The sequence below is a fragment of the Salmo trutta genome, chromosome 24 (genome assembly GCF_901001165.1).
Source record: "Salmo trutta chromosome 24, fSalTru1.1, whole genome shotgun sequence".
NCBI classification, from domain to species: Eukaryota; Metazoa; Chordata; class Actinopteri; order Salmoniformes; family Salmonidae; genus Salmo; species Salmo trutta.
The window spans coordinates 48,931,587-49,003,675 of NC_042980.1; the positions used below are offsets into that span (position 1 = coordinate 48,931,587).

At 45.6% G+C, this 72,089-nt stretch overlaps 2 protein-coding genes and 1 pseudogene across 2 annotated transcripts; all 3 read left to right on the plus strand.

Annotated features, from left to right (window-relative positions):
• The first annotated feature begins 13,976 nt into the window (after window positions 1-13,976).
• Window positions 13,977-15,240, plus strand: LOC115161447 (complement C1q tumor necrosis factor-related protein 3). Its single transcript, XM_029712437.1, has one exon. It carries the CDS (start codon window positions 14,181-14,183, stop codon window positions 14,853-14,855), a length of 675 nt encoding a protein of 224 aa, XP_029568297.1. The 5' UTR covers window positions 13,977-14,180; the 3' UTR covers window positions 14,856-15,240.
• Window positions 15,241-19,361: 4,121 nt separating this feature from the next.
• On the plus strand, window positions 19,362-24,093 carry LOC115160577 (frizzled-7-A-like; annotated as a pseudogene).
• A 5,155-nt stretch (window positions 24,094-29,248) lies between these two features.
• On the plus strand, window positions 29,249-37,711 carry LOC115160578 (uncharacterized protein KIAA2012 homolog). Its single transcript, XM_029710737.1, has 3 exons — window positions 29,249-29,571; window positions 29,777-30,067; window positions 37,442-37,711. Exons 1-3 carry the CDS (start codon window positions 29,467-29,469, stop codon window positions 37,709-37,711), a joined length of 666 nt encoding a protein of 221 aa, XP_029566597.1. The 5' UTR covers window positions 29,249-29,466.
• The last annotated feature ends 34,378 nt before the right edge of the window (window positions 37,712-72,089 follow it).

Below are 72,089 nucleotides of genomic sequence, written 5' to 3' on the forward strand. Positions count from 1 at the left end.
CCTCTTTCTCTCTCTCTCCACTCTACAGAATGGACTCTTGGAAAGCCCTTTGTTAATAACATAGAGAGAGTATTGTAACATCAAAAAGGTTGGGGAAAAGAACAATCTGTATGTAATCCGACCAGTTGTTAGTATCCGTTTGTACTTAAAGAATATGATGTCATATCGGTTGTCATCTGAGACATTATGACTGATGATAGGACGACATAAACTGTATCTGTGGAAAGTCTACACATTCTAGTTAATTGTTGTGCAATTTAAAAATGTTTAAATATGAAACTATTTGTGATATGATTAAATGTAATTTTAGTTTTTAAAATGAGAGAATAGTTTTCTTAAGGGAAATATGCCCAATCAGTGGCCACGCCCACACGAATAGGCCTTTTCTCCATTTCTGTAAGAGCCCCCTGTGATCCAATTCACAGTGAACTAAGCCAACCTCAGGTTGCGAATGGTTGACCGACTACAACCTAACGAAATTAACATTGGGTTCCCGATGATGGTGAGGACTGATGTCCATACTTCTATGGATCATGCTATACCAGCCAGAATATAGCATGATCTTATAGTATTGCAGCTTGGTATGAACTTTGAACTCTTATTCACTAAAGAAGTGATACATCCTAGATGTCGAGCTAGCAGCAGCAGCTGTAAACGTGAGTGGCTTAGGAAAGGACGGACAATCTCTTCAGAAAGACAGGGTACTACAAACGTATCCGTTCTATCACACGACGACAGTACTACAATGTATCCGTTCTACCACAAGACAACAGACTACAACGTATACGCCCAGAAATATTCTTCAAAGGAGAAGGGAAATCTCTGCTGGGCAACCCAGCATTCCATCTTCGACCGATCTATCGAAGCGCAGCTCAGAGTAAATATATTTCTTGCATTTTCCTTTTCTGAATGGGCGGTAATTTATAATGCATAAGATTCTGTATTTACGATAGCATAGCTTCATAAGGTCCGATAGAGACCCAATCATTTTGTTCCTCAGTCTTCCCGCTCTTTCATTCAAACCCAACCCCCTTTCTTTGTGTAACCAGTCGCCATATCGGTTTCGTCCACTAGGGATGTTTTCTTTTATGACATAATTAGTCATCAATGTACGATCCATCCTGTGTAGATGTAATTCTGTGTGATTATTTAGGTATTTAGTAAATAAATAATTAAACCAAATTTTGTATTGCTTATTCAACTTGTTAGCCAGGGTTCGTGAAGATAACCAAGAATTCTACGATGTTCAGATGAGACTGAATAAGGTGACGATTAATAATTGACTGCTATTGATGTAAAAGATTACCAGATCTTTATTTGGAAGACAACAGTTCTATAAACATTCTTCCGTGGTGCCCCGAATTCCTAGTTAATTACATTTACATGATTAGTTTAATCAGGTAATATTAATTACAGATAATTGATTTGATAAAATAGCATGTCATATCACCACTTAATCCATAGTAAAGACACAACTGTTGTGAGGTCTGGGGTCCGCTCACCAACCAAGAATTCATAAAATGAGACAAAACACCCAATTGAGACTCTGCATGCAGAATTATGCAAAAATACACTTGGGCTCCCGAGTGGCACAGCGGTCTAAGGCACTGCATCTCAGTGCTTGAGGCATCACTAGAGACACCCTGGTTCGATTCCAGGCTGTATCACAACCGGCCGTGATTGGGAGTCCCCATAGGGCGGCGCACAATTGGCCCAGCGCCGTCCGGGTTTGGCCGGTGTAGGCCGTCATTGTAAATAAGAATTTGTTCTTAATGGACTTGCCTAGTTAAAAAAAGGTTAAATAAAAAAAATATAAATGCTTTGTATACAACACAAAAACCCCAAACCATCCATGCAGAGCAGAATTAGAACTTTATCCACTAATTATCAAAATCCCCAAAAAGAGCTGTTAAATTCTACAACCACCTAAAAAGGAATCGATTCCAACATTCCACCACTGAGCCCTCAACTACTCAGAGATTAACCTAAGGAAGAGTCCCCTCAGCCAGCTGGTTCTGGGGCTCTGTTCACCAACAGACCCCACAGAGCCCCAGGACAGCAACACAATTAGACCCAACCAAATTATTAAAAAGTAAAAACTACTTGACACTGGAAAGAATCAACCAAAAAAACTGAGCAAATTGTAACGGTATCTTGCCCTAAACAGAGTACACAATGGCAGAATACCTGACCACTGTGACTGAACCAAAACTAAGAAAAGCTTTCACTATGTACAGACTCAGTGAGCATAGCCTTGCTATTGAGAGAGGACGCCATAGCTGGTCTTCTGTTCAGAGCCAGGTCTGCCTATGTGCAACACTGCCCACATAAATGATGTGGAAACTGAGCTGCACTTCCTAACCTCCTGCCAAATGTATGACCATATTAGAGACACATATTTCCCACAGACCTACAATGAATTTGAACACAAATCAAACATTGATAAAGTCCCATATCTGTTAGGCAAAATACCGCAGTGTGCAGTCACAGCAGCAAGATTTATGGCCCGTTACCATGAAAACAGGGCAACCTGTGGAGTATAAACAACATTGTACCACAAATATGTATCTGTTTTACTTATCTTCCCGTACTATTCATACTACGACTATTTGCACATTGCTAAAACACATAGCTGATAACACTTAACACGTCTATAAAAAAACAAAAAAAACCATTTTTGAGCGCAATATTTACTGTTAAATTCAAATCGTTTTTTGTTGATGTTTCGTCTTTTCACTTTTGTTTATTTCACTTGCTTTGTCAATGTAACACGTTTCCCATGCCGATAAAGCCCTTTGGATTGAATTAAGAGGAGAGAGGACGAGAGGAGTCTGCAAACTGAGATCATCCCCGTGTGTGTGTGTGTGTGTGTGTGTGTGTGTGTGTGTGTGTGTGTGTGTGTGTGTGTGTGTAATGCGAGAGGAATGTCCATAGACTGTGTAATATAACATGACAGATTTGATCATATATCGCCCGATTTTAGTTTATTCTGCGGCCAAATATCTCGCAAAGGCGGATAACAGAATCAAACTAACTAGACGTGATGAAAGCGGATCTGGTTCCTGTTATCTTGTTATCAGTGGAGAGGTCAAACCCACTGCTGGTACCAACTACCAACACGGTCCATTCACAAATACTTTGTATTGGACTCGCTGCCCACGTCAACGTGGAAGCAATGCTGACATACACACGTTATCAGTAGCACATCTAACATACTGCAATTATTAGCCAAGAGTAGTCTTATATATATAAAATACATGAACAGAACAAACAAGCAGGCTGGTGTGGTAAACGAGCCTGGTCTAAACAGTGCGGCTGTCTCCGGTAAACCGGGTAACTTGCCATTCGCTGAGTTTTGAGCAGCGCACATAACCGACAGTTTTTCTTATAAATCACATTCTTTTTTTACCTGCACATAGTTGCTTTCGCAGTATTCCGCAACTCTTTCGAGATTGATAAAACTATCCAGTAACGCTCTCCGACCTGCTGGAATTTCTTCTTCCGAAAGCATTTGTAGCTCCGCCATTTTTACATGATTATACTACACTGATGAGGTTCTGGTCCACAAGATCTCACGGCTTGACCAATTTCACTTCAGATACTGACGCTTATCCAAAAGTTTTAGGCACCCTGAGTTGCTCTTCTTCTCCTCCTCCTTCTCCTTCTTCTTTGGAGTTTAACGGCGCTTGGCATCCAATATGGTCTAGAATATAAATATATGGACTAGAATATAAATATATTATACTTTGTGATACAAAAGAGGGGGAAAACTACAAAAAAAATAACTATATAAAAAAAATATAAAACACCCTTACACTCATTAAAAACCCACTACCACATTCCACTACCTTAAAACCCTATCTGCTGCTGCACCATGTCAAGGGGTAAAGGGACCAGACAACAGGATAGATAATAGACAGTAACAGCAGTATACTGTAGGTAGGGGTAAAGGATAGATAATAGACAGTAGCAGCAGTATACTGTAGGTAGGGGTAAAGGATAGATAATAGACAGTAGCAGCAGTATACTGTAGGTAGGGGTAAAGGATAGATAATAGACAGTAACAGCAGTATACTGTAGGTAGGGGTAAATGATAGATAATAGACAGTAGCAGCAGTATACTGTAGGTAGGGGTAAATGATAGATAATAGACAGTAACAGCAGTATACTGTAGGTAGGGGTAAAGGATAGATAATAGACAGTAACAGCAGTATACTGTAGGTAGGGGTAAAGGATACATAATAGACAGTAACAGCAGTATACTGTAGGTAGGGGTAAAGGATAGATAATAGACAGTAACAGCAGTATACTGTAGGTAGGGGTAAAGGATAGGTAATAGACAGTAACAGCAGTATACTGTAGGTAGGGGTAAAGGATAGATAATAGACAGTAACAGCAGTATACTGTAGGTAGGGGTAAAGGATAGATAATAGACAGTAACAGCAGTATACTGTAGGTAGGGGTAAAGGATAGATAATAGACAGTAACAGCAGTATACTGTAGGTAGGGGTAAAGGATAGATAATAGACAGTAATAGCAGTATACTGTAGGTAGGGGTAAAGGATAGATAATAGACAGTAACAGCAGTATACTGTAGATAGGGGTAAAGGATAGATAGACAGTAACAGCAGTATACTGTAGGTAGGGGTAAAGGATACATAATAGACAGTAACAGCAGTATACTGTAGGTAGGGGTAAAGGATAGATAATAGACAGTAACAGCAGTATACTGTAGGTAGGGGTAAAGGATAGGTAATAGACAGTAACAGCAGTATACTGTAGGTAGGGGTAAAGGATAGATAATAGACAGTAACAGCAGTATACTGTAGGTAGGGGTAAAGGATAGATAATAGACAGTAACAGCAGTATACTGTAGGTAGGGGTAAAGGATAGATAATAGACAGTAACAGCAGTATACTGTAGGTAGGGGTAAAGGATAGATAATAGACAGTAATAGCAGTATACTGTAGGTAGGGGTAAAGGATAGATAATAGACAGTAACAGCAGTATACTGTAGGTAGGGGTAAAGGATAGATAATAGACAGTAACAGCAACAGAATGTCCAAAATTGATTTGGACATTTAGATATTATTATTTTATTTTTTTTACCTATATTTAACTAGGCAACTCAGTTAAGAACAAATTCTTATTTTACAATGACGGCCTACCGGGGAACAGTGGGTTAACTGCCTTGTTCAAGGGCAGAACGACAGATTTTTACCTTGTCAGCTTTGGGGATTTAATCCATTAACCTTTTGGTCACTGGCCCAATGCTCTAACCACTATGCTACCACTAGGCTACCCCATATCCAAAGAATACAGGAGATTGTACACTATTTATTGCTAACTCAAGAGAGCTGGGTATTCAACAACACTGTTATGTGGCAAAAAAAATCTTTTTAATTGTATGAGCAGTGTAGTTCAGTTCAGTCTCAGATGTAGAGACACTCAAGTGCAGAGAACTGTAGCTACAGATATTTACACCAGATAACGTGGTTTAGCCAAAGATTGTTGCCGACATCTTGTCTATTTCATGTATCCTCTTCTTGGTTGAGACAGGTGGGTGTCCACTCCAAAGAGCTGCATGTCATAATGACAGAGAACTGTCTCCATCAATGACTGAGACACGATGGCGACACACATATTGTTGGATTACTTTATGGAGCAAAAAAACTTCTTTTTTTTAAATAACAGAGCATTTTGTAAATTCAAACTAACCCCCTGCAACAGGACACTGACCTTTTATGAGACTCCTGTTCCCCTGAAGGATGAAGACGGCATCACTAAACTTGGTTGAAAATTCTCTGTGCTTCCCCAAACACCTATCCTGTAACTTCCAGTAATGGATACCAAAGATCTGTTGTTAAATCATATTATCTGGTGCAACAATCTGTAGCTTAGAGAACTGGTGATCAGCAGATGATGGGAGAGGTGGTCATGATGAAATTGCCATTCCAGGGAATACTTGTAAAGCTGTGGGAGGTGTGTTGTCATGATCAAACTGCAATTCATCTCCTCATGAGTCATCAGCTTGCAATCCAGCATAACATCCAACCCAAAGAGGGATACAGTTCTGCTACAATGACACAGGCAGGCAAAGCAATTCTGTTTCAGTATCTAGAATCCACTCAAAGAAGAAGCCCAGGCACCACACAGTATTGTCTGTAAGAAAACAAACTAAACAATTCATACTCTTGTACAGTTTGAACAACAGTTGAACAGTGACAGCATAACAGACTTGTTGAAAATGCATACATGTGCACAGGCACAGAGATTACATTAACAACAATATCTACAGTGAGGGAAAAAAGTATTTGATCCCCTGCTGATTTTGTACATTTGCCCACTGACAAAGAAATGCTCAGTCTATAATTTTAATGGTAGGTTTATTTGAACAGTGAGAGACAGAATAACAAAGAAAATCCACAAAAACACGTCAAAAATTTTATAAATTGATTTGCATTTTAATGAGGGAAGTATAAGTATATTTACCTCTTCTATTTTTAGTCAAATCAAATCAAATATATTTATAAAGCCCTTCTTACATCAGCTGATGTCTCAAAGTGCTGTACAGAAACCCAGCCTAAAACCCCAAACAGCAAGCAATGCAGGTGTAGAAGCACGGTGGCTAGGAAAAACTCCCTAGAAAGGCCAAAACCTAGGAAGAAACCTAGAGAGGAACCAGGCTATGAGGGGTGGCCAGTCCTCTTCTGGCTGTGCCGGGTGGATATTATAACAGCACATGGCCAAGATGTTCAAATGTTCAAAAATGACCAGCAGGGTCAAATAATAATAATCACAGTGGTTGTCGAGGGTGCAACAAGTCAGTAACACAAGAGTAAGTGTCAGTTGGCTTTTTCATAGACAATCTTTGAGAGTATCTCTACCGCTCCTGCTGTCTCTAGAGAGTTGAAAACAGCAGGTCTGGGACAGGTAGCACGTCCGGTGAACAGGTCTGGGTTCCAGCAGGTCTGGGACAGCAGGTCTGGGACAGGTAGCACGTCCGGTGAACAGGTCAGGGTTTTACATTTACATTGACATTTTAGTCATTTAGCAGACGCTCTTATCCAGAGCGACTTACAGTAGTGAATGCATACATTTCATTTCATACATTATAATTTTTTTTCCATTCTGGCCCCCCGTGGGAATCAAACCCACAACCCTGGCGTTGCAAACACCATAGCCGCAGGCAGAACAGTTGGAACTGGAGCAGCAGCACGGCCAGGTGAACTGGGGACAGCAAGGAGTCATCAAGCCAGGTAGTCCTGAGGCATGGTTCTAGGGCTCAGGTCCTCCGAGAGAGAGAAAGAAAGAAAGAAAGAAAGAGAGAAAGAGAAAATTAGAGAGAGCATATTTAAATTCACACAGGACACCGGAAAAGACAAGAGAAATACTCCAGATGTGACAGACTGACACTAGCCCCCCGACACACAAACTACTGCAGCATAAATACTGGAGGCTGAGACATAGACATGGATATGGCTAATGTAGTTAGCGACCTAGCTAGCTACATAGCTAGTTAAGTTAACAATCAGAAAGATAATTTGATTTCACCTAACTGTAAAACAAAAGTATGTTAGCCAGCAATACACAATATGAGTTTCAATAGATAAACTAACTTTAGCTAGTTTGATGGCTTGCAGGAAAAAATAACTTACTTAGCAAGGCACCGTATTTGTTATCTGCATCGGCTGTAGCTGAGCTTTCTAACGTTAGCTAACGTTAATTCCAACTCTGCACCTCAGCCACGCTTAAGGTCCTAAACGATATCATATCCGCCAACGACAAAAGACAATACTGTGCAGCCGTATTCATCGACCTGGCCAAGGCTTTTGACTCTATCAATCACCGCATTCTTATCGGCAGACTCAACAGCCTTGGTTTCTCAAATGACTGCCTCGCCTTGTTCACCAACTACTTCTCAGAGAGTTCAGTGGGTCAAATCGAAGGGCCTGTTGTCCGGACCTCTGGCAGTCTCTATGGGGTGGCACAGGGTTCAATTCTCAGGCCAACTCTCTTCTCTGTATACATCAATGATGTCACTCTTGCTGCTGGTGATTCTCTGATCCACCTCTATGCAGACGACACCATTCTGTATACTTCTGGCCCTTCTTTGGACACTGTGTTAACAAACCTCCAGACGAGCTTCAATGTTATACAACACTCCTTCCGTGGCCTCCAACTGCTCTTAAATGCAAGCAAAACTAAATGCATGATCTTCAAGCGATCGCTGCCCGCACCCGCCCGCCCGTCTAGCATCACTACTCTGGACGGTTCTGACTTAGAATATGTGGACAACTACAAATACCTAGGTGTCTGGTTTGACTGTAAAACCTCCTTCCAGACTCACACTAAGCATCTCCAATCCAAAATTAAATCTAGAATCAGCTTCCTATTTCGCAACAAAGCATCACTGGTCACCCCCAAAGCCAACTCCTCATTTGGCCACCTTTCAGTTCTCTGCTGCCAATGACTGGAACCAATTGCAAAAATCACTGAAGCTGGAGACTCATATCTCCCTCACTAACTTTAACTTCTCTTGGGTAGGGGGCAGTATTTTCACGTCCGGATGAAAAGCGTTCCCAAAATAAACTGCCTGTTACTCAGGCCCAGAAGCTAGGATATGCATATAATTGGTAGATTTGGATAGAAAATACTCTAAAGTTGCTAAAACTGTTAAAAGTATGTCTGTGAGTATAACAGAACTGATATGGCAGGCGAAACCCCGAGGACAAACCATCCCCCCAAAAATGTTTTCAGCTTACCACTGTTTTCAATGGCTGTCACTTTTATTATAAGGCGAAATCCTCACAGATTGCAGTTCCTATGGCTTCCACTAGATGTCAACAGTCTTTAGAAAGAGTTTCATGCTGGTATTTGGAAAAATGAGCCAGAAATTGTAGTTTTTCTAGGTGGCTCCCATTTTGCTGTAATGCTTCCAAGTGCGTGGAAGAGAGCGCGTTCTTTGGTATTTTTCTCCAGTAAAGACAATAACGATTCTCCGTCTTAAATTTTATCCTTTATTTACGCATTAAGGTACCTAAGGTTTGATTATAAATGTTGTTTGACTTGTTTGGAAAAGTTTATTAGTAATATTTGGGATTCATTTTGTATGCCTTTTGATGGAGGGAAACTGGGTGGATTATTGACTGAAGTGCGCCAGCTAAACTGAGTTTTTATGGATATAAAGAAGGACATTATCGAACAAAAGGACCATTTGTGATGTATCTGGGACCTTTTGGAGTGCCAACAGAAGAAAATCATCAAAGGTAAGGCATTTATTATATCGCTATTTCTGACTTTCGTGGCGCACCTGCCTGGTTGAAATATGTTTTTCGTGCTTTTGTATGCGGGGCGCTGTCCTCAGATAATCGCATGGTGTGCTTTCACCGTAAAGCCTTTTTGAAATATGACACAGAGGCTGGATTAACAAGAAGTTAAGCTTTATTTTTGATGTATTACACTTTTGTGATTTTATGAAAGTTAAATATTTATAATTCTGTAGTTTGAATTTCGCTCTCTGCAATTTCCCCGGATGTTGGCCAGGTGGGAAGTTACCGTTACCCATAAGTTATAAGCATCAGCTGTTAGAGCAGCTTACCGATCAATGCACCTGTACATAGCCCATCTGTAAATAGCCCACCCAACTACCTCAACCCCATGTTGTTATTTTTTCCCCCCCTTGGCACCCCAGTATCTCTACTTGCACATTTATCTTCTGCACATCTTTCACTCCAGTGTTTAATTGCTAAATTGTAATTACTTCGCCACTATGGCTTTTTTATTGCCTTACCTCCCTAATCTTACTAGATTTGCACGCACTGTATATAGACCTTTTTATTGTGTTATTGACTGTACGTTTGTTTATCCCATGTGTGTTGTTTGTGTCACACTGCTTTGCTCTATTTGACCAGGTCGCAGTTGTAGATGAGAACTTGTTCTCAACTGGCCTACCTGGTTAAATAAAAGTGAAATAAAAATAAATAAAAATAGCTGGGGAGGCCTGTCTGGCTGGGGAGGCCTGGCTAGCTGGGGAGGCCTGTCTGGCTGGGGAGGCCTGTCTAGCTGTGGAGGCCTGTCTAGCTGGGAGGCCTGTCTAGCTGGAGAGGCCTGTATAGCTGTGGAGGCCTGTCTAGCTGGGAGGCCTGTCTAGCTGGGAGGCCTGTCTAGCTGTGGAGGCCTGTCTAGCTGTGGAGGCCTGTCTAGCTGTGGAGGCCTGTCTAGCTGTGGAGGCCTGTCTAGCTGGGGAGGCCTGTCTAGCTGGGAGGCCTGTCTAGCTGTGGAGGCCTGTCTAGCTGTGGAGGCCTGTCTAGCTGGGGAGGCCTGTCTAGCTGGGAGGCCTGTCTAGCTGGGGAGGCCTGCATAGCTGTGGAGGCCTGTCTAGCTGGGGAGGCCTGTCTAGCTGGGGAGGCCTGTCTAGCTGGGGAGGCCTGTCTAGCTGGGAGGCCTGTCTAGCTGGGAGGCCTGTCTAGCTGTGGAGGCCTGTCTAGCTGGGGAGGCCTGCATAGCTGTGGAGGCCTGTCTAGCTGGCTATATTCAGGTTGAAACATGTATGGCTGAATGTCACCATGTAGCTAATAGATGCTCCATCATTGAATTTGTGTTGATGACAGGAATCACTTGAAGCCATTGCGTCTGGTCTGTTCTTTCAGTTTCAGGATTGTTGTAACAGGCTGACTACACCGCTCGCGTCGAAATGCGTGAGCGTTGCAAAATACATTTAGAAATCTATATTACTCAGTTATTGCACCCACACTGCTCGCTCGCGCGCGCCAAATTAGCCATCGGCGTTGCCAAGTGCTAAAATAGAAGTCAGTTCTATTTGTGACGCAGATTGCGCTGCAAGTCCTGCCTTTCCCATCTCCTCATTGGTTTATAGAAGCAGGTACCCACGTGCCATCTCCTCATTGGTTATACCCACGTGGGTGACTGAAAGACGAACGAGGTCGGTGGAGGTAATGCACCTAATTTATGAAAGTTGCCAATCGCAATATAAAGTCCAGAGAAGAAAAAGCCTGGAAGGAGGAGAGATGACTAGAAACGATTCAGTTGACCGTTTTATGTGTGGATTAATTGTCGGAGTAGAGGACCTTGTGCATTTCAGGTAAAATAACAACTCAATGTTTATAACCCAGGACAAATTAGCTAGCAACACCAAGCTAGCTAAATAGGACAAATTAGCTAGCAAGTGCAAGCTAGGTAGCTAAATGCCATAAATGTTTAATGCTTTTCGACCTGTCCCCAAATTAATGTCATTGGTTCAGAGTTTGTTTTGATATTTTAACCTGCGTGTCGTGATCGCGTTTGGTGTAGGGGGGACAAAATAAATGTATGCACGATGGCGCACGCGCGCAGCCGGTTTGGATTCCGTGTTAGTGTCCGCCTCCTTTTCAAAAAAACCCGCCTTGGAGGAGGGGCCAGAAGACGAAGCACTGCCCAACACAAGTTGTAGTCTTTCGGGAAAGACGTCCAATGGCGTGATCGAACAAAGACAACCGTATCTACACCCACACAAACTCATAGTGTCAGTATAAAACAGAGCCTTGGAGAAATGCCACAAAGCAGTACTATAGGTATACACCCCCATCAATACACCAGAAGCTGTCATAGGGTGTATCGTTCAGTGCTATAAGCCCTGACCTGACTCCCTCCTGGGAAAATATGTGTGAAATAGATCTCATTTTGTCATTTGAAAAAAGTGCCCATCACACAATTAGTTAGAAACTTTACATACTGTCACGTCCTGACCCTAGTAAGATGTCATTTTCTATAGTAGAGTAGGTCAGGGCGTGACAGGGGGGTGTTTTGTGGTTTTCTATGTTTTCTATTTCTATGTTTAAGTTCTAGTTTTTCTATGTTGGAGTTGTTTGGGTTGATCTCCAATTGGAGGCAGCTGGTCATCGTTACCTCTGATTGGAGATCATATTTAAGTAGGGGTTTTTCTTCCTGGGTTTTGGTGGGTTATTATATTTTGAGTAGTGTTTGTTTCTCTCTGCGTCACAGGTTTGTTGTTTTGTCATATTCAGTTATTTATGTTTTGCAAAGTTTCACGGATTTAATAAAATGTGGAACTACAACCACGCTGCACTTTGGTCCGCTCCTTTGGACAGCCGTGACAGAATAACCCACCACAAAAGAACCAAGCAGCGTGCCCAGGAGAAACAGGAATGGACCTGGGAGGAAGTTCTGGATGGCAAGGGATTGTGGACATGGGAGGAGATCCAGGCTGGATGGGATCGCCTTCCATGGGAACAGGTGGAGGCAGCGAGAGCAGAGCGGCGACGAGAGGAGAGGAGGCATGATACCAACGGCGAGGCAGCCCCCAAAATCTTTTTTGGGGGGGGGCACACGGGGAGATTGGCAGAGTCAGGTTGGAGACCTGTGCCAACTCCCCGTGCTTACTGTGGGGGGCGAGTGACCGAGCAAGCACCATGTTATGCTGAGATACGCACTGTGTCGCCAGTGCGCGGCTACAGCCCGGTGCGCTCGGTGCAAGCTCCTCACAGGTGCCGTGCTAGAGTTGCCATTCAGCCAGGAAGGAGTATGCCTGCTCAGCGTTCCTGGTCTCCGGTGCGTTTTCTCGGCCCAGGTTATCCTGCGCCACAACCCAGCAGCAGGACCGCTACCTCCGCCTTTGTGCAAGGAGGAGCAGGAGGAGCACTGCCAGAGCCCTGCAAAATGACCTCCAGCAGGCCACAAATGTGCATGTGTCTGCTCAAACGGTCAGAAACAGACTCCATGATGGTGGTATGAGGGCCCGACGTCCACAGGTGGGGGTTGTGCTTACAGCCCAACACCGTGCAGGACGTTTGGCATTTGCCAGAGAACACCAAGATTGGCAAATTCGCCACTGGCGCCCTGTGCTCTTCACAGATGAAAGCAGGTTCACACTGAGCACATGTGACAGACGTGACAGAGTCTGGAGACGCCGTGGAGAACGTTTTGCTGCCTGCAACATCCTCCAGCATGACCGGTTTGGCGGTGGGTCAGTCATGGTGTGGGGTGGCATTTCTTTTGGGGGCCGTACAGCCCTCCATGTGCTCGCCAGAGGTAGCCTGACTGCCATTAGGTACCGAGATGAGATCCTCAGACCCCTTGTGAGACCATATGCTGGTGCGGTTGGCCCTGGGTTCTTCCTAATGCAATACAATGCTAGACCTCATGTGGCTGGAGTGTGTCAGCAGTTCCTGCAAGAGGAAGGCATTGATGCTATGGACTGGCCCGCCCGTTCCCCAGACCTGAATCCAATTGAGCACATCTGGGACATCATGTCTCGCTCCATCCACCAATGCCACGTTGCACCACAGACTGTCCAGGAGTTGGCGGATGCTTTAGTCCAGGTCTGGGAGGAGATCCCTCAGGAGACCATCCGCCACCTCATCAGGAGCATGCCCAGGTGTTGTAGGGAGGTCATACAGGCACGTGGAGGCCACACACACACACACACACACACACACACACACACACACACACACACACACACACACACACACACACACACACACACACTACTGAGCCTCATTTTGACTTGTTTTAAGGACATTACATCAAAGTTGGATCAGCCTGTAGTGTGGTTTTCCACTTTAATTTTGAGTGTGACTCCAAATCCAGACCTCCATGGGTTGATAAATTGGATTTCCATTGATTATTTTTGTGTGATTTTGTTGTCAGCACATTCAACTATGTAAAGAAAAAAGTATTTAATAAGATTATTTCTTTCATTCAGATCTAGGATGTGTTATTTTCGTGTTCCCTTTATTTTTTTGAGCAGTGTATTTTGAGTAGTGTTTGTTTCTCTCTGCGTCACGGTTTGTTGTTTTGTCTAGTCAGTTATTTATGTTTTGCAAAGTTTCACGGATTTAATCAAATGTGTAACTACAACCACGCTGCACTTTGGTCTGATCCTTTCGACAGCCGTGACAGAATAACTAATAATTAATCTCAAGAGAAGACAGGTTAAATGTTAAATAAGGTTTATTGTTCTCTTACTTAGGCGATTGGCTACTCCATTGTGCTGGAGACGAACACTTTTCCAAAGAAATTATCACATTTCGCAACACGAATTGCGAAATAAATGGAATGTACACAAGGAGTGTCTGAAACAGGATCTACATTGTAGTTGTATAAAAAGAGGCAGATAAAACTCCAGAATCGACACAGATTCCTGAATACGGGGAGAAATGAATACTGCTGTGTTTCTGTTGGTTTCCCTGTGCTGCTGCTGCTGCTGCTGTCTGTCTGCGGCTCAAGAAGAGATCAAAAAGACTGAAAATGAAGATAAAAAATGCCAGACATCAGAAGGCTCATGCTACCCTGACTTGTGCAAGCTGCTGAAAGACTTCGGTGTCATGGAGGAGAAACTGCGAACCACAGTGGAAAAACTGGGAGTCATGGAAACCCAGCTCAAAGTTAACGAGAATCAACTTGAGGAACTGAAAAATAAGGAGAGAATGAAGGTGATCTTTTCGGCTGCCCTGGGCGGGAACGGGCCCACCGGGCCAATCGACCACGACACTACCCTGATCTTCAAAAATGTCATCACTAACATCGGCAGTGCCTACAATCCAAGTACAGGGGTATTTGCTGCCCCTGTTGCAGGGGTCTACTACTTCAGTTTCTTCTACCATGCCGGGGGAAGTGAGGTTAAATACATTTCCTTGTTCAAGAATGGACAGAGGATGGTCAGTTCCTCTGATCACAAGTCTAGCGGCGATGGAGCTGACAACGGGGCTAATGCAGTCACTCTACAGCTGGAGGTGGGGGACCAGATCTTCATACGCCTAATGGCTAACACTCACGTGTGGGACTCTGTAAACCACACGACCTTCAATGGGTTCCTGCTCAAACAAGTTTGATGAAATACTTTGGTAGCGCTGTCCTCTGCTTTCTACTTTTGGTGATATTATTATTATTATTATTGTGAACAGCTAATCTTTCTCACATACTGTAACTCCTGTATCCTAATTCATAATGTAATCTATATATCCATCATAATGTATTCAACACAACCATCTTATTCATCATTATCTAGTCTATATATCCGTTTTGATGTATTCAGGCTGACATTGTTGGTAAAATACATTGGTAGGCTAGCGCTGTCCTCTACTTTGTAGGTTGAGTGACAGCATCTCCTATCTTCTTTGGTTTCTGATGTGATTACTGTGTGTTGATGTTGTTACACTCTTGGTCAACACAAGACAAATCACCATTGTTGAAAAGCAATAAAGTCTTTAAAGGAAAGATTTTCTGCCTGATTCCAGTTTTCACCAGTTGTTAACACACTGAAACTACATTTCAGGCTCTCTAAACTATAAATACAAAAATCCCAAAACAGTTTGGTAATTTCCCCCAAAACCCCACAGATGTCAATCTGCAATCCTGCAGTACAGTTTACAGTCAGCAAGCAGTTTAGCAGTTACACTGGCAAAATGAAACACAGCAATCAAAATCATGTACTCTTCTGCTCAAAATAAAACTGCATACAAATGAGACACACCTACACATCAAATGAATCTAACTTAGCGACAAACGAGATCACGCTAATGTGACATATTCAAAACACTACTATTTCAGTTTAACGACTAAGATTTTGTTGTTATACTGTATTTTTGTTTGTGTGTGTAACTTAAACAAGAAAGGAACACAAATGCACAAATGTAAGTTTTATATTTCAATATGACTCAATAGATGTCAAACAGCCATACTGTAAGCACACATACTGTAAAAATGCAAACATAAAGTAAATATAATTTGCATATTCAAATGAAGAAAAATATGCCTATTTTGTACTACTGTACTGTACGTTAGATCAATTGAACAGAATAGATAAAGAAACTGTCAAAATACAGTCAAATCAACGTCATAAGTCAAGAAAAAAGAAAAAAAACTCAATTGAAAAACAAAAATCAGTCATGTCTGTTTTGGTCCGGCCACAGATTTTCATCAACAACACAGTCGATATCCTCCTTGGCCAGAGAGCAGGGAGAAATATCTTCTAGCATGACTCATCCACCCCTGACAGGCCTTCTCCATTGCCTGGAGAAGGGCCACACGTTCATGGGGTTTGCGATCACAACGCTTCCGCCGTGCTGAAAACAAGTCCTCAATGGGGTTGAGAAAATGGGGAATATGGTGGGAGATAGAGAATAGTAAACCTGGGATGGTCATGGAACCAGTTGCGGACTTTAGCAGCCTGATGGAAACTCACGTCTGGCTGGGGAGGCCTGTCTGGCTGGCGAGGCCTGTCTAGCTGGGAAGGCCTGTCTGGCTGGGGAGGCCTGTCTAGATGGGGAGGCCTGTCTAGCTGGAGAGGCCTGTCTAGCTGGAGAGGCCTGTCTGGCTGGGGAGGCCTGTCTGGCTGGGGAGGCCTGTCTAGCTGGAGAGGCCTGTCTGGCTGGGGAGGCCTGTCTGGCTGGGGAGGCCTGTCTAGCTGGAGAGGCCTGTCTGGCTGGGGAGGCCTGTCTGGCTGGGGAGGCCTGTCTAGATGGGGACAATTCAACAAGACAATTCCTGAATGTGAATTGTAGCAGATAGCTGACTTTTTTTTTTAAATTTAACCTTTATTTAACTAGGCAAGTCAGTTAAGAAAATATGATTATTTACAATGACGGTCTACCCCAAACCAAACCCTAACCCGGACGACGCTGGGCCAATTGTGCGCTAACCATTCAGGATTATTCAGGATTATTATAGGGGCTATGCAGAAGAGGTCAAACCACAGTAGTGAGTTCTGTTTGTGTTCTCTGTGCCGTTTATGAAAAGCTCAAAGTACCTTTGGTATTACAAGCTGCCCTTCCCCTGAATGTGCAACAGTTCACCATCTATCAAACCCACAGCTGGGAATTATCATTAAAACAGAGGTTAGGTATTAACACCATTATCAATAATCAGGATATGTTATCTGATTTCTTCAAGCACAACCACTCTCAATCTCAGAGAGCAACAGGGTAAATAAGGACATAGTGGAGATCCAAAACATCGTATGAATATCAAGTCAATTATTATTTTTATGTTGTTACAAAATTCGATTTTGAGGTGATTACACATCAAACATAGGCCACAGTTGAAGAGATTTTTAATTTTTAATTTCGTCTTTATTTAACCAGGTAGGCAAGTTGAGAACAAGTTCTCATTTACAATTGCGACCTGGCCAAGATAAAGCAAAGCAGTGCGACAACATACAACACAGAGTTACACATGGAATAAAACAACATACAATCAATGATGCAGTAGAAAAATAAGTCTATATACAATGTGAGCAAATGATGTCAGATAAGGGAGGTAAAGGCAAAAAAGGCCATGGTGGCAAAGTAAATACAATATAGCAAGTAAAACACTGGAATGGTAGATTTGTAGTGGAAGTAAGTGCAAAGTAGAAATAGAAATAATGGGGTGCAAAGGAGCAAAATAAAATAAATAAATACAGTAGGGGAAGAGGTAGTTGTTTGGGCTAAATTATAGATGGGCTATGTACAGGTGCAGTAATCTGTGAGCTGCTCTGACAGCTGGTGCTTAAAGTTAGTGAGGGAGATATGTGTTTCCAGTTTCAGAGATTTTTGCAGTTCGTTCCAGTCATTGGCAGCAGAGAACTGGAAGGAGAGGCGGCCGAAGGAGGAATTGGCTTTGGGGGTGACCAGAGAGATATACCTGCTGGAGCGCGCGTGCTACAGGTGGGTGCTGCTATGACCAGCGAGCTGAGATAAGGGGGGACTTTACCTAGCAAGGTCTTGTAGATGACCTGGAGATTGTGGAGAGAATTCAGGAATTGTTTTGCAGGAGTTTTGATTCAATAAAATGAATTCAGGAATGTTTTTTTTTTAGGAGGTTTATTGAAATCAACACCCCCTTTGCCTCTTCCACAATCCAATCAGGAACGAGACGCAAAGGAGAACAAACCCTGTGATTAGACCCCATGGTTTCAAGCCGCCCGCCTTTACCCAAGGTGGCTTCTGAATGAGGGGTAACTTGAACCCGACGTGTGTTCTTCTGTCTGTGTTCCTCAGCACCAACTCTCTAGTGTAGTATCTAGCCGGGCCAGTGAGCCCGGGAAGAAAGCTGCAACAATATTTAATTCATTATCATTCATTATCTGCATGCGATTTCAGTGTTGCCAACTTAGCGACTTAGTTCCTCAGCACCAACTTAGTTCCTCAGCACCAACTTAGTTCCTCAGCACCAACTCAAACCCCTCTAGCGACAAATTTTCAAAAAAGCGACTAGCGACAAATCTAGCGACTATTTCCGGTGTTATTGGAGACTTTTGGAGACTCTGACGTGAAAGCCCGTATCGTTCTTACTCTTCTCGACGAGCAGCGAGTGCTGCCGTGGGCCCCACCCCCGTCCCAAAGCACTTACAGGAGGCCCAGTCCCTCCCGGGTCCAGTCAGAGCAGGAGATGTTCACACCTCCGCGTCCAGACTGCAAATGAATCCGCCGCTGGCTGATCCCGCCCTGGCTAACCTGAATTAGGGCCAGACTAGTTACCATCATTTTCTCACATTGCCATTGACTGTTTTTTTCTATTGTCTATTTTTGGTCCATTTAGATTGTAAATGTAGACCGCTTCATTACAATCTAAATGGACCAAAAAGAGACAATAGAAAAAACGGTCAATGTGAGAAAATGATGGTAACTGGAAGAGTTCCTTTCTCTTTCTATCGGCTTTCCAGCTATTTACAAAGAGCTGCGACCTTTGACATGTCATGAGAGTACGGTGAATGCGCACGTTTTTGTGGACTTGTGTAAGCAGTTTAAGCTCGGGATAAAAAAAAAAGAGGAACAACCTTTCTATGCAAAATACAATTTTTGAGACGAAAAGTGAGTTTTTTAAAAGGACTATTTTTTTTTGTATTGGAGTTTTGATCAAAGTTTTTATTTTCAAACTATATCGGAATCAAAACAAATGCAATGGGTGTCACGTCCTGGCCAGTATATAAGGTTAATTGTTTGTAGTTTGGTCAGGGCGTGACAGAGGGTATTTGTTTGATGTGGTTCAGGGTGGTGTGTTTGATTTGATTTAAGGGTGTTGGTTTTAGTAATTCCGGGTGTTGGTTTATGTTTAGGTATTTCTATGTGGAGTCTAGTATGTGTGTTTCTATGTTGGTTAATTGGGGTTGGGACTCTCGGTTGAAGGCAGGTGTTGTCTATCTGCCTTTGATTGAGAGTCCCATATATAAGGGTGTGTTTGTGATTTGTGGGTGATTGTTCTGTGTTCAGCCCTAGGCTTTGCCAGACTGTTTAGTTGTTCATTCGTTTTCGTGTTTTGTTGTTTTGGAGTGCCCTTTTGAAAGTTAATAAATCTAAAAATGAGCATACACGTACCTGCTGCATTTTGGTCCTCATTCACCGACGACAGCCGCGACAATGGGGGATTACAAGGTGTTGAGCGCTGGTGATCTTCTTCTTTTCCCGTCACCTTCTAGCACGGGGAGAAGGGTATCTCCATACCCCAACACGGCTTCTGCCAGCCCATCTCCATACCTCTCTGTACGGACATCGCCTATAACCAGACCATCATGCCGAACCTCCTCGGTCCACACCAATCAGGAGGATGCCGGGGCTGGATGTGTACCAGTTCTACCCGCTCGTCAAGGCCCAGTGTTCCATGGACCTAAAGTTCTTCCTGTGTTCCATGTACGAGCCGATCGAACAGGCCTTCCTGCCGTGCAGGTCCCTGTGTGAGCGGGCAAGACACGGCTGTGTGGCCCTGATTAATAAGTTTGGCTTCCAGTTGCCCGGAGAGGCTCCACTGTGAGAACTTCCCCGTCCGCGGAGCAGGGGAGAGATATGTGTGGGTCAAAACACCTTGGACACTGGTAACCAACACACTACATCCCCAATACCTTATGCCCCCTGAGTTCACGACTCTACCCCCATATATGGGCCAACCGTGCCAGCACCAGGAGTTCTCCTACCCGCTACAACTGCAGGTGCCCAACTATCTGAACTACTACTTTATGGGGGTAAAGGACTGCGGCGCGCCTTGCGAGCTCACCAAGCCCAACGGGTTGATGTATTTTCGGGAGGAGGAGGTGAAGTTTGGCCGGGCTCTTGGTCGGGATCTGGTCCATTCTGTGCTGTTTGAGCACCCTGTTCACGGTGCTGACCTATCTAGTGGACATGAGACGGTTCTGCTACCCAGAGAGGCCTGTCGTCTTCCTCTCTGGCTGTTACTTCATGGTGGCCACTGCCTACACCGCCGGGTTCATCTTAGAGGATAAAGTGGTGTGTATCGATCAATTCAAGGATACTGGTTATAAGACTGCAGCTCAGGTCCCGTGTGGCTCAGTTGGTAGAGCATGGTGTTTGCAACGCCAGAGTTCAATTCCCACGGGGGACCAGTACTGTATGAAATGTATGCACTCACTACTGTAAGTTGCTCTGGATAAGAGCGTCTGCTAAATGACTAAAATGTAAATGTAAGCTCAGGGAACTAAGAAGGAGGGCTGTACTATTCTCTTTATGATTGTGTATTTCTTCAGCATGGCCAGTTTTAAATTTTTGTCATTTAGCAGACGCTCTTATCCAGAGCGACTTACAGTAGTGAATGCATACATTTCATTTCATGCATTTTTTTATTTTGTACTGGCCCCCCATGGGAATCGAACCCACAACCCTGGCGTTGCACACACCATGCTCTACTCTACCAACTGAGCCACAGGAAAGACATTCTATATGGTGGGTGATTCGGTCCTTATATTTACATTACATTTAAGTCATTTAGCAGACGCTCTTATCCAGAGCAACTTATAAATTGGTGCATTCACCTTATGATATCCAGTGGAACAACCACTTTACAATAGTGCATCAAAATATTTTAAGGGAGGGGGGGTTAGAAGGATTTCTTTATCCTATCCCAGGTATTCCTTAAAGAGGTGGGGTTTCAGGTGTCTCCGGAAGGTGGTGATTGACTCCGCTGTCCTGGCGTCGTGAGGGAGCTTGTTCCACCATTGGGGTGCCAGAGCAGCGAACAGTTTTGACTGGGCTGAGCGGGAACTGTGCTTCCTCAGAGGTAGGGAGGCGAGCAGGCCAGAGGTGGATGAACGCAGTGTCCTTGTTTGGGTGTAGGGCCTGATCAGAGCCTGAAGGTACGGAGGTGCCGTTCCCCTCACAGCTCCGTAGGCAAGCACCATGGTCTTGTAGCGGATGCGAGCTTCAACTGGAAGCCAGTGGAGAGAGCGGAGGAGCGGGGTGACGTGAGAGAACTTGGGAAGGTTGAACACCAGATGGGCTGCGGCGTTCTGGATGAGTTGTAGAGGTTTAATGGCACAGGCAGGGAGCCCAGCCAACAGCGAGTTGCAGTCCTTCACATGGTTCCTCTCTGCCGGTATGAAGTGGGGGCATAAAGCCATAGAGGCCAACTCTCCGTATTTCCAGATCGCTGCCTGGGCTGTACCTGCTGTTAAAACTATTATCATCCTGGCCATGGGACAGGTGGATGGAGACCTACTCACAGGGGTGTGCTATGTAGGCATCAACAGTGTGGATTCCTTGCGTGGTTTTGCTCTGGCACCTCTTTTTGTCTACCTGTTTATAGGGACGTCGTTCCTCCTCGTAGAGATTTGTGTCTCTGTTCCGGATCAGAACTATCATGAAACACGACGGAACCAAGACGGAGAAGCTGGAGAAGCTTATGGTTCGGATCGGAGTGTTCAGTGTTCTCTACACCGTTGCTGCCGCTATCGTCATAGCCTGTTACCTCTACGAGCAGGCGTTCCCGTGAGCAGTGGGAGAAAACTTGGCACATGCAGACGTGTAAGCGGTTCGCGGAGATTGACAGTTCTTTTGTGTTTCTTCCATTTGCGAATAATCGCACCAACTGTTGTCACCTTCTCACCAAGCTGCTTGGCGATGGTTTTGTAGCCCATTCCAGCCTTGTGTAGGTCTACAATCTTGTCCCTGACATCCTTGGAGAGCTCTTTGGTCTTGGCCATGGTGGAGAGTTTGGAATCTGATTGATTGATTGCTTCTGTGGACAGGAGTCTTTTATACAGGTAACAAGCTGAGATTAGGAGCACTCCCTTTAAGAGTGTGCTCCTAATTTCAGCTCGTTACCTGTATAAAAGACACCTGGGAGCCAGAAATCTTTCTGATTGAGAGGGGGTCAAATACTTATTTCCCTCATTAAAATGCAAATCCTTTTATAACGTTTTTGACATGCGTTTTTCTGGATTTTTTTTTTGTTATTCTGTCTCTCGCTGTTCAAATAAACCTACCATTAAAATTAAAGACTGATAATTTCTTTACCAGTGGGCAAACGTACAAAATCAGCAGGGGATCAAATACTTTTTTCCCTCACTGTAAATAAGCTTATTTTTCATTTTTATTATTATACGTTTGTAAAATGTCTAGAAACCAGTTTTTGCTTTGTCATTATGGGGTATTGTGTGTATATTGCTGAGGATTTGTATTTATGTCATCCATTTTAGAATAAGGCTGTAACGTAAAAGTCAAGGGTTCTGAATACTTTCCAAAGGCACTGTAAGCAATTTGAAATGATTAATACTTTTACTTTTGATATTTAAGTATATTTTAAACCAAATACTTTTAGTCTTTTTCTCAGGTTGTATTTTACTGGGTGACTTTGACTTGAGTCATTTTCTATTAAGGGATCTTTACTTTTACTCAAGTATGACGATTGGGTACTTTTTCCACCACTGGTTAGAAACAAACCTTACTGCCTACATGGGCATAGGAAACGTACATTTATGTAGATACATCTGGGGTGTGCTTGACCTTTCATCTGGGGTGTGTTTGACCTTTCATCTGGGGTGTGTTTGACCTTTCATCTGGGGTGTGTTTGACCTTTCATCTGGGGTGTGTTTGACCTTTCATCCGGGGTGTGTTTGACCTTTCATCCGGGGTGTGTTTGACCTTTCATCTGGGGTGTGTTTGACCTTTCATCTGGGGTGTGCTTGACCTTTCATCCGGGGTGTGTTTGACCTTTCATCTGGGGTGTGTTTGACCTTTCATCTGGGGTGTGCTTGACCTTTCATCCGGGGTGTGCTTGACCTTTCCAATGTCGTCTTATTTTCTCTGACTGTTCCATTTGGTTTTAATCAATTATTGATTTCTCACCTCGATCAATATCTGTCTTCTGATATTTCTCACCTCGATCAATATCTGTCTTCTGATACTTCTCACCTCGATCAATATCTGTCTTCTGATATTTCTCACCTCGATCAATATCTGTCGGCTGATATTTCTCACCTCGATCAATATCTGTCTTCTGATACTTCTCACCTCGATCAATATCTGTCTTCTGATATTTCTCACCTCGATCAATAGTTTGGCGCATGGCCGTGTGATCTGACCTTGGTAATAAATGGGCCAATAGCTAATAGCCAATAGAGTAATTATAAAAACAGATTCAACCTTACAGGTCAGGTATAAAATAAAAGGATTGTTATGGTCACAATTATGTTATTCTTCAGTCCCCTTTTGTCAGCTACTGAGACCCAAAAAAATTCATGTGATTTGCACTCCAGAAACACTTAAAATAAGGGCTGAGTTTCGTGTAGGCTTACCGTGGCGTGACATTTTGATAACCATGTAAATCTTTCTTGGACAAGGTGACTTTAATCAATATTTTCACCTGTATTCACCCCCCCCCAAAAAATGAAATGCTAATTAGCTGCTAAGAACTACAAATACCATAATGCTCTGGACTAGACTGACGAATCGAGGCAAAGGTAAGAATCTCTGGATCAACTATCTAATGTTAGCTACATTTTCTAATGAATAAATTGACTACATTTCTTTCAATTGACAATTATGTGAACTGCTGGGATTTGTAGTTTTGCATGATGTCTACTTTGATTTAAAAAAAATAAATGCATTTTCAAATCAGAGTAAATAGAGACAAATATATTGATTAAAGTCACCTTGTCCAGAGGGTTTTAGATGGTTATCAAGAGGTCACGCCAGGGTAAGCCTACACGAAACATAGACCTTATTTTAAGTGTTTCTAAAATCACCTATATGAAAAATGTATGGTGGAAAAACAAGTGGAACCATTTCCCTGTTTGACTGCTAGGTTTTATGGGTATTATGACCTCCACTGTGGGGCTCTATAGATGAGTCTTTTGACCTTTAACCCAAAGACTCCATATTTTGTATGTTTTCCCCCCTACGTAGTCTGACAGGTTGCTTGGTAACACATTTGCTTATAGTTCAACAAACCTTAAAAGTAAAAAGTTGAAGTATGAAACGGTCTTTACTTCAGAGTGGGGAAAGAAGTACGTAGGATAGATTAGTTTCCAAACCAATAGATGGGCATCACATGCTCCCTCCTGTTTCTACACTTCTAAGGGTTATTAACAGACTCTTTGGCACCTTATTACCTATGGCCCCTTGGTCAAAAGACATGCACAATACAGAGAATAGGATGTAGTTTGGGAAGCAAGCCTTAGAGGGATGGGCATGTGCTTTACTAAACCCTGTTCCTGTTCCTAGTCTTTACTAAACCCTGTTCCTGTTCCTAGTCTTTACTAAACCCTGTTCCTGTTGTTAGTCTTTACTAAACCCTGTTCCTGTTGTTAGTCTTTACTAAACCCTGTTCCTGTTGTTAGTCTTTACTAAACCCTGTTCCTGTTCCTAGTCTTTACTAAACCCTGTTCCTGTTCCTAGTCTTTACTAAACCCTGTTCCTGTTGTTAGTCTTTACTAAACCCTGTTCCTGTTGTTAGTCTTTACTAAACCCTGTTCCTGTTCCTAGTCTTTACTAAACCCTGTTCCTGTTGTTAGTACGCAGTGACATCAGCCTAGAAATGACGCAGCGTTTTACGTTTCATTGTCACGTGAACAGTGAAAGGCCTTTCCAGTCTAGTCAGACTTACCATTCTATTGGTATAATCCAGTCTAGTCAGACTTACCATTCTACTGATATAATCCAGTCTGGACCAGTCTGTCAGACTTACCATTCTATTGGTATAATCCAGTCTGGTCAGACTTACCATTCTACTGATATAATCCAGTCTGGACCAGTCTGTCAGACTTACCATTCTATTGGTATAATCCAGTCTGTCAGATTTACCATTCTACTGATATAATCCAGTCTGGACCAGTCTGTCAGACTTACCATTCTATTGGTATAATCCAGTCTGTCAGACTTACCATTCTACTGATATAATCCAGTCTGGACCAGTCTGTCAGACTTACCATTCTATTGGTATAATCCAGTCTGGTCAGATTTACCATTCTACTGATATAATCCAGTCTGGACCAGTCTGTCAGACTTACCATTCTATTGGTATAATCCAGTCTGGTCAGATTTACCATTCTATTGATATTATCCAGTCTAGTCAGACTTGCCATTCTATTGGTATAATCCAGTCTGGTCAGACTTACCATTCTATTGGTATAATCCAGTCTGGTCAGACTTACCATTCTATTGGTATAATCCAGTCTGGTCCAGTCTGTCAGATTTACCATTCTATTGGTATAATCCAGTCTGGTCCAGTCTGTCAGATTTACCATTCTATTGGTATAATCCAGTCTGGTCCAGTCTGTCAGACTTACCATTCTATTGGTATAATCCAGTCTGGTCCAGTCTGTCAGATTTACCATTCTATTGGTATAATCCAGTCTGGTCCAGTCTGTCAGATTTACCATTCTATTGGTATAATCCAGTCTGGTCCAGTCTGTCAGATTTACCATTCTATTGGTATAATCCAGTCTGGTCCAGTCTGTCAGATTTACCATTCTATTGGTATAATCCAGTCTGGTCCAGTCTGTCAGATTTACCATTCTATTGGTATAATCCAGTCTGGTCCAGTCTGTCAGATTTACCATTCTATTGGTATAATCCAGTCTGGTCCAGTCTGTCAGATTTACCATTCTATTGGTATAATCCAGTCTGGTCCAGTCTGTCAGATTTACCATTCTATTGGTATAATCCAGTCTGGTCCAGTCTGTCAGATTTACCATTCTATTGGTATAATCCAGTCTGGTCCAGTCTGTCAGATTTACCATTCTATTGGTATAATCCAGTCTGGTCCAGTCTGTCAGATTTACCATTCTATTGGTATAATCCAGTCTGGTCCAGTCTGTCAGATTTACCATTCTATTGGTATAATCCAGTCTGGTCCAGTCTGTCAGATTTACCATTCTATTGGTATAATCCAGTCTGGTCCAGTCTGTCAGATTTACCATTCTATTGCTTAAAAGATTTGTTATTATTGTAGCAATGTATTATTTCATCATCAGAACTTCCACACCATCCTCTGTAGTGCCATGCGATAGAGCCCTCACTAGCTTTAAGCACCAGCTGTCAGAGCAGCTCACAGATCACTGCACCTGTACATAGCCCATCTATAATTTAGCCCAAACAACTACCTCTTCCCCTACTGTATTTATTTATTTTATTTTGCTCCTTTGCACCCCATTATTTCTATTTCTACTTTGCACTTTCTTCCACTACAAATCTACCATTCCAGTGTTTTACTTGCTATATTGTATTTACTTTGCCACCATGGCCTATTTATTGCCTTTACCTCCCTTATCTCACCTCATTTGCTCACATTGTATATAGACTTATTTTTCTACTGTATTATTGACTGTATGTTTGTTTTATTCCATGTGTAACTCTGTGTTGTTGTATGTTGTCGAACTGCTTTGCTTTATCTTGGCCAGGTCGCAGTTGTAAATGAGAACTTGTTCTCAACTGGCCTACCTGGTTAAATAAAGGTGAAATATATTTTCAAAAAAGAGGGCAGTGCAGTTGCCATACCAGGCGGTGAAGCAGCCAGTCAAGATGCTCTCAATGGTGCAACTGTAGAACTTTTTGAGGATTTGAAGACCCGCGCCAAAATCTTTCATCCTCCTGAGGGAGAAGAGGCACTGTCGTGCTTTCTTCATGACTGTGGTCCACATGTGTATGGACCATTTTATAATCCTTAGTGATCTGGACACCGAGGAACTCGAAGCTCTCGACCCGCCGTCGTGTTGTCAGCAAACTCGAATCATGGTGTTGGAGTCATGCTCGGGCCGTAGTCGCGGGTTAACAGGGACTAAATACACATCTCTGTGGGGCCCCCGTGTTGAGGGTCAGCGCAGTCTGCCTGTCGTCAAACTAGATCCAAAATGGCCTCCTTTTCTTTATAGTGCACTTCTTATGACTAGAGCTCCAAGTAGTGAACTATCTAGGGAATAGGGTGCACCCCTAACACTCATACTGACTCTACCAGTAGTGAACTATCTAGGGAATAGGGTGCCATTTCAGATGCACCCCCAACACTCATACTGACTCTACACACACACTCATACTGACTCTACACACACACTCATACTGACTCTACACACACACTCATTCTGACTCTACACACACACTCATACTGACTCTACACACACACTCATACTGACTCTACACACACACTCATACTGACTCTACACACACACTCATTCTGACTCTACACACACACTCATTCTGACTCTACACACACACTCATACTGACTCTACACACACACTCATACTGACTCTACACACACACTCATACTGACTCTACACACACACTCATTCTGACTCTACACACACACTCATACTGACTCTACACACACACTCATTCTGACTCTACACACACACTCATACTGACTCTACACACACACTCATTCTGACTCTACACACACACTCATACTGACTCTACACACACACTCATACTGACTCTACACACACACTCATACTGACTCTACACACACACTCATACTGACTCTACACACACACTCATACTGACTCTACACACACACTCATTCTGACTCTACACACACACTCATACTGACTCTACACACACACTCATTCTGACTCTACACACACACTCATACTGACTCTACACACACACTCATACTGACTCTACACACACACTCATTCTGACTCTACACACACACTCATACTGACTCTACCAGTAGTGAACTATCTAGGGAATAGGGTGCACCCCTAACACTCATACTGACTCTACCAGTAGTGAACTATCTAGGGAATAGGGTGCACCCCTAACACTCATATTGACTCTACCAGTAGTGAACTATCTAGGGAATAGGGTGCACCCCTAACACTCATATTGACTCTACCAGTAGTGAACTATCTAGGGAATAGGGTGCACCCCTAACACTCATATTGACTCTACCAGTAGTGAACTATCTAGGGAATAGGGTGCACCCCTAACACTCATACTGACTCTACCAGTAGTGAACTATCTAGGGAATAGGGTGCACCCCTAACACTCATATTGACTCTACCAGTAGTGAACTATCTAGGGAATAGGGTGCACCCCTAACACTCATATTGACTCTACCAGTAGTGAACTATCTAGGGAATAGGGTGCACCCCTAACACTCATACTGACTCTACCAGTAGTGAACTATCTAGGGAATAGGGTGCACCCCTAACACTCATATTGACTCTACCAGTAGTGAACTATCTAGGGAATAGGGTGCACCCCTAACATTCATACTGACTCTACCAGTAGTGAACTATCTAGGGAATAGGGTGCACCCCTAACACTCATACTGACTCTACCAGTAGTGAACTATCTAGGGAATAGGGTGCCATTTCAGATGCAACCCCCAACACTTTGTCTGGGTCTGTCCTTTGTGGTGTTACTGTTTGAGGATGGGTGAAGGTGGGTTAGGGCTGTTGGACAGACAGGAAGTGAGGGGGTAATATCTGAGTTGCAACCACGGCAACAGAAACTCAGTGGCTGAGCTCTGCCTGTACGGAGAGAAACTCTAGAGAACCTAGCAACACTTAGTAACAACAGCTCGGCAAACACAAGCATTAAAGGACAGACACACACAGAGAGGCTATTCGCTTTTTAACGATTCACACTCACCAGTTAACAAATTCACTCAGTTATTTCTTAATGTACAAAAAGCTCCTGTAAAATAGACTTCTCCTTTAAGTTTTTATGCTTTGAAATGTGTCATTTACTGTTATTTTTTTAGTAAAATTACATACTTTTTTTTGTTTGTTTTATAGAGACAGGGAATGGAACTGCTCTCCTGAGGATCTTTCTTCTACAAAAGAACAGGATTTTGTTTCTGAGAGGACCATATCTGGAGCAGGACTTGTCTGAGAGGACAGTGTCTGGAGCAGGACTTGTCTGAGAGGACCGTATCTGGAGCAGGACTTGTTTCTGAGAGGACCGTATCTGGAGCAGGACTTGTCTGAGAGGACCGTATCTGGAGCAGGACTTGTCTGAGAGGACAGTATCTGGAGCAGAGCTTGTCTGAGAGGACAGTATCTGGAGCAGGACTTGTCTGAGAGGACCGTATCTGGAGCAGGATTTGTTTCTGAGAGGACCATATCTGGAGCAGGATTTGTTTGAGAGTACAGTATCTGGAGCAGGACTTGTCTGAGAGGACCGTATCTGGAGCAGCATTTGTCTGAGAGGACAGTATCTGGAGCAGGATTTGTCTGAGAGAACAGTATCTAACTGTTAATCCTTAGTGTTTTAAGAAGCAGCAGGATTTTAGTCATGAAGGATATTGCTCTATCGCTACTGAGTCGAGGCTGTGGTCATGTTGTCCAGTCACAACTGGGCAGTCAAGATGGACGCCTGGAAGTCTACTTCGAACCTAAGGTAAAATTTCAGGTCCTTTTACGCTTGATTCAGTCAGAAAGCAAGTTATAGCACGTTATAAAGCATTATATCTGCATGCTTTAATTAAAGTGTTACCCTTTAAAGTGTTTTGATGAATTTACTGAAGACTCAAATAACAATGAAATGAGGAAATGTGGTAGTTATGATAAAATATTGACAATACAAATGTTTTATTTCCACATAGGACTACTATCGTTGGAAGTCTCAGCCCGCCCCGCTCCGCTTATCTAAGAGTGGCCGTCTGCTGGGCGGCGTAGAACCAGCGCTTCCTAAAACCTACAGCACAAGACAAGGACCCCTCTTCCTATACTACCAGGAAATGGCCATGACGTCATCGTTTCTGTCATCATGCCCCTCAGGGTCAGAGGACATCAGGAAGAGGCTGGCCTCCCAACATTCCAGACAGGAAGTGGAGCTCCAACTGAACACTCTGCGGGACCTGACGGGAGCCATACTGGCTTACGGGAAAAAGCAGGTAGAGCTCAGCCAATAGGAAGAGTTTGGGGCAACAAGCAGGTAGAGATCAGCCAATAGGAGACGTGTGGTGCCTGAGTCACACTGTAGGGCCAACCAGAAACGTTCTGTGCTGGCTTGGATCATTTAGTTTCACATTGTTCTTCATCAATTCAAACTGAATCATTTTTGTTTTGGAAACTCACACATAAAGAGGTTCTCATCTCTCTACTCATTTCCACTGAGCTCTTCTCATAAGGAACTAGACAGAGTTCAACCATAGTCTCTCTCTCTCTCTCTCTCTCTCTCTCTCTCTCTCTCTCTCTCTCTCTCTCTCTCTGTCTCTGTCTCTCTCTCTCTGTCTCTCTCTCTCTCTGTCTCTCTCTCTCTCTCTCTCTCTCTCTCTCTCTCTCTGTCCGTCCGTCCGTCTCTGTAGTGTCTTACATAAGGAATAGAGTGCCATTTGGGATGTCGATAGACTGATGCCTTATCTACCGAGCCCAGGTGCTGCCTGCATGGCTGGGAAAGGGACATGGCTCACTCTGTGATCTGGTCTGTGAGGAGATTAATTATGTCCGTGTCCAAATGGCACCCTTATTCCCTACATAGTGCAGAGGGCTCTGGTCAAAGGTAGTGCACTATGAAGGGAGTATAGGGTCCTTCTTGGGATATATTATATGCCATCCACACAGAGCTCAACTCAAGGTGTCTCCAATTTCCCAGCATTCCATGTCAATCAAACTGAACCCTAAAACACAGTCAGAACTCTGAGTGTGTTAATGAAGTTGTCCATTGGTAGAAGTCCATAATCCTCCCTGTTATTAGCGGTAGGAGTCCATAATCCTCCCTGTTATTAGTGGTAGGAGTCCATAATCCTCCCTGTTATTAGCGGTAGGAGTCCATAATCCTCCCTGTTATTAGTGGTAGGAGTCCATAATCCTCCCTGTTATTAGCGGTAGGAGTCCATAATCCTCCCTGTTATTAGCGGTAGGAGTCCATAATCCTCCCTGTTATTAGTGGTAGGAGTCCATAATCCTCCCTGTTATTAGCGGTAGGAGTCCATAATCCTCCCTGTTATTAGCGGTAGGAGTCCATAATCCTCTCTGTTATTAGTGGTAGGAGTCCATAATCCTCCCTGTTATTAGCGGTAGGAGTCCATAATCCTCCCTGTTATTAGTGGTAGGAGTCCATAATCCTCCCTGTTATTAGTGGTAGGAGTCCATAATCCTCCCTGTTATTGGCGGTAGGAGTCCATAATCCTCCCTGTTATTAGCGGTAGGAGTCCATAATCCTCCCTGTTATTAGTGGTAGGAGTCTATAATCCTCCCTGTTATTAGTGATAGGAGTCCATAATCCTCCCTGTTATTAGTGGTAGGAGTCTATAATCAAACATATTTGTGAAATTAGAATCCGTAAAGTGAAGCGACTGATTGTAAAATTGTACTAGTGGGACAGGGTTAGAGATATCTGTGTGTATATAGCTGATGGTCGGACAGGGTTAGAGATATCTGTGTGTATATAGCTGATGGTCGGACAGGGTTAGAGAAATCTGTGTGTATATAGCTGATGGTCGGACAGGGTTAGAGATATCTGTGTGTTTATAGCTGATGGTAGTAGTGGGACAGGGTTAGAGATATCTGTGTGTATATAGCTGATGGTCGGACAGGGTTAGAGATATCTGTGTGTTTATAGCTGATGGTCGTAGTGGGACAGGGTTAGAGATATCTGTGTGTTTATAGCTGATGGTCGGACAGGGTTAGAGATATCTGTGTGTATATAGCTGACGATCGGACAGGGTTAGAGATATCTGTGTGTATATAGCTGATGGTCGGACAGGGTTAGAGATATCTGTGTGTATATAGCTGATGGTCGTAGTGAGACAGGGTTAGAGATATCTGTGTGTATATAGCTGATGGTCGGACAGGGTTAGAGATATCCATATCTAAATCAGACAATTAGTTGTGGTTTTGTAGAGCTAATCTTAGTAAGTAGATTTTCTTTGTAGGCCTATTTCGCGGGGAAACTTTGAAGCACAGCTGCACAGCTTATTGCCTGTTTCTGTTTAAGAATATTTTATTATATAATGTGAGACACTGTTGTGTCATGCATAGCTGTTCTTTATACGGCCAGAATATTTTATAGGTTTTACAGCAGAACAAATTGAATCTTATAAAAGAAGGACATTTTAATAAAAATAAAAAAATGAACATTGTGATTTTAAAGACACAAAGTAACAACAGCCTATGATTACAGGTCTAGTTATATCTTGGCGCATGAAGGCGGTACACGTACAGACGGGAACGACAGACCGCAAATCAGTCCTTCTGGAAGTGCACCGAATACGACGGCTTCCAGGAAGCAACCCTGACTGGATTCGGATCCGAAAGGTGATGAACGGTCTGAAGGAGAGAAGCCTGGAGACCCAGGGGGGGGGGGGGAATTTTCATACATAGGACGCCGTTTTGTTGATAGCTACAATTGACAAACCTTTTAGACAGTTTTTTATTTTTTTAAGTACCGCATCAAGAAGCGTCTGTATCTTTTCAGTCGAATTTTGCTCCGGCATAGAATGTTCGGTATTGTTTCCCTGACAACAATAAACGTTGCCGATTGATGTGTTGTTGTTTTTTTTAGTCTTTATTTTTATTTTTTAATTGTAGGGTAGATAGATGTGTTTTCTTTTTACTAAATGTATTCGTAAAGTCATTGTATTTAATGAACTTCAAAGTACTTTTCTTAGGAGGGATTTGTTTGCTCCGCAGCCCGCAGCTAGAATTTAATTTGATTGACAGTTCTAGTTGCCTAGTGATGGATTTTTAGCCCTGCTTCTTATTATGCGAAATTCCTTTACTGACAAGTTAAATAACCATTCAGTGGCACTTAGAAACTACACTACACTATATATACAAATGTATGTGGACACCCCTTCAAATTAGTGGATTAGTGGATCTATTTTAGCCATAACCATTGCTGACAGGTGTATAAAATTGAGCACACAGCCATGCAATCTCCATAAACAAACATTGGTGGTAGAATGGGCCTTACTGAAGAGCTCAGTGACTTTCAACATGTCACCATCATAGGATGCCATCTTTCCAACAAGTCAGTTCCTTACATTTCTGCCCTACTAGAGCTGCCCCCTTTCAACTGTAAGGGCTGTTACTGTGAAGTGAAAATGTTTCGGAGCAACAACGGTTCAGCCGCAAGTGGTAGGCTACACAAGCTTACAGAACGGGACTGCCGAGCGCTGCCCTTCCAAAAAAGATTGCCGTTTTGAAACTGCAGTAAAAGTGTAGTAGCTACAGTCGACTGGTATTTTGGACGCAGTAATTGCAGAATAACTGCAGCGTAATGCAGTTATGCTGCACTGTAACTGCAATCGTTTTTCGTAAGAGTGAAGCACATAGCACGTAAATATCGTCTGTCCTCGGTAGCAACACTCACTACTGAGTTCCAAACTGCCTCTGGAAGCAACGTCAGCACAAGAACTGTTCATCACGAGCTTCATGAAATGGGTTTCCATGGCAGAGCAGCCGCACACAAGCCTAAGATAACAATGCACAATGCCAAGTGTCGGCTAGAGTGGTGTTAGGCTCACCGCCATTGGACTCTGGAGCAGTGGAAAAGCGTTCTCTGGAGTGATGAATCACGCTTCACCATCTGGCAGTCTGACAGACGAATCTGGGTTTGGCGGATGCTAGGAGAACGTTACCTGCTCGAATGCATAGTGCCAAGTGTAAAGTTTGGTGGAGGAGGAATAATGGTCTGGGGCTGTTTTTCATGGTTCAGGCCCCTTAGTTCCAGTGAAGGAAAATCTTAACACTACAGCATACAATGACATTATAGACGATTTTGTGCTTCCAACTTTGTGGCAACAGTTTGGGGATGGCCCTTTCCTGTTTCAGCATGACAATGCCCCCGTGCACAAAGCGAGGTCCATACAGAAATGGTTTGTCGAGATCGGTCTGGAAGAACTTGACTGGCCTGCACAGAGCCCTGACCTCAACCCCATCAAACACATTTGGGATGAATTGGAACGCCGACTGAGAGCCAGGCCTAATCGCCCAACATCAGTGCCCGACCTCACTAATGCTCTTGTGGCTGAATGGAAGCAAGTCCCTGCAGCAATGTCCCAACATCTAGTGGAAAGCCTTCCCAGAAGAGTGGAGGCTGTTATAGCAGCAATGTTCCAACATCTATTGGAAAGCCTTCCCAGAAGAGTGGAGGCTGTTATAGCAGCAATGTTCCAACATCTAGTGGAAAGCCTTCCCAGAAGAGTGGAGGCTGTTATAGCAGCAATGTTCCAACATCTAGTGGAAAGCCTTCCCAGAAGAGTGGAGGCTGTTATAGCAGCAATGTTCCAACATCTAGTGGAAAGCCTTCCCAGAAGAGTGGAGGCTGTTATAGCAGCAATGTTCCAACATCTAGTGGAAAGCCTTCCCAGAAGAGTGGAGGCTGTTATAGCAGCAATGTTCCAACATCTAGTGGAAAGCCTTCCCAGAAGAGTGGAGGCTGTTATAGCAGCAATGTTCCAACATCTAGTGGAAAGCCTTCCCAGAAGAGTGGAGGCTGTTATAGCAGCAATGATCCAACATCTAGTGGAAAGCCTTCCCAGAAGAGAGGAGGCTGTTATAGCAGCAAAGAGGGGACCAACTCCATATTAATGACTTCCCAGAAGAGTGGAGGCTGTTATAGCAGCAAAGGGGGGACCAACTCCATATTAAAGCCTTCCCAGAAGAGTGGAGGCTGTTATAGCAGCAAAGGGGGGGACCAACTCCATATTAATGACTTCCCAGAAGAGTGGAGGCTGTTATAGCAGCAAAGGGGGGGACCAACTCCATATGAATGACTTCCCAGAAGAGTGGAGGCTGTTATAGCAGCAATGGGGGGACCAACTCCATATTAATTCTCTTCATGGGCCGGATGTTTGACACCCATAATCTATAATCACCTGTAGAGGGACTCCTGTGTGTACCTGTGGAGGGACTCCTGTGTGTACCTGTAGAGGGACTCCTGTGTGTACCTGTGGAGGGACTCCTGGTGTACCTGTGGAGGGACACCTGTGTGTACCTGTGGAGGGACACCTGTGTGTACCTGTGGAGGGTCTCCTGTGTGTACCTGTGGAGTGACTCCTTGTGTACCTGTAGAGGGACACCTGTGTGTACCTGTGGAGTGACACCTTGTGTGTACCTGTGGAGGGACTCCTGTGTGTACCTGTAGAGGGACTCCTGTGTGTACCTGTAGAGGGACTCCTGTGTGTAGACTCCTGTCAGTGAATGGCTTTACCTCCTAACTCTGGGTAGATTAAAAAAACACAAAAAATAAACTCATATGATATAAACAAGATAGTTATCATTCAAAACATCAATTTGTTTTGTGTCATCAGTGAAAGCATGGTACGTTGGGATGAACCATATAAACAAGCTATAGTTTAACTGTGGCAGGACACGCCCATTCAGGAACAAGCTGTAGTTTAACTGTGGCAGGACACGCCCATTCAGGAACAAGCTATAGTTTAACTGTGGTAGGACACGCCCATTCAGGAACAAGCTATAGTTTAACTGTGGCAGGACACGCCCATTCAGGAACAAGCTATAGTTTAACTGTGGTAGGACACGCCCGTTCAGGAACAAGCTATAGTTTAACTGTGGTAGGACACGCCCATTCAGGAACAAGCTATAGTTTAACTGTGGTAGGACACGCCCATTCAGGAACAAGCTATAGTTTAACTGTGGCAGGACACGCCCATTCAGGAACAAGCTATAGTTTAACTGTGGTAGGACACGCCCATTCAGGAACAAGCTATAGTTTAACTGTGGCAGGACACGCCCATTCAGGAACAAGCTATAGTTTAACTGTGGCAGGACACGCCCATTCAGGAACAAGCTATAGTTTAACTATTGCAGGACACGCCCATTCAGGAACAAGCTATAGTTTAACTGTGGCAGGACACGCCCATTCAGGAACAAGCTATAGTTTAACTGTGGCAGGACACGCCCATTCAGGAACAAGCTATAGTTTAACTGTGGCAGGACACGCCCATTCAGGAACAAGCTATAGTTTAACTATTGCAGGACACGCCCATTCAGGAACAAGCTATAGTTTAACTGTGGCAGGACACGCCCATTCAGGAACAAGCTATAGTTTAACTGTGGCAGGACACGCCCATTCAGGAACAAGCTATAGTTTAACTGTGGCAGGACACGCCCATTCAGGAACAAGCTATAGTTTAACTATTGCAGGACACGCCCATTCAGGAACAAGCTATAGTTTAACTATGGCAGGACATGCCTTTCTAATCGACCTGGCCCGGGTATCCTGGAAGGATATCGACCTCATTCCGTCAGTAGAGGATGCCTGGTTATTCTTTAAAAGTGCTTTCCTCACCATCTTAAATAAGTATGCTCCATTCAAAAAATGTAGAACCAGGAACAGATATAGCCCTTGGTTCTCCCCAGACCTGACTGCCCTTGACCAGCACAAAAACATCCTGTGGCGTTCTGCATTAGCATCGAACAGCCCCCGCGATATACAACTTTTCAGGGAAGTCAGGAACCAATATACTCAGTCAGTTAGGAAAGCTGAGGCTAGCTTTTTCAAACAGAAATTTGCATCCGGCAGCACTAATTCCAAAAAGTTTTGGGACACTGTAAAGTCCATGGAGAATAAGAGCACCTCTTCCCAGCTGGTGCTAGGAAACACTGTCACCACCGATAAATCCACTGTAATCGAGAATTTCAATAAGCATATCTCTATGGCTGGCCACGCTTTCCACCTGACTACCCCAACCCCGGCCAACAGCTCTGGACCCCCCGCAGCACTTTTCTCTGTATATATCAATGATTTTGCTCTTGCTGCTGGTGATTCTCTGATCCACCTCTACGCAGACGACACCATTCTGTATACCTCTGGCCCTTCGTTGGACACTGTGTTAACTAACCTCCAGACGAGCTTCAATGCCATACAACTCTCCTTCTGTGGCCTCCAACTGCTCTTAAATGCTAGCAGGACACGCCCATTCAGGAACAAGCTATAATTTAACTATGGTAGGACACGCCCATTCAGGAACAAGCTATAATTTAACTATGGTAGGACACGCCCATTCAGGAACAAGCTATATTTTAACTATGGTAGGACACGCCCATTCAGGAACAAGCTATAATTTAACTATGGTAGGACACGCCCATTCAGGAACAAGCTATAATTTAACTATGGTAGGACACGCCCATATATAACAGCTTTCTGTCTATAGTTCATTTTTACCTCTAGACAGGCTAAACATATTGCTAAAGCTCTTTTCCTACACTGGGAAATATCTAAGGTGGTGTAGTATTTGTTATGATGCATCTATTATAATTCTCATGAATAATGGGGTTGGTCTCTGTCTCTTTCTCAGCTCCGTGAGGAAGGAGAAGGCAAAGACACCAACCAGCCTGTCCTCCCTATCCCCTCCAATCATGAGACTTACTATCCTCCCATCAAGCCCTTCTACACCAGACATCCCACCAAGGGTTGGACTCCCTTCAGGTCTACCTGGAACCGCCAGGTAGCGCCCACCCACCTGGAGCAGCTTACAGGTAACACGCAGGACAGGCCAAAGGTCAAAGGTAACAGGCGTAACAGGGGGAACATGAAACGTGGCAGTATGTCCACCTTCTGTCAATAATGGCAGTTGGGGAGAAAGTCTGGAAATAGACGGGCTTTGCTTGTCTATGATTATTTCCCTGAAAAAATAGAGACTTTTCCTGTCCTTCGTTTGCCTCTGTTTAACCAGATGATCCAGAGCTGTGTAGGGGCCATGTCGAGACCCCACGCCCCACTCTAGCTACAGGTGGCTTTTGCATCCCCAGGTCTGGCCAGGTAGTCTCCCACAATCCCTACAGGCAACCTCAAGTTCCTTTACCACCTATACCAGAGGTGAACTGCTACACAAGAGACGTATCTCATCCAGCATCAGGTAAACTCAGCATGTTGACCAACACACTGTCCCAATTATCTCTCCTTCGTCCAAAAGTGTATACTTGGTCACTTCCCTTCACTGATTTGAAAGGGATTGAGGTGAATGAAGGGAACAAGCATGGTGGAAACTTCCACTAGCCCGTGCCTCCACTAATCCAATGCTTTCTGGTGGAAACTTCCACTAGCCCGTGCCTCCACTAATCCAATGCTTTCTGGTGGAAACTTCCACTAGCCCGTGCCTCCACTAATCCAATGCTTTCTGGTGGGAACTCCCACTAGGTTAGGGTTAAGGTTAGTAATGAGGGACAGGGACAACAGTAGGAAGGTTAGTACTGAAACAGGGACAACAGTAGGAAGGTTAAGGTTAGTACTGAAGGACAGGGACAACAGTGGGAAGGTTAGTACTGAAGGACAGGGACAGCAGTGGGAAGGTTAGTACTGAAGGACAGGGACAGCAGTGGGAAGGTTAAGGTTAGTACTGAAGGACAGGGACAACAGTGGGAAGGTTAGTAATGAAGGACAGGGACAACAGTGGGAAGGTTAGTACTGAAGGACAGGGACAACAGTAGGAAGGTTAGTAATGAAGGACAGGGACAACAGTGAGAAGGTTAGTACTGAAACAGGGACAACAGTGGGTAGGTTAGTAATGAAGGACAGGGACAACAGTGGGAAGGTTAAGGTTAGTACTGAAACACAGGGACAACAGTGGGAAGGTTAGTAATGAAGGACAGGGACAACAGTGAGAAGGTTAGTACTGAAACAGGGACAACAGTGGGAAGGTTAGTACTGAAGGACAGGGACAACAGTGGGAAGGTTAAGGTTAGTACTGAAGGACAGGGACAACAGTGGGTAGGTTAGTAATGAAGGACAGGGACAACAGTGGGAAGGTTAAGGTTAGTACTGAAGGACAGGGACAACAGTGGGTAGGTTAGTAATGAAGGAGAGGGACAACAGTAGGAAGGTTAAGGTTAGTACTGAAGGACAGGGACAACAGTGGGAAGGTTAGTACTGAAGGACAGGGACAACAGTGGGAAGGTTAGTAATGAAGGACAGGGACAACAGTGGGAAGGTTAGTAATGAAGGACAGGGACAACAGTGGGAAGGTTAGTACTGAAGCCCAGGGACAACAGTGGGAAGGTTAGTACTGAAGGACAGGGACAACAGTGGGAGCATTGGTAAGACACACTTCAGAGAAAGAGGAACGAGATATTATTGGGACGAACCTGTGAGTTAACGGGAGGTATTTTAGAGAAAGGAAGTGCTGCTAGGTTTTAGAAGACACTTCCTGTGATGTATTAGTGTGAGGTAGAGACGGCATGATGCCATGGTATGACTATGTACTCTACACAGTACAGGCCATAAAAGCTTGTGCACTATGTAATGAACAGGGTGCGATTTGGGAAGAAACCAGTATAATCCATTGTAATGAGAGAGGTTCATCAAATCCCCCCTTATAAAACAACTTTCTACCTCTGAATAAATGTTATTTACTGCACATATAGTGCAAACGAGTTCTTCAGGAAGCATGAAAATCAAGTTACCCCTTCCTTGTCTTCCAATCTGTAACATTATGGAGCCTTTATATGTAACTAGGCAACCTTTATGTAACTAAGCAACCTTTATGTAACCTTTATGTAACTAGGCAACCTTTATGTAACCTTTATGTAACTAGGCAACCTTTATTTAACTCCAAACAGTTTCTTATTATAATAATATACACCATTTACCGGAAGCTTTTATCCAAAGAGATTTAGAGTTATTTGTGCATACGTTTTACATATGGGTGACTGCGGGAATCGAACCCACAACCCTGGTCATGCTCCATGCTCGTGACCTTCTTTTGGAGCCGTTGTTGTTTAAAACCACAGGTTCATACATTCATTATGTCATGCAATGTCATGAATCAAGAACAACAAGTCGACATTTAAATGACCTAGTTGTTTGTTTGTTTGTTTGTTTGTTGTTGTTGTTTCTAAAAGGTTTGGAGGAGCAGGAGGCTAGGCTACTGAAGGGAGTGAAGTTTGAGGTCACGGATGAGACACCCAGGGTTCAGATGAGTCCCATCCCAGAGACAGAGCCTCTTTGGCGGGTAGAGAGTACAAGACACCTCCCTGGAGATCCACCTCACGGACAGGTGATAACAGAAACGAATAGCCTTTTCTGTCAAAATACCATTTTGTCAAAAGCGTTTGGTTTCACTACAAGTAAGCCTTGTCCTAGCCAGAACGGCCCATAGGGCAGCAGCCTATCTCCTGTTTCTGTAGCGTGGGGCAGCCAGAACGGCCCATAGGGCAGGAGTCTATCTCCTGTTTCTGTAGCGTGAGGCAGCCAGAACGGCCCATAGGGCAGCAGTCTATCTCCTGTTTCTGTAGCGTGGGGCAGCCAGAACGGCCCATAGGGCAGCAGTCTATCTCCTGATTCTGTAGCGTGAGGCAGCCAGAACGGCCCATAGGGCAGGAGTCTATCTCCTGTTTCTGTAGCGTGAGGCAGCTTGATGTACTAGTACACCCCCTGGACTAGTCTCAACAATTTCAACATAACTGATAATCTTTATTGTATATTCCAGGCTGCACATCAGGAAGTTGGGAGGCCTGTGTTTATACACCCTGATGACAGGTACAGTATCTCTCCGACCTTCTAGAGCAGGGCAGTCAAACTCCTTCCACGGAGGGCCTCGTGTCTGAGGGTTTTTGATTTTTCCTTTCAATTAAGCCCTAGACAACCAGGTGAGGGGAGACCTAGACAACCAGGTGAGGGGAGTTCCTTACTGAGACCTAGACAACCAGGTGAGGAGAGTTCCTTACTGAGACCTAGACAACCAGGTGAGGAGAGTTCCTTACTGAGACCTAGACAACCAGGTGAGGAGAGTTCCTTACTGAGACCTAGACAACCAGGTGAGGGGAGTTCCTTACTGAGACCTAGACAACCAGGTGAGGAGAGTTCCTTATTCAGACCTAGACAACCAGGTGAGGAGAGTTCCTAACTGAGACCTAGACAACCAGGTGAGGGGAGTTCCTTACTGAGACCTAGACAACCAGGTGAGGGGAGGTCTTTACTGAGACCTAGACAACCAGGTGAGGGGAGTTCCTTACTGAGACCTAGACAACCAGGTGAGGAGAGTTCCTTACTGAGACCTAGACAACCAGGTGAGGGGAGTTCCTTACTGAGACCTAGACAACCAGGTGAGGAGAGTTCCTTATTCAGACCTAGACAACCAGGTGAGGAGAGTTCCTAACTGAGACCTAGACAACCAGGTGAGGGGAGTTCCTTACTGAGACCTAGACAACCAGGTGAGGGGAGGTCTTTACTGAGACCTAGACAACCAGGTGAGGGGAGTTCCTTACTGAGACCTAGACAACCAGGTGAGGAGAGTTCCTTACTGAGACCTAGACAACCAGGTGAGGGGAGACTTAGACAACCAGGTGAGGGGAGTTCCTTACTGAGACCTAGACAACCAGGTGAGGGGAGTTCCTTACTGAGACCTAGACAACCAGGTGAGGGGAGACCTAGACAACCAGGTGAGGGGAGTTCCTTACTGAGACCTAGACAACCAGGTGAGGGGAGTTCCTTACTGAGACCTAGACGACCAGGTGAGGGGAGTGCCTTACTGAGACCTAGACAACCAGGTGAGGGGAGTTCCTTACTGAGACCTAGACAACCAGGTGAGGGGAGTTCCTTATTCAGACCTAGACAACCAGGTGAGGAGAGTTCCTTACTGAGACCTAGACAACCAGGTGAGGAGAGTTCCTTACTGAGACCTAGACAACCAGGTGAGGGGAGTTCCTTACTGAGACCTAGACAACCAGGTGAGGGGAGACCTAGACAACCAGGTGAGGGGAGTTCCTTACTGAGACCTAGACAACCAGGTGAGGGGAGTTCCTTACTGAGACCTAGACAACCAGGTGAGGAGAGTTCCTTACTGAGACCTAGACAACCAGGTGAGGGGAGGTCCTTACTGAGACCTAGACAACCAGGTGAGGGGAGGTCCTTACTGAGACCTAGACAACCAGGTGAGGGGAGTTCCTTACTGAGACCTAGACAACCAGGTGAGGGGAGTTCCTTACTGAGACCTGGACAACCAGGTGAGGGGAGTTCCTTACTGAGACCTAGACAACCAGGTGAGGGGAGTTCCTTACTGAGACCTAGACGACCAGGTGACGGGAGTGCCTTACTGAGACCTAGACAACCAGGTGAGGGGAGTTCCTTACTGAGACCTAGACAACCAGGTGAGGGGAGTTCCTTATTCAGACCTAGACAACCAGGTGAGGAGAGTTCCTTACTGAGACCTAGACAACCAGGTGAGGGGAGTTCCTTACTGAGACCTAGACAACCAGGTGAGGGGAGACCTAGACAACCAGGTGAGGGGAGTTCCTTACTGAGACCTAGACAACCAGGTGAGGGGAGTTCCTTACTGAGACCTAGACAACCAGGTGAGGGGAGTTCCTTACTGAGACCTGGACAACCAGGTGAGGGGAGTTCCTTACTGAGACCTAGACAACCAGGTGAGGGGCTTTGTCGTCGAGTTCGGCTCTTCTCTCTGGATCTGACGGGGCACTGCCTGCTCTGGGAGGTCTGGACGTATCGCCAGATGCAGCGGGCGCATTCTTTCCCGTTTTATCGTGGGCCCGGGATAGGTTCAACGAATTGTGTGAGGGGTAGAAATGGCCCGGATTTATCAATTCTCTTCTCTGGCCGTTGTATTGTTCAGTTCAACAGTGAGAAATGTCTCAGTCCCTGGAGCAAAAACGCTGTGCTATCCAGGAGCACGAGTAAAGGACATCCAATAAGATGCTCCCAAACATTTTAAAGCAGTATCCAAATCCATAGGATGTGGTGATCACAATTTAGAAGCCATATCTGAATGACGCCATGGACAATATAGAGCTGGCTGGGTTTACCGTTCATCGGCAGGACAGAGCAGCTACGTCTGGAAAGACGAGGGGCGGTGGTGTCTATTTTTCAATGACTGCTGGTGCGTGATGTCTAATATTAAGGAAGTCTTGAGGTATTGCTCTCCTGAGGTAGAATACCTGATGATAAGGAGTATACCACCTCGGTCACTGGCTTCATCAACAAGTGCATCGACGACGTCGTCCCCACAATGACCGTACGTACATATCCCAACCAGAAGCCATGGATCACAGGCAACATCTGCACCGAGCTAAAGGCTAGAGCTGCCGCTTTCAAGGAGCGGGACACTAATCCAGACCTTTATAAGAAATCCCACAATGCCCTCAGACAAACGATCAAAAAGGCAAATAGTCAATACAGGACTAAGATTGAATCCTACTACACTGGCTGTGACGCTCGTCGGATGTGGCAGGGCTTGCAAACTATTACAGCCTACAAAGGGAAACCCAGCCGCGAGCTGCCCAGTGACGCGAGCCTACCAGACGAGCTAAATGCCTTTAATGCTGGCTTCGAGGCAAGAAACACTGAAGCATGCATGAGAGCCCCAGCTGTTCCGGATGACTGTGTGATCACGCTCTTGGTAACCGATGTGAGCGAGACCTTTAAACAGGTCTACATTCTCAAAGCCACGGGGCCAGTGTCTTCACTGACATTTTCAACCTCTCTGTGACCACGTCTGTAATACCTGCATGTTTCTAACAGACCACCATAGTCACTGTGCCCAGAAAAGCAAAGGTAACCTGCCTAAATGATTCCCACCCCGTAGCACTCACGTCGGTAGCCATGAAGTGCTTTGAAAGGATGGTCATGGCTCACATCAACAACATCATGCCGGAAACCCTAGACCTACTCCAATTCACATACAACCTCAACAGATCCACAGATGATGCAATCTCAATCGCACTGCACACTGCCCTTTCCCACCTGGACAAAAGGAACACCTATGTGAGAATGTTATTCATTGACTACAGCTCAGCGTTCAACACCATAGTGCCCTCAAAGCTCATCAATAAGCTAAGGACCCTGGGACTAAACACCTCCCTCTGCAACTGGATCCTGGACTTCCTGACGGGTCGCCCCCAGGTGGTGAGGGTAGGTAACAACACATCCGCCACGCTGATCCTCAACACGGGGGCCCCTCAGGGGTGCATGCTTAGTCCCCTCCTGTACTCCCTGTTCACCCACGACTGCGTGGCCGGGCACGACTCCAACACCATCATTAAGGTGCTGACGACACAACAGTGGTAGGTAGGCCTGATCACCGGCAACGATGAGACAGCCTATAGGGAGGAGGTCAGAGACCTGGCAGTGTGGTGCCAGGACAACAACCACTCCCTCAACGTGATCAAGACAAAGGAGCCGAACAGGCCCCCATTCACATCGAGAGCTTCAAGTTCCTCGGTGTCCACATCACCAATGGACTATCATGGTCCAAACATACCAAGACAGTTGTGAAGAGGGCACGACAAAACCTTTTGTTTCTCAGGAGACTGAAAAAATTTGGCATGGGTCCTGAGATCCTCAAAAAGTTCTACAGCTGGACCATCGAGAGTTTCCTGACCGGTTGCATCACCGCCTGGTATGGCAGCTGCTCGGCATCTGACCGTAAGGCACTACAGAGGGTAGTGGGTACGGCCCAGTACATCCCTGGGGCCAAGCTTCCTGCCATCCAGGACCTCTATACCAGGCGGTGTCAGAGGAAGGCCCTAAAAACTGTCAAGGACTTCAATCACCCAAGTCATAGACTGTTCTCTCTGCTACCGCACGACATGCGGTACCGGAGCGGTAGAGAAATTAACATTCAATTCTCTGTCAACAGCTCTGTTGGACATGGTCTTTTACTGTCCCCAGCACAAGGTGCACCTGTGTAATGGTCATGCTGTTTAATCAGCTTCTTGATATGCCACACACCTGTTAGATGTATTGATTATCTTGGCCACGGAGTAATGCTCACTAACAGGGATGTAAACAAATTTGTGCACAAACTTTGAGAGAAATAAGCTTTTTGTGGGTATGGAACATGTCTGGGATCTTTTATTTCAGCTCATGAAGCATGGGACCGACACTTTACATGTTGTGTTTATATTTTTGTTCAGCGTAGTTAGCTATAGCTTGGCTACTCATGATATTTTGCATGTTTGTATGACATATTGCTTTGAGATTTCTTTATGTCATGAAAAGCGCTATAGAAGTTTAATAAATTATAATGATTTAGTGTGAAAGACTGTGAGGATGTTGGAGGAGAGAGGCCCTGGCCTCTACAGGGAGGAGAGAGACCCTGTCCTCTACAGGGAGGAGAGAGGCCCTGGCCTCTACAGGGAGGAGAGAGGCCCTGGCCTCTACAGGGAGGAGAGAGACCCTGGCCTCTACAGGAAGGAGAGAGACCCTGGCCTCTACAGGGAGGAGAGAGACCCTGGCCTCTACAGGGAGGAGAGAGACCCTGGCCTCTACAGGGAGGAGAGAGACCCTGCCCTCTGAAGACGGCCTCAGTAGATTCCTCCTGGAGAAGCAGCCAGCTATCACACGTTAACTACTATGGTGGTTACCTGGGTGGGGCCCAGCAGGGACGAAGACGTGAGTTCACCTACCTTCACATATTCACCTACCTTCACATATTCACTTTCCTTCACATATTCACCTTCCTTCACATATTCACCTTCCTTCACATATTCACCTACCTTCACATATTCACCTACCTTCACATATTCTCCTTCCTTCACATATTCACCTTCTTTCACATTCTTCAGTTCAGTTGTGAAGAATGAAGAAGGATTGTGAGTGTGAATGTGTTTCACAGAGTCAAATTTCAACTTTTTTTGTTTCTTCGGTCAGTGAAACAAGGCAATGCAGACACAAAAAAGGACAACACATCCTCGGACCCCAGCTTCTCCAGATTTCATCTCCCTCCCCTTTTTTCTGGCTCAGTGGTCAGTCTGGACCAGGACAGGAACCAGGACAGGGACCAGGACAGGGACCAGGACAGGGACCAGGACAGTAGTGTGAGGGTAAGTAAGGAAATCTAATGACACCAGCTTTAAGCTTCATAGAATTACAACATAATAACTCTAAATCGTCATATGGCAGAAACCAAGGAGTCCAGGAGGGACGTTCCTGCCACTCATACATGAGGCGTATGTCAGCCCCGAGGATCCAGCCCAGACCCATCCAGAGAGGTTAACCCAGACCTATCCTGTTCATCCAGCCCACGTCCTCCTAGAGCCCCAAGGCCATCCAGAGGGTACCCATCCAGAGAGGGCCCATCCAGAGGGTACCCATCCAGAGGGTACCCATCCAGAGGGTACCCATCCAGAGAGGGCCCACCTGGAGAAGCCAGGGCCCAGGAAGCTGTTGCTCTCAGTGCTACTACCCCTTGGACATACACAAGGGGAGGAGGAGCAGACTCCACGTGGTAGTTAAATAAAACATGTTTTGTCTTTATTTAACTAGGCAAGTCAGTTAAGAACAAATCCTTATTTACAATAAGGGCCTACCGGGGAACAGTGGGTTACTGCCTTGTTCAGGGGCAGAACAACACTTTTTTTTTTTACCTTGTCGGCTCGGGGATTTGATCTTGCAACCTTTCGGGTTACAAGTCCAACACTCTAACCACTAGGCTACCTGCCGTCCCTACACTCTAACCCCGAGGCTACCCTGCCGTCCCATGAGCCCTTTATTTTCTCTGTGTATTTTAATATTTGACATGCTGACTAATACCTACTAGGATATTCTTATTGATTTGTATTATTTAACCAGGTAAGTCATTAAAACACACATTTTCTTTTCCACTAACGATCTTCATCCTGTTGTCTTGTCGGGTCTCTTCTGTGTCTCTCAGTTGGTGTCCATTACAAGCCATCAGTGGAGGAGAGATGGGAGACTCACTGTGGAGAGATGGGACACAAAAGAGAGAGCACTAGAAGATGGGAAGGAGAAGGACGAGGAGGAGGAGGAGGAGGAAGGGGTCTCCCTGAGAAAGGCTCTAAGCAGACCGGGCCTGAGCAGAACAGTCTCTCCCTATTACAGCCTGGAGAAGGTATTCTGATCACTAAGATGAAAGGCTCTAAGCAGACCGGGCCTGAGCAGAACGGTCTCTCCCTACTACAGCCTGGTGAAGGTATTCACTGGGCTGAGGGGATTATACTGGTCCCAGATCTGTAGTCTCCTCCTATAGCCTGGTCCCAGATCTGTAGTCTCATCCTATAGCCTGGTCCCAGATCTGTAGTCTCCTCCTATAGCCTGGTCCCAGATCTGTAGTCTCCTTCTATAGCCTGGTCCCAGATCTGTAGTCTCCTTCTATAGTCTGGTCCCAGATCTGTAGTCTCCTCCTATAGCCTGGTCCCAGATCTGTAGTCTCCTCCTATAGCCTGGTCCCAGATCTGTAGTCTCCCTCACCAGCCTGGTCCCAGATCTGTAGTCTCCTATAGCCTGGTCCCAGATCTGTAGTCTCCTCCTATAGCCTGGTCCCAGATCTGTAGTCTCCTCCTATAGCCTGGTCCCAGATCTGTAGTCTCCTTCTATAGCCTGGTCCCAGATCTGTAGTCTCCTATAGCCTGGTCCCAGATCTGTAGTCTCCTCCTATAGCCTGGTCCCAGATCTGTAGTCTCCTTCTATAGCCTGGTCCCAGATCTGTTATCTCCTCCTATAGCCTGGTCCCAGATCTGTAGTCTCCTCCTATAGCCTGGTCCCAGATCTGTAGTCTCCTATAAGCCTGGTCCCAGATCTGTAGTCTCCTCCTATAAGCCTGGTCCCAGATCTGTTGTCTCCTTCTATAGCCTGGTCCCAGATCTGTAGTCTCCTCCTATAGCCTGGTCCCATATCTGTAGTCCCTCCTATAGCCTGGTCCCAGATCTGTTGTCTCCTATAGCCGGTCCAGATCTGTTGTCTCCTAATAGCCTGGTCCCAGATCTGTAGTCTCCTTCTATAGCCTGGTTCCAGATCTGTTGTCTCCTATAGCCTGGTCCCAGATCTGTAGTCTCCTATAGCCTGGTCCCAGATCTGTAGTCTGCTCCTATAGCCTGGTCCCAGATCTGTTGTCTCCTTCTATAGCCTGGTCCCAGATCTGTAGTCTCCTATAGCCTGGTCCCAGATCTGTTGTCTCCTTCTTTAGCCTGGTCCCAGATCTGTAGTCTCCTCCAATAGCCTGGTCCCAGATCTGTTGTCTCCTTCTATAGCCTGGTCCCAGATCTGTAGTCTCCTATAGCCTGGTCCCAGATCTGTAGTCTCCTATAGCCTGGTCCCAGATCTGTTGTCTCCTTCTATAGCCTGGTCCCAGATCTGTAGTCTCCTCCTATAGCCTGGTCCCAGATCTGTTGTCTCCTTCTATAGCCTGGTCCCAGATCTGTAGTCTCCTCCTATAGCCTGGTCCCAGATCTGTAGTCTCCTCCTATAGCCTGGTCCCAGATCTGTAGTCTCCTTCTATAGCCTGGTCCCAGATCTGTAGTCTCCTCCTATAGCCTGGTCCCAGATCTGTAGTCTCCTCCTATAGCCTGGTCCCAGATCTGTAGTCTCCTATAGCCTGGTCCCAGATCTGTTGTCTCCTCCTATAGCCCGGTCCCAGATCTGTAGTCTTCTCCTATAGCCTGGTCCCAGATCTGTAGTCTCCTCCTACAGCCTGGTCCCAGATCTGTAGTCTCCTCCTATAGCCTGGTCCCAGATCTGTAGTCTCCTTCTATAGCCTGGTCCCAGATCTGTTGTCTCCTATAGCCTGGTCCCAGATCTGTAGTCTCCTCCTATAGCCTGGTCCCAGATCTTTAGTCTTCTCCTATAGCCTGGTCCCAGATCTGTAGTCTCCTCCTATAGCCTGGTCCCAGATCTGTAGTCTTCTCCTATAGCCTGGTCCCAGATCTGTAGTCTCCTCCTATAGCCTGGTCCCAGATCTGTAGTCTCCTTCTATAGCCTGGTCCCAGATCTGTTGTCTCCTATAGCCTGGTCCCAGATCTGTAGTCTCCTTCTATAGCCTGGTCCCAGATCTGTAGTCTCCTCTAACCACTAGACTACCTGCCTCTCTAACCACTAGGCTACCTGCCTCTCTAACCACTAGGCTACCTGCCTCTCTAACCACTAGGCTACCTGCCCCTCTAACCACTAGGCTACCTGCCTCTCTAACCACTAGGCTACCTGCCTCTCTAACCACTAGGCTACCTGCCCCTCTAACCACTAGGCTACCTGCCTCTCTAACCACTAGGCTACCTGCCTCCTCTAACCACTAGGCTACCTGCCTCTCCAACCACTAGGCTACCTGCCTCCTCTAACCACTAGATTACCTGCCTCTCTAACCACTAGGCTACCTGCCTCTAACCACTAGGCTACCTGCCCCTCTAACCACTAGGCTACCTGCCTCCTCTAACCACTAGACTACCTGCCTCTCTAACCACTAGGCTACCTGCCTCTCTAACCACTAGGCTACCTGCCTCTCTAACCACTAGGCTACCTGCCTCTCTAACCACTAGGCTACCTGCCTCCTCTAACCACTAGGCTATCTGCCCTTCTAACCACTAGGCTACCTTCCTCTAGCCACTAGGCTACCTGCCCCTCTAACCACTAGGCTACCTGCCCCTCTAACCACTAGGCTAACTGCCCATCTAACCACTAGGCTACCTGCCCCTCTAACCACTAGGCTACCTGCCCCTCTAACCTTTAGGCTACCTGCCTCCTCTAACCACTAGCCTACCTATCTCCTCTAACCACTAGGCTACCTGCCCCTCTAACCACTAGGCTACCTGCCCCTCTAACCACTAGGCTACCTGCCTCTCTAACCACTAGGCTACCTGCCTCTCTAACCACTAGGCTACCTGACCCTCTAACCACTAGGCTACCTGCCTCTCTAACCACTAGGCTACCTGCCTCTCTAACCACTAGGCTACCTGACCCTCTAACCACTAGGCTACCTGCCTCCTCTAACCACTAGGCTACCTGCCCCTCTAACCACTAGGCTACAAGCCTCTCTAACCACTAGGCTACCTGCCTCTCTAACCACTAGGCTACCTGCCTCTCTAACCACTAGGCTACCTGCCTCCCCTCTAACCACTAGGCTACCTGCCCCTCTAACCACTAGGCACCTGCCTCTAACCACGAGGCTACCTGACCCTCTAACCACTAGGCTACCTGCCTCTCTAACCACTAGGCTACCTGCCGCTCTAACCACTAGGCTACCTGCCCCTCTAACCACTAGGCTACCTGCCCCTCTAACCACTAGGCTACCTGCCCCGCCTCTAACCACTAGGCTACCTGCCCCGCCTATAACCACTAGGCTACCTGCCTCTAACCACTAGGCTACCTGCCTCTCTAACCACTAGGCTACCTGCCTCTCTAACCACTAGGCTACCTGCCTCTAACCACTAGGCTACCTGCCTCTAACCATTAGGCTACCTGCCTCTCTAACCACTAGGCTACCTGCTTCTAACCACTAGGCTACTTGACCCTCTAACCACTAGGCTACCTGCCTCTCTAACCACTAGGCTACCTGCCCCTCTAATCACTAGGCTACCTGCCTCCTCTAACCACTAGGCTACCTGCCCCTCTAACCACTAGACTACCTGCCTCCTCGAACCACTAGGCTACCTGCCTCCTCTAACCACTAGGCTACCTGCCCCTCTAACCACTAGGTTACCTGCCCCTCTAACCACTAGGCTACCTGCCCCTCTAACCACTAGGCTACCTGCCCCTCTAACCACTAGGCTACCTGCCTCTCTAACCACTAGGCTACCTGCCTCCTCTAACCACTAGGCTACCTGCCCCTCTAACCACTAGGCTACCTGCCCCTCTAACCACTAGGCTACCTGCCTCCTCCAACCACTAGGCTACCTGCCTCCTCTAACCACTAGGCTACCTGCCCCTCTAACCACTAGGATACCTGCCTCTCTAACCACTAGGCTACCTGCCCGTCTAACCACTAGGCTACCTGCCCCTCTAACCACTAGGCTACCTGCCCCTCTAACCACTAGGCTACCTGCCTCCTCTAACCACTAGGCTACCTGCCTCCTCTAACCACTAGGCTACCTGCCCCTCTAACCACTAGGATACCTGCCTCTCTAACCACTAGGCTACCTGCCTCTCTAACCACTAGGCTACCTGCCCCTCTAACCACTAGGCTACCTGCCCCTCTAACCACTAGGCTACCTGCCTCTCTAACCACTAGGCTACCTGCCCCTCTAACCACTAGGATAGTATAGGGCTCTGTGGTACCAGCTACGTACTATAGGGCTCTGTGGTACCAGCTACGTAGTATTGGGCTCTGTTCTGTGGTACCAGCTACGTAGTATAGGGCTCTGCTCTGTGGTACCAGCTGCGTAGTATAGGGCTCTGTGGTACCAGCTACGTAGTATAGGGCTCTGTTCTGTGGTACCAGCTACGTAGTATAGGGCTCTGTTCTGTGGTACCAGCTACGTACTATAGGGCTCTGCTCTGTGGTACCAGCTACGTAGTATAGGGCTCTGTGGTACCAGCTACGTAGTATAGGGCTCTGTGGTACCAGCTACGTACTATAGGGCTCTGTGGTACCAGCTACGTAGTATAGGGCTCTGTTCTATGGTACCAACTACGTAGTATAGGGCTCTCTGGTACCAGCTACGTAGTATAGGGCTCTGTTCTGTGGTACCAGATACGTAGTATAGGGCTCTGTGGTACCAGCTACGTAGTATAGGGCTCTGTGGTACCAGCTACGTACTATAGGGCTCTGTGGTACCAGCTATGTATTATAGGGCTCTGTTCTATGGTACCAGCTACGTAGTACAGGGCTCTGTTCTGTGGTACCAGCTACGTAGTATAGGGCTCTGTGGTAACAGCTACGTAGTATAGGGCTCTGTGGTACCAGCTATGTAGTATAGGGCTCTGTTCTATGGTACCAGCTACGTCGTATAGGGCTCTGTTCTGTGGTACCAGCTATGTAGTATAGGGCTCTGTGGTACCAGCTACGTAGTATAGGGCTCTGTTCTGTGGTACCAGCTACGTAGTATAGGGCTCTGTTCTGTGGTACCAGCTACGTAGTATAGGGCTCTGTGGTACCAGCTACGTAGTATAGGGCTCTGCTCTGTGGTATCAGCTACGTAGTATAGGGCTCTGTTCTGTGGTACCAGCTACGTACTATAGGGCTCTGTTCTGCGGTACCAGCTACGTACTATAGGGCTCTGTGGTACCAGCTACGTAGTATAGGGCTCTGTTCTGTGGTACCAGCTACGTACTATAGGGCTCTGTTCTGCGGTACCAGCTACGTAATATAGGGCTCTGTGGTACCAGCTACGTAGTATAGGGCTCTGTGGTACCAGCTACGTAGTATAGGGCTCTGTGGTACCAGCTACGTAATATAGGGCTCTGTGGTACCAGCTACGTATTATAGGGCTCTCTGGTACCAGCTACGTAGTATAGGGCTCTGTTCTGTGGTACCAGCTACGTAGTATAGGGCTCTGCTCTGTGGTACCAGCTACGTACTATAGGGCTCTGCTCTGTGGTACCAGCTACGTAGTATAGGGCTCTGTTCTGTGGTACCAGCTACGTATTATAGGGCTCTGTTCTGCGGTACCAGCTACGTACTATAGGGCTCTGTTCTGTGGTACCAGCTACTTAGTATAGGGCTCTGCTCTGTGGTACCAGCTGCATAGTATAGGGCTCTGCTCTGTGGTACCAGCTACGTACTATAGGGCTCTGCTCTGTGGTTCCAGCTACGTACTATAGGGCTCTGTGGTACCAGCTACGTAGTATAGGGCTCTGTGGTACCAGCTACGTAGTATAGGGCTCTGTTCTGTGGTACCAGCTACGTAGTATAGGGCTCTGTGGTACCAGCTACGTAGTATAGGGCTCTGTTCTGTGGTACCAGCTACGTACTATAGGGCTCTGTGGTACCAGCTACGTACTATAGGGCTCTGTGGTACCAGCTGCGTAGTATAGGGCTCTGCTCTGTGGTACCAGCTACGTAGTAAAGGGCTCTGTTCTGTGGTACCAGCTACGTAGCATAGGGCTCTGTGGTACCAGCTACGTACTATAGGGCTCTGTGGTACCAGATACGTACTATAGGGCTCTGTGGTACCAGCTACGTACTATAGGGCTCTGTGGTACCAGCTACGTACTATAGGGCTCTGTGGTACCAGCTACATACTATAGGGCTCTGTGGTACCAGCTACGTACTATAGGGCTCTGTGGTACCAGCTACGTAGTATAGGGCTCTGTGGTACCAGCTACGTAGTATAGGGCTCTATGGTACCAGCTACGTAGTATAGGGCTCTGTTCTGTGGTACCAGCTACATACTATAGGGCTCTGTTCTGTTGCTCCATACCAAGTATTCATCTTTCTTTCAGTATTCTGATATTTTCCATTCCTCCTCCAGAGGCTGCTCTCCCCCTGGCTGTGTTTTCCCCCCTGGCTGCCCCTCTGGCTGGCCGGCTGAGAGGCCCAGGCAAACAGAGCTCCATGGCCATCTACAAAGACAGATCAGATGTCCATATCCCCGGGGACCCCTCTGATCCTGGGAGGGCCATGGTCAGAGGCAGCCTGCCCCTGGAGCTCAGAGGTAAGTGGCCCACATCACAGGACTCTGTGTTCAGCAGATGTCTGGTATGTTGATAACTCCATTCTAGATGCTCAGATAGGTAAACCAACGTTTTAATGTGTTCCAAATGGCAGACTGTTCCCTATATAGTGCACTACTTTAGACCAGCGCCCCTATGGCACCCTATTCCCTGTATAGTGCACTACTTTTTGACCAGGGCCCTATGGCACCCTATTCCCTATATAGTGCACTACTTTAGACCAGGGCCCTATGGCACCCTATTCCCTATATAGTGCATTATGTTTGACAGGGCCCATTGGCACCCTATTCCCTATATGGTCCACTACTTTTGACCAGGGCCCTATGGCACCCTATTCCCTGTATAGTGCACTACTTTTTGACCAGGGTCCATTGGCACCCTATTCCCTGTTTAGTGCACTACATTTGACCAGGGCCCATTGGCACCCTATTCCCTGTATAGTGCAGTACTTTTGACCAGGGCCCATTGGCACCCTATTCCCTGTTTCGTGCAGTACTTTTGACCAGGGCCCATTGGCACCCTATTCTGGTCCAAATTACTGCGCAATATAGTGAATAGGGTGCCATTTCAGACGCAGCCTCTGTGTGTTTTTCAGAGTGGCAGCAGCAGACAGGCAGATCCCTGGGCACCTTGATCTTGGGTCCTGATGGTGAGGTTATACAGATGTCCCCGTGGGACCCTAATAATATGTCTGCCACTGAGGACCAGCCTGAGGACCAGCCTGAGGACCAGCCTGCCCTGACCTCTGCTCTGGACCAGGTCACACGAGACCATGGTATGTATGTGGGTTTATTAACTATTTCATGGACACTGGGGTCATCAGGTCAATGACTGAGAGAACCCTAACCCTAACCCCTAACCCTAACCCTTAACCCCTAACCCTAACCCTAACCCTAACCCCTAACCCTAACCTTAACCCTAACCCTAACCCTAACCCCTAACCCTAACCCCTAACCCTAACCCTGGGTCCTACTGATGCAAACACAGCCTATAACCACAGGTCAGTACCTAACCTTAACCCTAACCCCTAACCCTAACCCCTAACCCCTAACCCTAACCCCTAACCCTAACCCTAACCCCTAACCCTAACCCCTAACCCTAACCTTAACCCTAACCTTAACCCTAACCCCTAACCCCTAACCCTAACCCCTAACCCCTAACCCTAACCCCTAACCCCATACCCTGGGTCCTACTGATGCAAACACAGCCTATAGCCACAGGTCAGTACCTAACCCCTAACCCCTAACCCTAACCCCTAACCTTAACCCTAACCCCTAACCCTAACCCTGCAAAGCTCCACAGCGGAGATTGGAGTATCTGTCCATAGCACCACTAAGCTGTACACTCCACAGAGCTGGGCTTTATGGAAGAGTGGCAAGAAAAAAATTGCTTAAAGAAAAAAAATAAGCAAACATGTTTGGTGTTCGCCAAAAGGCATTTTGGTGTTCGCCAAAAGGCATTTGGGAGACTCCCAAAACATATGGAAGAAGGTACTCTGGTCAGATGAGACAAAAATGTAGCTTTTTGGCCATCAAGGAAAACGCTATGTCTGGTGCAAACCCAACACCTCTTATCACCCCGAGAACACCATCCCCGCAGTGAAGCATGGTGGTGGCAGAATCATGCTATGGGTATGTTTTTCATCAGCAGGGACTGGGAAACTGGTCAGAATTGAAGGAATGATGGATGGCGCTAAATACAGGGAAATTATTGAGGGAAACCTGTTTCAGTCTTCCAGAGATTTGAGACTGGGACGGAGGTTCACCTTCCAGCAGGACAATGACCCTAAGCATACTGCTAAAGCAACACTCGACTGGTTTAAGGGGAAACATTTAAATGTCTTGGAATGGCCTAGTCAAAGCCCAGACCTCAATCTAATTGAGAATCTGTGGTATGACTTGAAGATTGCTGTACACCAGCGGAACCCATCCAACTTGAAGGAGCTGGAGCAGTTTTGCCTTGAAGAATGGGCAAAAATCCCAGTGGCTAGATGTGCCAGCAAAGCTTATAGAGACATACCCCAAGAGACGTGTAGCTGTAATTGCTAAAAAAAGGTGGCTCTACAAAGTATTGGCTTTGGAGGGGGTGAATAATTATGCACGCTCACGTTTTCAGTTTATATCAAATGATACAAACCCACAAAAAAATACATTTTAATTCCGGGTTGTAAGGCTACAAAATAGGAAAAATGTGAAGGGGGGGTGAATACTTTCGCAAGCCACTGTATATATCTTGTAAAACAACATGGTGGATTTTTTTTTATTTGAATTTCTCATTTTATTATTTAAAAGTGTAACATGAATTGCATCATTCTAGTCTGTCCCGAACATGATATGGTTAGTGAAACCCTTTCTGGAAGTCACCCTCTGAGTTTTATCAGCAACACTTGACAACGGAGGGTCCCTTCGAGCAAGTTGGTGCTTTGGGATAGTGGAGGCTGGTGAGGGGAGGACGGCTCATAATAACGGGACACATGGGAACCAAGTCGTTGACGTGTTTGATGCCGTTCCATTGATTCCATTCCAGCCATTATTATGAGCCGTCCTCTCCTCACCAGCCTCCACTGGATACACACCTTGTGATACCTGTTAACCTTCCTATTGAGCGACAGATCACAATACAGACGGGTTCTCCAATTGGTGGTATTTCTCACTGCCAGTGGTTCTCTATCCCGATTGGACAGTTTGATTCCTCCTGTCTAAGCGTTGTCTTCCAACCACCTAGTAAAAACCCTACTAGAGTTAAACTGAACTAGAATGACTCCTGCCCTTAGTGTAGTGGGTTACCTGTCCTTAGTGTAGTGGGTTACCTGTCCTTAGTGTAGTGGGTTACCTGTCCTTAGTGTAGTGGGTACCTGTCCTAGTGTAGTGGGTTAACCTGTCCTTAGTGTAGTGGGTTAACTGTCCTTAGTGTAGTGGGTTGAATGACACTGGCCCTTAGTGTAGTGGGGTTACCTGTCCTTAGTGTAGTGGGTACCTGTCCTTAGTGTAGTGGTTACCTGTCCTTAGTGTAGTGGGTTACCTGTCCTTAGTGTAGTGGGTGACCTGTCCTTAGTGTAGGGGTTACCTGCCCTTAGTGTAGTGGGTTACCTGCCCTTAGTGTAGTGGGTTACCTGGTCCTTAGTGTAGTGGGTTACCTGTCCATAGTGTAGTGGGTTACCTGTCCTTAGTGTAGTGGGTTCCTGTCATAGTGTAGTGGGGTTGAACCTGCCTTAGTGTAAAGTGGGTGTCCTTCTATGTAGTGGGTGACCTGCCTTAGTGTTAGTGGGTTACCTGTCCTTAGTGTAGTGGGTTACCTGTCCTTAGTGTAGTGGGTTACCTGTCCTTAGTGTAGTGGGGTTACCTGTCCTTAGTGTAGTGGGTTACCTGTCCTTAGTGTAGTGGGTGACCTGTCCTTAGTGTAGTGGGTGACCTGTCCTTAGTGTAGTGGGTTACCTGTCCTTAGTGTCAGTGGGTTACCTGTCCTTAGTGTAGTGGGTTTACCTTGCATTAGTGTAGGGAGGTACCTGCCCTTAGTGTAGTGGGTTTCCCTGTCCCTTAGTGTAGTGGGTTACCTGTCCTTAGTGTAGTGGGTGGTGACCTGTCCTTAGTGTAGTGGGTTACCTGTCCCTTAGGTAGTGGGTTACCTGTCCCTTAGTGTAGTGGGTTATACCTGTCCCTTAGTGTAGTGGTTTAACCTGTCCTTAGTGTAGTGGGTTACCTTGTTCCTTAGTGTAGTGGGTTACCTGCCCTTAGTGTAGTGGGTTACCTGTCTTAGTGTAGTGGGTGACCTGCCCTTAGTGTAGTGGGTTACCTGCCCTTAGTGTAGTGGTTACCTGCCCTTAGTGTAGTGGGGTTACCTGCCCTTAGTGTAGTGGGTTACCTGTCCTTAGTGTAGTGGGTTACCTGCCCTTAGTGTAGTGGGTTACCTGTCCTTAGTGTAGTGGGTTACCTGTCCTTAGTGTAGTGGGTTACCTGTCCTTAGTGTAGTGGGTTACCTGTCCTTAGTGTAGTGGGTTACCTGCCCTTAGGGTAGTGGGTGACCTGTCCTTAGTGTAGTGGGTTGAATGACTCTGCCCTTAGTGTAGTGGGTTACCTGTCCTTAGTGTAGTGGGTTACCTGTCCTTAGTGTAGTGGGTTACCTGCCCTTAGTGTAGTGGGTTACCTGCCCTTAGTGTAGTGGGTTACGTGTCCTTAGTGTAGTGGGTGACCTGTCCTTAGTGTAGTGGGTTACCTGCCCTTAGTGTAGTGGGTTACCTGTCCTTAGTGTAGTGGGTTACCTGTCCTTAGTGTAGTGGGTTACCTGTCCTTAGTGTAGTGGGTTACCTGTCCTTAGTGTAGTGGGGTTGAATGACTCTGCCCTTAGTGTAGTGGGTTACCTGTCCTTAGTGTAGGGGTTACCTGTACTAGTGTAGTGGGTTACCTGTCCTTAGTGTAGTGGGTTACCTGCCCTTAGTGTAGTGGGTTACCTGTCCTTAGTGTAGTGGGTGACCTGTCCTTAGTGTAGTGGGTTGCCTGTCCTTAGTGTAGTGGGTTACCTGTCCTTAGTGTAGTGGGTTACCTGCCCTTAGTGTAGTGGGTTGAATGACTCTGCCCTTGGTAGTGGGTTACCTGCCCTTAGTGTAGTGGGTTACCTGCCCTTAGTGTAGTGGGTTACCTGTCCTTAGTGTAGTGGGTTACCTGTCCTTAGTGTAGTGGGTTACCTGTCCTTAGTGTAGTGGGTTACCTGTCCTTAGTGTAGTGGGTTACCTGTCCTTAGTGTAGTGGGTTACCTGCCCTTAGTGTAGTGGGTTACCTGCCCTTAGTGTAGTGGGTTACCTGTCCTTAGTGTAGTGGGTTACCTGCCCTTAGTGTAGTGGGTTGCCTGTCCTTAGTGTAGTGGGTTACCTGCCCTTAGTGTAGTGGGTGACCTGTCCTTAGTGTAGTGGGTTACCTGTCCTTAGTGTAGTGGGTTACCTGTCCTTAGTGTAGTGGGTTACCTGTCCTTAGTGTAGTGGGTGACCTGTCCTTAGTGTAGTGGGTTACCTGTCCTTAGTGTAGTGGGTTACCTGCCCTTAGTGTAGTGGGTTACCTGCCCTTAGTGTAGTGGGTTACCTGTCCTTAGTGTAGTGGGTGACCTGTCCTTAGTGTAGTGGGTTACCTGTCCTTAGTGTAGTGGGTTACCTGTCCTTAGTGTAGTGGGTTACCTGTCCTTAGTGTAGTGGGTTACCTGCCCTTAGTGTAGTGGGTTACCTGCCTTAGTGTAGTGGGTTACCTGTCCTTAGTGTAGTGGGTTACCTGTCCTTAGTGTAGTGGGTTACCTGTCCTTAGTGTAGTGGGTTACCTGCCCTTAGTGTAGTGGGTTACCTGCCCTTAGTGTAGTGGGTTACCTGCCCTTAGTGTAGTGGGTTGAATGACTCTGCCCTTAGTGTAGTGGGTTACCTGCCCTTAGTGTAGTGGGTTACCTGTCCTTAGTGTAGTGGGTTACCTGTCCTTAGTGTAGTGGGTTACCTGTCCTTAGTGTAGTGGGTTACCTGTCCTTAGTGTAGTGGGTTACCTGTCCTTAGTGTAGTGGGTTACCGTTCCTTAGTGTTAGGGGTTACCTTTGTCCCTTAGGTGTAGGTGGGTTACCTGTTCCTTAGTGTAGTGGGTTTACCTGCCCTTAGTAGTAGTGGGTTTTGTTGACTCTGTCCCCTTAGTGTAGTGGGTTACCTGCCCTTAGTGTAGTGGGTTTACCTGTCCCTAGGTGTTAGTGGGTTCCCTGTCCTTAGTTTTTGTAGTGGGTTTTTACCTTGTCCTTTAGTGTAGTGGGTTACCTGTCCTTAGTGCTAGTGGGGTACCTGTCCTTAGTGTAGTGGGTTACCTTGTCCCTTAGTGTAGTGGGTTACCTGCCCTTAGTGTAGTGGGTTTACCTGCCCTTAGTTGTAGTGGGTTACCTGTCCTTAGTGTAGTGGGTTTACCTGTCCCTTAGTGTAGTGGGTGACCTGCTACTTAGTGTAGTGGGTTACCTGCCCTTCTTAGTGTAGGTGGGTTACCTGTCTTAGTGTAGTGGGTTACCTGTCCTTAGTGTAGTGGGTTACCTGCCCTTAGTGTAGTGGGTTACCTGTCCTTAGTGTAGTGGGTTACCTGTCCTTAGTGTAGTGTGTTACCTGTCCTTAGTGTAGTGGGTTACCTGTCCTTAGTGTAGTGGGTTACCTGTCACTAGTGTAGTGGGTTACCTGTCCTTAGTGTAGTGGGTTACCTGCCCTTAGTGTAGTGGGTTACCTGTCCTTAGTGTAGTGGGTGACCTGTCCTTAGTGTAGTGGGTTGCCTGTCCTTAGTGTAGTGGGTTACCTGTCCTTAGTGTAGTGGGTTACCTGCCCTTAGTGTAGTGGGTTGAATGACTCTGCCTTAGTGTAGTGGGTTACCTGCCCTTAGTGTAGTGGGTTACCTGTCCTTAGTGTAGTGGGGGTACCTGTCCTTAGTGTAGTGGGTTACCTGTCCTTAGTGTTGGGTTACCTGAGTAGGGTTACCTGTCCTTAGTGTAGTGGGTTACCTCTCCCTTAGTGTAGTGGGTTACCTGTCCTTAGTGTAGTGGGTACCTGTCCTTAGTGTAGTGGGTTACCTGTCCTTAGTGTAGTGGGTTACCTGCCCTTAGTGTAGTGGGTTACCTGTCCTTAGTGTAGTGGGTTACCTGTCCTTAGTGTAGTGGGTTACCTGTCCTTAGTGTAGTGGGTTACCTGTCATTAGTGTAGTGGGTTACCTGTCCTTAGTGTAGTGGGTTACCTGTCCTTAGTGTAGTGGGTTACCTGCCCTTAGTGTAGTGGGTTACCTGCCCTTAGTGTAGTGGGGTACCTGTCCTTAGTGTAGTGGGTTACCTGTCCTTAGTGTAGTGGGTTACCTGTCCTTAGTGTAGTGGGTTACCTGTCCTTAGTGTAGTGGGTTACCTGTCCTTAGTGTAGTGGGTTACCTGCCCTTAGTGTAGTGGGTTGAATGACTCTGCCCTTAGTGTAGTGGGTTACCTGCCCTTAGTGTAGTGGGTTACCTGTCCTTAGTGTAGTGGGTTGAATGACTCTGCCCTTAGTGTAGTGGGTTACCTGTCCTTAGTGTAGTGGGTTACCTGTCCTTAGTGTAGTGTGTTACCTGTCCTTAGTGTAGTGGGTTACCTGTCCTTAGTGTAGTGGGTTACCTGTCACTAGTGTAGTGGGTTACCTGTCCTTAGTGTAGTGGGTTACCTGTCCTTAGTGTAGTGGGTTACCTGCCCTTAGTGTAGTGGGTTGAAATGACTCTGCCCTTAGTGTAGTGGGTTACCTGCCCTTAGTGTAGTGGGTTACCTGTCCTTAGTGTAGTGGGTTACCTGTCCTTAGTGTAGTGGGTTACCTGTCCTTAGTGTAGTGGGTTACCTGTCCTTGGTGTAGTGGGTTACCTGTCCTTAGTGTAGTGGGTTACCTGTCCTTAGTGTAGTGGGTTACCTGTCCTTAGTGTAGTGGGTTACCTGTCCTTAGTGTAGTGGGTTACCTGTCCTTAGTGTAGTGGGTTGCCTGTCCTTAGTGTAGTGGGTTGCCTGTCCTAAGTGTAGTGGGTTACCTGTCCTTAGTGGTAGTGGGTACCTGTCCTTAGTGTAGTGGGTTACCTGTCCTTAGTGTAGTGGGTTACCTGTCCTTAGTGTAGTGGGTTACCTGTCCTTGGTGTAGTGGGTTACCTGTCCTTGGTGTAGTGGGTTACCTGTCCTTAGTGTAGTGGGTTACCTGTCCTTAGTGTATTGGGTTACCTGTCCTTAGTGTAGTGGGTTACCTGTCCTTAGTGTAGTGGGTTACCTGCTCTTAGTGTAGTGGGTTACCTGCCCTTAGTGTAGTGGGTTACCTGTCCTTAGTGTAGTGGGTTACCTGTCCTTAGTGTAGTGGGTTACCTGTCCTTAGTGTAGTGGGTTACCTGTCCTTAGTGTAGTGGGTTGCCTGTCCTTAGTGTAGTGGGTTACCTGTCCTTAGTGTAGTGGTTACCTGTCCTTAGTGTAGTGGGTTACCTGTCCTTAGTGTAGTGGGTTGCCTGTCCTTAGTGTAGTGGGTTACCTGTCCTTAGTGTAGTGGGGGACCTGTCCTTAGTGTAGTGGGTTACCTGTCCTTAGTGTAGTGGGTTACCTGCCCTTAGTGTAGTGGGTTACATGTCCTTAGTGTAGTGGGTTACCTGTCCTTAGTGTAGTGGGTTACCTGTCCTTAGCTTAGTGGGTTACCTCTCCTTAGTGTAGTGGGTTGATGGTTTGACTGTCTCTAGGTGTTGTTGTGGTGTGTTGTTGGGTCTGCTCTGTGGGTCAAGGGTTAGGAATGGGTCAGGGTCACAGGGAGGTCAAAGAGGTGAGTGTAATGGGATATACATTTCAACGAGGATCTCTCTCTCCCCCAATCACGATACAAGGTTTAGGAGAAGGCAGCTGATGGTTTTTGTTTTTGTGGCCGGTGCTGACAGGACTAACCCCCTTCGGTGCCTGGTACACTCACTGAGATAACGAGGAGATGTAGGAGTCTACCTAGAACCTGTTGAGACATACTCAAGAGGAAACACGGCATGGAAATGTCTCAGAGAGCCATATGATTGGAAGTTCTTTATGGACCAGATTTAAAAACTGAGTTTACACTATTCTCTATCTACATGGAAATGCTGGTCACAGTTTTGAATTGGAATACCCAGCTATCATCATGTCTCAGAATGCAGGTGATGGCTGGGTATGTAGTGAGTGTTTTGATTAGGTTTCGTTACGTACCCACAGCTTATATAAAAGTAGATCAGTTATATATCTGATCACCTTTTCATTCTTGTTCCAGGGGAAGCCAGTAATCCTGAAGGACCCCCAACCAACATGGACCAATGTGAATTAGTCCAAGAGGTGGGATCTGATGGACAAACGGTCCTCTCTGGTGAACAGAGACACAGACAGGAACCTGAATCTTCCAGGAACAGAACTACAGGGAAACAGGTGAGCAGCATTACATTTACTATACTGCACTTAGTCTGATCTAACGCACTTAGTCTGATCTAACGCACTTAGTCTGATCTAATGCACTTAGTCTGATCTAATGCATTTAGTCTGATCTAATGCACTTAGTCTGGTCTAACGCACTTAGTCTGATCTAACGCACTTAGTCTGGTCTAATGCATTTAGTCTGGTCTAACGCACTTAGTCTGATCTAACGCATTTAGTCTGGTCTAATGCACTTAGTCTGGTCTAATGCATTTAGTCTGATCTAACGCACTTAGTCTGATCTAACGCACTTAGTCTGATCTAACGCACTTAGTCTGATCTAATGCATTTAGTCTGATCTAATGCATTTAGTCTGATCTAATGCACTTAGTCTGATCTAACGCACTTAGTCTGATCTAACGCACTTAGTCTGATCTAGTCTGATCTAATGCATTTAGTCTGATCTAGTCTGATCTAGTCTGATCTAGTCTGATCTAATGCATTTAGTCTGATCTAGTCTGACCTAGTCTGATCTAGTCTGATCTAATGCATTTAGTCTGATCTAGTCTGATCTAGTCTGATCTAGTCTGATCTAATGCATTTAGTCTGATCTAGTCTGATCTAGTCTGATCTAGTCTGATCTAATGCATTTAGTCTGATCTAGTCTGATCTAGTCTGATCTAGTCTGATCTAATGCATTTAGTCTGATCTAGTCTGATCTAGTCTGATCTAGTCTGATCTAATGCATTTAGTCTGATCTAGTCTGATCTAATGCATTTAGTCTGATCTAGTCTGATACTAGTCTGATCTAGTCTGATCTAGTCTGATCTAATTGCATTTAGTCTGATCTAGTCTGATCTAATGCATTTAGTCTGATCTAGTCTGATCTAATGCATTTAGTCTGATCTAATGCATTTAGTCTGATCTACTGCCTGTTGTAGTCTCGTCTAACCCTGTAGTGTGTCTCTCCCCTGGCCAGCTGCACCCAGACACTCAGAGACCTGGAGGACGACATAAAGACATGGCTCCTGTGAGCTACAACCTCCGCAGTAGGACAGGTAAAAACAAAACAAAAACCCGGCGGCTGTTAGCCTTCTGCTAGGCCAGTATCTGGATCTGCAAGGACCTCAACTATACACCCTCTGCTTGTAGCACCAGTGGAGATTCCAAGACAGGGGGAAGGAAAGGAGGTGAGGAGGGAGGAAGCAGAGGAGAAGTCTACGACAAGGAAGAGGAGGCAGGATCGGGATCAGCCAGGTCCACAGACGAGTGGGGTATCCTCCTTACCTACCACAGAAGAAGAAGAAGAGACCCAAAACATCAACCCCCACAAACCTTCACAGCCAATCCCCACAGGCCTCTCTACAGAACGGGCCCTCTCTCAGAAGAAAAATTCCAAACGCTCAGAGGGACCACTTACACCCAGTGGGTGAGTGAAAAACACTGTATCCCACATGGCTTCCTACACCCTACATAGTGTACTGCTGTTGACCAGGACTTATAGGACCCATTTGGGACTCAGACAGACCTTAATCGAGTCCTGTTCCTACTATCTCAGATCTACTATCTGGGCTGCAGGTTGACAGGGTCCTGAGTAGCAGTTATAGGTCAAAGGTCACAGTGTACAGGGTTCTTCTAGTCCTCATTCATATCCTGTCTAATTGCTTTTTTGCATTCCTTCCCTGTTATATCTCAGCTTTTCATCAGTCTCCCTCCCTCATACCCCCTTCCTCTCCCACTCTCTCTCCCCTCCCTCCGTCTCTCCTTCTCTCTCCCTCCCTCAGTCTCTCCCGTTGTCTCCCTCCCTCAGTCTCTCCCTGCTCTCCCCCCTCCCTCAGTCTCCCTCCCTCAGTCCTCCCCTGCTCTCCCCCTCCCTCAGTCCCTCCTGCTCTCTCCCTCCCTCAGTCTCCCTCCCTGTCCACCCGCTCTCTCCCCTCCCTCAGTCTCCCCTGCTCTCTCCTTCTGTCTCCCTCCCCTGTCCACCCCATCTCTCCTTCTCTCTCCCTCCCTCAGTCTCTCCCTCATCCTCCCGTCTCTTCAGTGCCTGCCTCTTGTATCTCCCTCTTTATCGATCGTTACCTTTAAATCCTGCCTCTTCTCTCTTTTTAGCAGGAAAGGAGGCCATTCTAAGAAAACAAACGTGACAGTAGATGAACAGAATCCACAGCAGGTGGAGGGACAGACACAGGAAACAGGTGAACGAACCATCAGAGAGAAGAAGAAGGAGGACACATTGAATAAAGAGGTGGAATCACAGGACTCTCCTACTCTACAGAAAATGGTACGTTATGGTGTTAAAATCAAAACTTTATCGGTCACATACACGTAAATAAGAATGTGTTCTTAACTGACTTGCCTAGTTAAATAAAGGTTAAATAAATACACGTGGTTAGCAGATGTTAATGCGAGTGTAGCGAAATGCTTGTGTTTCTAGCTCCGACCATGCAGTAATATCTAACAACTTCACAACAACTACCTAATACACACAGATCTAAGTAAAGGACTGAGGGGTGCAAGGGGTCCACGGTTGGGTAGGGAGCACCCCCCATCAGTGCCCATCCAGTACGGGGCGCCCCTAGTCATTTTGGACATTTTTCAAAAAAATTGCTAAAAAACGACAGTCCCACTTCTCTCATGTCACCATCAAGCCATGGAGAGGAACCACAGTCACTGCACGGCCATCCCCAGTTCATCGGGACAGTCAATTATGCATTTCTGCAGTGTTTTTGAGCATGCCAAATTCGTGATGTTAAGGCCCATTGAAACATATTGCAAATGCGCATCCGTGCACATGGTGACCCGAAATGGGTTACCAGGATTAATTTTTTAGAATGGTTTTAAATGCCTTTAGGGGGGTGCAAGGGGTCCACGGTTGGGTAGGGAGCACCCCCTATCAGAGCCCATCCAGTACGGGGCGCCCCTAGTCATTTTGGACATTTTTCAAAAAATCGCTAAAAAATGACAGTCCCACTTCTCTCATGTCACCATCAAGCCATGGAGAGGAACCACAGTCACTGTCCTGCCATACCGAGTTCATCGGGACAGTCAATTATGCATTTCTGCAGTATTTTTGAGCATGCCTAAATTCGTGATGCTAAATGCCCATTGAATCATATTGCAAACGTAACGCGCAATATTGCAAACGTAACGCGCATTTGCAATATGATTCAACAGCAAAAAATATCACCAAAGTTGACATGATGAAATCAACACAACGAGCGATGGAGAGGAACCACAGTCACTGCACGGCCATCCCGAGATCACCGGGCCAGTCAATTATGCATTCTGAGCATGTCAAATTCGTTAAAAATGTTAAAAGCAACAGAGTCCCACTTCTCCCTCATCATACATGACAAGTAGACCATCTGCGTTGATTCATGGCTTAACATAGGGCTATATATCATTTGGGCAGTATAAATGCCATTTGGACCATGGTTCACTGACTTTTGGGTTTGGAAACCGACTTCCTATCGTACATGGCAAATGGACAAACATCCTGATTTGGCACATTCAATACTTTCATACATGTATAATTGACAAAAAAAGAATTGGACATTTCATTTGCACATTTCTAATGGCATTTGGCAAAAAAAAGAAAAAAAACATGTCACTTTTGACTTCCAATGAAATCATATTCCAAATGCACAAAACATATGCCTTATGTACAAGCAAATATGTCACTTTTAACTTCCTATGAAATCATATTCCAAATGCACAAAACATATGCCTTATGCACAAGCAAAAACAACCCAAAAAATTATGTCAAAAAAATATGTCAGAAGTATGTCCATACAGCTCTTATACATGTGTAATTGACATAAAAATCATAAACATTTCGAAAAACGGTCCAGAAACCACTTTTTAAGGGGGTGAAAAGTTTTCCAAAAAAATGTCATTTTTTCAAAATTTGACTCTTGGGTCTTGAATTGTGTTACATTTGCAATATGAAAATTCACTGCGGAGAGCTCTAGCCATCTATTGGATATTTGCTGTGATTTGGCACATTCAATACTTTCATAATTGACAAAAAAAAGCATTGGACATGTCATTTTGCAAAATAAATGACAAAAAATGTCACTTTTTTCCTATGAAATCATATTCAAAATGCACAAAACATATGCCTTGTGCACAAGCAAAAGCAACCCAAAAAACGACGTCAATAAAAAACGTCATAAGCATGTTCATACAGCTCTTATACATGTGTAATTGACATAAAAATCGAAAAAAATTCGAAAAACGGTTCATTTTATCAAAATCTGACCCTTGGGTGTTGACTTGGGTATCATTTGCTGTATGAAAATCCACGGTGGAGCGCGCTCGCCATCTAAAGGAAATTTGGGGTGTTACAATTGGCAATCCCCATCGGAAAATTGCCATATGATTTGCACGGAGATGGACCGCTTTCGGTTGTATTTACAATTGTGTGTATGATTCGTGCTATGCCAATATGTTCCCATGTTATTTTGTCCAAATCAGGTTTTTTTTCCCTTACTTAGTCCAGACGAAAAGTCAAAAAAGTTATACTACAGTTTGTAGAAACATGTCAAACGATGTATAGAATCAATCTTTAGGTTGTTTTTATCATATACCTTGAATATAATTGCAACTGGACCTATCCGTTCTCTTCAGGAGTGAATATGAACTCAGCTCGCTCCCAAGTCATTGCGCGTGACTTGAGCCCATGCCTTATAATGAGACATCAGTTTACCACAGCTGGTATTCTCTTCAAATTCACCATAGAATCTTCAAACACCGTTCTATAGACTGCTGACATCTAGTGGAAGCTTTAGGAAGTGCAAAATGAACCATAAGTCACTGTATACAGTCAAGGCAAACACTTGAAAGGACTACAAGCACCAGACTTCCCTCTTACTGCTTGACTTTTTCTCAGGTTTTGGCCTGCCATATGAGTTCTGTTATACTCACAGACACCATTTTGGTGACAAGCCGAATTTCTTCAGCCTCCTGAGGTTGAAGAGGCGCTGCTGCTCCTTCTAAACCACGCTGTCTGTGTGGGTGGACCATTTCAGTTTGTCCGTGATGTGTACGCCGAGGAACTTAAAACTCTCCACCCTCTCCACTACTGCTCCCTCTGCTGTTTCCTGAAGTCCACGATCAGCTTGTTTGTTTTGTTGACATTGAGTGCAAGGTTATTTTCCTGACACCACACTCCGAGGGCCCTCACCTCCTCCCTGTAGGCCGTCTCGTCGTTGTTGGTAATCAAGCCTACCACTGTAGTGTCGTCTGCAAACTTGATGATTGAGTTGGAGGCGTGCATGGCCACGCGTGAACAGGGAGTACAGGAGAGGGTTGAGAACGCACCCTTGTGGGACCCCAGTGTTGTCCCAAGTGACACCCTATTCCCTACATAGTGCACTCCTATTGACCAGAGCCCTATGGGCCCTAGTGCACTATATAGGCAATAGGGTGCCACTTGGGACTCCGTCCTTAATGTATCCAACAAATAATACTGTAGTTTAATAACCCCCCCTGGTCTGTATCCAACACATAATACTGTAGTTTAATAAACCCCCCCTGGTCTGTATCCAACACATAATACTGTAGTTTAATTACCCCCCCCCCCCCCCCCCGGTCTGTATCCAACACATAATACTGTAGTTTAATAACCCCCCCTGGTCTGTATCCAACACATAATACTGTAGTTTAATAACCCCCCCTGGTCTGTATCCAACACATAATACTGTAGTTTAATAACCCCCCCCTGGTCTGTATCCAACACATAATACTGTAGTTTAATAAACCCCCCCTGGTCTGTATCCAACACATAATACTGTAGTTTAATAAACCCCCCCCTGGTCTGTATCCAACACATAATACTGTAGTTTAATAAACCCCCCCTGGTCTGTATCCAACACATAATACTGTAGATTAATAAACCCCCCTGGTCTGTATCCAACACATAATACTGTAGTTTAAAACCTCTTACATCTACACGTTCCGCTAGCGGAACGTCTGCTCCAATATCCAATGATGGGCGTGGCGCGAAATACAAACTCCTCTAAAATCCGAAAACGTCCATTTTTCAAACATATGACTATTTTACAGCTATTTAAAGACAAGACTCTCCTTTATCTAACCACACTGTCCGATTTCAAAAAGGCTTTACAGCGAAAGCAAAACATTAGATTATGTCAGCAGAGTACCCAGCCAGAAATAATCAGACACCCATTTTTCAAGCTAGCATATCATGTCACATAAACCCAAACCATAGCTAAATGCAGCACTAACCTTTTATGATCTTCATCAGATGACACACCTAGGACATTATGTTATACAATACATGCATGTCTGTTCAATCAAGTTCATATTTATATCAAAAACCAGCTTTTTACATTAGCATGTGACGTTCAGAACTAGCATTCCCACCGAACACTTCCGGTGATTTTACTAAATAACTCACGATAAACGTTCACAAAAAGCATAACAATTATTTTAAGAATTATAGATACAGAACTCCTCTATGCACTCGATATGTCCGATTTTAAAATAGCTTTTCGGATGAAGCACATTTTGCAATAATCTAAGTACATAGCCCAGCCATCACGGGCTAGCTATTTAGACACCCAACCAGTTTAGCCTTCACCAAAATCACATTTCCTATAAGAAAAATGTTCTTACCTTGCTTGTTCTTCATCAGAATACACTGCCAGGACTTCTACTTCAATAACAAATGTAGGTTTGGTCCCAAATAATCCATCGTTATGTTCCATCAAGACGTTTTGTTCGTGCGTTCTAGACACTATCCCAACGCTAAATCTTGGCCACGAGCATGACGCAGAATTTGACAAAAAAATTCTAAATATTCCATTACCGTACTTCGAAGCATGTCAACCGCTGTTTAAAACCAATTTTTTTGCAAATTATCTCGTAGAAAAGCGATAATATTCCGACCGGGAATCTGCCTGTCTGTATACTGAGGGAAAAACCGAAAGCCAGGGGCGGGGCGGGTCGCGAGCGTAAGGCTTAGTCCACTGAGTGACCACTTAGCTTTTGCTCTCCCTTGTTTCAGCCAGGGCTTTGAATTACGTCATTCCTGTTTTTCCCGGGCTCTGAGACTTCATTGGAGACGTGGGAAGTGTCACGTAACAGCAGAGATCCCTTGTAATAGATAGAGAGAATCAACAAGGGCAAGAAATGTTCAAACAGGGTACTTCCTGAACAGAAGCATCTCAGGTTTTTGCCTGCCATAGGAGTTCTGTTATACTCACAGACACCATTCAAACAGTTTCAGAAACTGTGGAGTGTTTTCTCTCCAAAGCTAATAATTATATGCATATTCTAGTTTCTGGGCAGGACTAATAATCAGATTAAATCGGGTACGTTTTTTATCCAGCCGTGAAAATACTGCCCCCTAGCCATAAGAGGTTTTAATAAACACCCCCTGGTATGTATCCAACACATAATACTGTAGTTTAATAACCCCCCTGGTCTGTATCCAACACATAATACTGTAGTTTAATAACCCCCCCTGGTCTGTATCCAACACATAATACTGTAGTTTAATAACCCCCCCCCTGGTCTGTATCCAACACATAATACTGTAGTTTAATAAACCCCCCCTGGTCTGTATCCAACACATAATACTGTAGTTTAATAACCCCCCCTGGTCTGTGTCCAACACATAATACTGTAGTTTAATAACCCCCCCTGGTCTGTGTCCAACACATAATACTGTAGTTTAATAACCCCCCCCCCCCCTGGTCTGTATCCAACACATAATACTGTAGTTTAATAACCCCCCCTGGTCTGTGTCCAACACATAATACTGTAGTTTAATAAACCCCCCTGGTCTGTATCCAACACATAATACTGTAGTTTAATAACCCCCCCCCCTGGTCTGTATCCAACACATAATACTGTAGTTTAATAAACCCCCCTGGTCTGTATCCAACACATAATACTGTAGTTTAATAACCCCCCCCCCTGGTCTGTATCCAACACATAATACTGTAGTTTAATAAACCCCCCCTGGTCTGTATCCAACACATAATACTGTAGTTTAATAAACCCCCCTGGTCTGTGTCCAACACATAATACTGTAGTTTAATAGAAACTGAGGTGGAGCTTCATTGTTGTCATTTCCTGTTTTCCAGAAAAAGAGAAAAGTGATTGAAGGACAAGAGCAGAACCAGGAAGTCCTCTCCAAGGAGGCGGGGAAGGTCTTGAGGAAGAAGAAAAAGGCCCGGGTCAAAGGTCAAGCTGAGTTTGTTGTCGGTGAGTTTCTGTCTCTCTGTCGGGATGACCTGTTGAATGGAGCTGATATCTGATATGATTCACATCCCAAATGCACCCTATTCCCTATAGGCCCTGGTCTAAAGTAGTGCACTACATAGGGAATAGGGCTCTGGTCTATAGTAGTGCACTACATAGGGAATAGGGAGCCATAGGGCTCTGGTCTAAAGTAGTGCACTATATAGGGAATAGGGCCCTGGTCTATAGTAGTGCACTATATAGGGAATAGGGCTCTGGTCTAAAGTAGTGCACTATATAGGGAATAGGGCTCTGGTCTAAAGTAGTGCACTATATAGGGAATAGGGCTCTGGTCTATAGTAGTGCTCTATATAGGGAATAGGGCTCTGGTCTAAAGTAGTGAACTATATAGGGAATAGGGCTCTGGTCTAAAGTAGTGCACTATATAGGGAATAGGGCTCTGGTCTATAGTAGTGCACTATATAGGGAATAGGGCTCTGGTCTATAGTAGTACCACTATATAGGGAATAGGGCTCTGGTCTATAGTAGTGCACTATATAGGGAATAGGGCTCTGGTCTAAAGTAGTGCACTATATAGGGAATAGGGCTCTGGTCTATAGTAGTGCACTATATAGGGAATAGGGCTCTGGTCTATAGTAGTGCACTATATAGGGAATAGGGCTCTGGTCTAAAGTAGTGCACTATATAGGGAATAGGGCCCTGGTCTATGGTAGTGCACTATATAGGGAATAGGGCCCTGGTCTATGGTAGTGCACTATATAGGGAATAGGGCTCTGGTCTATGGTAGTGCACTATATAGGGAATAGGGCCCTGGTCTATAGTAGTGCACTATATAGGGAATAGGGCTCTGGTCTATGGTAGTGCACTATATAGGGAATAGGGAGCCATTTGGGATGCATACATGGTGTCTGAGACCCATCTCCACTGATTCCCTCCCTGTCTTACAGGAAAACCTAAAGGCCATGTGGACGTGGAGAGGACGAACAAGAGCAACGAGCCTAAAGGCTTGTCTGAGACGTCTCCATCTGAGTTGAGTCCTGATGGAGACGTGAAGGACACTGAGGAGGAGAGCGCTGAAGAGGAACACCTTGTCCAATCCCCTAGATCCAATCACAGCTCTGTAAACAGGTGGGTTGGTTTTATCCAATCACAGCTCTGTAAACAGATGGGTTGGTTTTATCCAATCACAGCTCTGTAAACAGATGGTTTGGTTTTATCCAATCACAGCTCGGTTAACAGGTGGGTTGGTTTTATCCAATCACAGCTCTGTAAACAGATGGGTTGGTTTTATCCAATCACAGCTCTGTAAACAGGTGGGTTGGTTTTATCCAATCACAGCTCTGTAAACAGATGGGTTGGTTTTATCCAATCACAGCTCTGTAAACAGATGAGTTGGTTTTATCCAATCACAGCTCTGTAAACAGGTGGGTTGGTTTTATCCAATCACAGCTCTGTAAACAGATGGGTTGGTTTTATCCAATCACAGCTCTGTAAACAGATGGGTTGGTTTTATCCAATCACAGCTCTGT

Excerpts from the sequence above, each read along its gene's own strand:
- LOC115160578 (XM_029710737.1), top strand. The coding sequence starts at position 29,467 with ATGAAGGATATTGCTCTATCGCTACTGAGTCGAGGCTGTGGTCATGTT. Across the intron at positions 29,572-29,776 it reads AAGTCTACTTCGAACCTAAG|GACTACTATCGTTGGAAGTC; the intron begins GTAAAATTTCAG and ends ATTTCCACATAG. Across the intron at positions 30,068-37,441 it reads TGGCTTACGGGAAAAAGCAG|CTCCGTGAGGAAGGAGAAGG; the intron begins GTAGAGCTCAGC and ends TCTCTTTCTCAG.
- LOC115161447 (XM_029712437.1), top strand. The coding sequence starts at position 14,181 with ATGAATACTGCTGTGTTTCTGTTGGTTTCCCTGTGCTGCTGCTGCTGC.